Consider the following 53,415-nt stretch of genomic DNA (forward strand, 5'->3'; position numbering starts at 1 on the left):
ATGCTGAGCCATCTCCCCAGCCCCTTCCAAGTGCGTCTTTAACTCCCCAACCCACATCTGCAGAAAAGTCTACCCTTTTGCACCTCGCGACTTTTTGGGAGGGGGTGCAGGGACGGGATGTTCAAACCTGGAGACTCCTGATGGGGTTCGGGAAGGACTCAATGAAATTAGGAAAGTATAATTCTTAGTTTTTAAATCCTAAAATGTGGGAGACAGAGGCAGAGTGGCAGAAGGATTGCTGGGAGTTCGAGGCTAGTTCGGTCTCAAAAGCAGGCATGGTGGTGAGTGTTTTTATTCCAGCACTCCAAAAGCAGAAGCAGGTGAATTTGAGGCCAGTCTGGTTTACATAAGCGAGAAAACTACAAAAAGAGATCCAATCTAAAAACAGCAAAGCAGGCGTCGAGATTGAAGTTCAAGTATGTGATGGGATAGCTAGTAGTATAGAGAGAGACACTTGTTCTGAAAACTGTCACTCCTTCCTCTCAATGCCAAAGTTAGATTTAGCAAGCGCCTGCGCTGCCCATCCCCAAAGGTCCTCATACCCACCCGGTCTCTGAGCTCAGGGCTCGGCTCAGGATCGCCCCGCCCACACTCCTAGCCCACGCCCCCTATGCTTCAGTGCGGGGCCGGGGGTTCCGGCCTTCACGACAGTGCGGGCGCTTTCCGGCCGTCCGCGCGAGTGCTTACGTGTCGAGGAGGCGGGGCCTAAGACAGCAAGTCTAAGTCTGGAGGTTCCACTGGGTCCGACCTGGCTGCAGAGAGGCTCACCTGTCCCTGCAGTCATGGCTGTGCACCGCGGCTCCGCACTGGTTGCTCCCGCCTCAGGTAGGCTGAGGGTTGGCGAGAGGCACGGTGGTCTTAGTGGGGAAGTGGCTTATTGAGAGAGATGGCGGTCTGTGTTGGAAGATCGTAGGAGAATCTTGGATGACCTGAGACTCAGAAGGTTGCAGGAGCTGGATCAGTGGAAGAACCCAGTGGGTGGAGGTCCTAGACTGTAGGGACTGCGGTTTTCCCACGCACTTTTTGACCCCAGGTCTTGGTTTGTAGATAAAGTACAGAAAAACAAGTCTGCACAGACATCAGGACTGAAACAGGGCAGCCGAATGGAGAAAATTTTAGGGTTTGAATGGACAGATTTATCTAGCTGGCAGAGTGTCGTGACCCTGCTTAACAAACCAACGGACCCTGCAAACCTGGCTGTCTTTCGTTTTCTCTTTGGTAAGTCCATTTTCTGGATGGGGACATTTTGGTTGAGGTGGTGGTGGTAGTGGTGGGAAAATGTCATCTTATTTCTTTTTAAGATTTATCATTATTTTGTTTATGTGTATGTATGTATGTGTTAGTTTGCTTTCTATTACTCTGATAAAAACACCATGATGAAAAGCAACCTGGAAAAGCATGAGTTCATTTCAGCTTACAGTTGTAGTCCATCTCGGAGAGAAGTCAGGGCAGGAATCTGGAGACCAGAACTGAAGAAGAGGCCATGGAGGAACCTTGTAGATGCTGGCTGGCTCCTCGTGGTTTGTTCAACCTGCTTTCTTCTACCAGTAGGGATCACCTGCCCAGGGTGGCACCATCCACAGTAGGCTGTGCCCTCTCACATAAATGCTTACGGGCCAATTTCTTCGAGGTATTTCCTTAGTTGAGGTCCTCTAGCTTGTTTTTAGGTGACGAAGATTAACCAGGGCAGTGTCTGTGTGATTGTAGGCCAGGCGTGTGCTTGCTTGTAGAAGCCAGAAGAGGGAGTTGGACCCCTTGGAGCTGGAGTTAAAGGTAGTTGCTGCCTGATATGGGTGATGGGGACTGAACTCTGTTCCTTTGGAAGATCAGTTGCAGGCTGGAGAGATGGCTCAGAGGTTAAGAGAGCATTGACTGCTCTTCCAGAAGTCTTGAGTTCAATTCCCAGCAACCACATGGTGGCTCACAACCATCTGTAATGGGATCCGATGCCCTCTTGGTGTGTCTGAAGGTAACTACGGTGTACTCATATATATAAGATAAATAAATCTTTTTTAAAAAGAAAAATAAAAAGAAGATTATTTGCATTCTCATAACTGCTGAGCCATTCTCTCCAGCCTAGTTGCCCATCTCTTCTCCTTAGAGCTGAAGGTATTGGAATAATGGAAGAATTCTTTGGAAGTTTGGAATTATCTGGCCTTGTCATCTGCAGTTAGGGTTTAGTGTTTAGAAATGCTTTGGACACATGGAGTAGAGGAACAGCTGCATGCCTGTGTGCATGCAAGAGCATGCTTGCATGTGGTGAGTTTAGGCCAGAGGTCGGTGTCAGCTGTCTTCCTCAGCCACTGTCCATCGTAGTTTTTGAGGTGGGGTTTCTCTCTCCTGAACCTAGAGCTCACCAGTTGAGGTAGACTGGCTGGCCAGCAAGCCCCAGGGGTCAGCCTGTTTCTCAGCCACTGAGATCGGTAGCTACCATGCCAGGCAGGCTTTGGACATGAGTGCTAGTGACCTGAACTCAGCCTCTCACGCTTGCAACAAGGACTTTGATTTTTTTTACCAATGGAGTAATCTCCCCGGCTCTTTTTGGCTTTTGAAATAGTCTCATTACATAGACCAGGTTTGTCTGGCCTCTTAAGTGCTCCTCTTGTTTCTCAAGTGCTGGGATTACAAACACCATGACACCTGACAGGAGAGACATTTTGTTCATGTCGTGAAGCTACTCAGAAGTTACACTAAGCAATTCAGAGAAATAGCCAGGGTGACAACTCACAGGGTTACAGATGTGCCAAGATGTGCCTTTAAGTCCAGCAGTTTCTAGCTGGGGGCCATTTTGCAACCTGGAGACCTTTTTAGTTGTCAGAACTTTCAGAGAAGAGAGATAGGTGGTTGCTGGGATTTGTGCTGGTACCAGGATACACTTGATGTCTTGTAACAAACGGGTAAATATCCCTATAGATAATTAACCAGACTGGCTACTGCAGCTTCTCCCGGGATTGAGAAACCCTGCCTGAACCTAAGTGGCTTTCCAGACCTGAGTGTCCCTTATTTGTCTTGGTGTGTTGAGCAAATACCACTACCTTCCTGGGTATGTCAGGAGGTTAAAAAAAAAAATGTTAGAAAGGCCCCCTGGGGCACTTTTCACAGCTCGGTAGGGTGTATCTTTATAGATGTAACTACTCAAACCCTACCTTTCTATAGTGTTTTGTATTTAGGTCTTATTTAATCCTACCAGCAACCCTGTGAGATTTTGTTATTTTTGTCTTGTTTTGTTGTTTGTTTTGATTTTTTGAGACAGGGTATCACTGTCCTGGATATATAGTCCTGGGTGGCCCTGCAACTCACTATGTAGACCAGGTTGACCTAGAACTCACAGAGAGAGATCTGCTTGTTTCTGTCTCCCCAGTGCCAGATTGAAGGTGTATTAGGAACCCTGGCTTTTGAAGTTTTTTAAAAAAGATTTATTCATTAGTGTTATAGATATATAAATATACAGGTGTGTGTGTGATTATATGCACACATGTGTGATTATATGCACACATGGGGGATTATATGCACACATGTGTGATTATATGTGCACGTGTGTGTGATTATATGCATACACAGGTGAATGGGTGGAAGTCTAAGCATGAGCACAGATGCCAGCAGATGATCTCTGCCCCACCCCACTAGTTTCTTTGAGACAGAATCTCTCTCTGAGCCCCTGGGGCTTGCAGTTTCTCAGCAAGCAGGAAGCCAGTAAGCAGCAAGCCTCTTGTTTCTACCCATTCATTGCTGGCATCAAAGATGTGCATAGAATTCCCAGCATGCTACATGAATGCTGGGCCCTGAACTACAGTCCTTATGGTTGCTCAGTTGGGCCATCTCTCCAGCCGCCCCACCTCTGCACAGGTGTGGGGGCCAGCCCCAGCGTGGGGGATTTCTTCTTGTTGGTTCTTGAGGCAGCAGAGGGGGAAGAGCATAGGGCAGAGGGTAAGACTTTGTCTTGCGAGAAATTTAAGGTTGCTGTATAATAAAAAGTTTACTTATCTAAGTCTAAGTTACTATGCTATTGTAGCTGACCTGCCTTCTGTGAGCCTCTGGCACTTAGCACCTCATCCTAAAACAGCAGGAGATGAAGTAAAGGATTAATTGCTAGAGCCTTTCCCTATTTCCAGATGACTGTGTAGCCCAGGCTAGTCTTAAACTTCAAGCGTGGAGCTGGGCATGCTTAGAGCTGTGTCTTGCTTCCTCGGTGGCTGCCTGACAGGTGTCTTCTCCTGCCTGCCTTTACAGCTTTCTTGATGCTGCTGGACATTCCCCAGGAACGCGGCCTTAGCTCCCTGGACCGAAAATACTTGGATGGGCTGGATGTGTGCCGTTTCCCCTTGCTGGATGCCTTGCGCCCACTGCCACTGGACTGGATGTATCTTGTCTACACCATCATGTTTCTGGGTGAGGGGAACTGGGTGCTGGGGTCTGAACCAGGGCCTGTGAGACACTCACCAGCAGCATTCTGGTGAGCCAAGTCATTGGATGCTTGTGCCACGTCTGCTGCGATTCAGTTTCTTGCCCCGCTCATCTGTGTATCATATGAGTCGTCATGACCCCACAACTCTTCTCCCATGTAGCTCTCTGCCTGATTATAAAATGCCTGCTGACTTTTCTTAATTTCAGTCCCAGGGAAGCTGGGCCTGTGGTGGTGACACTTTGACCTGAACCCTCTCCTCACCAATCCCCAGGGGCACTGGGCATGATGCTGGGGCTATGCTACCGGCTAAGCTGTGTGTTATTCCTGCTACCGTACTGGTACGTGTTTCTCCTGGACAAGACTTCGTGGAACAATCACTCCTATCTGTATGGTTTGTTGGCCTTTCAGTTGACATTCATGGATGCAAACCACTACTGGTATGTGCCTTGGGAGATAAATAGAGGGGAGGTGTGTCTGGGTCAGGATGCTTACAGAGAGATAGGGGCCCAGTGAAGTCCTAGAAACTGTCCAATGGGAACAGTTTTTATTGGTGTTTTGGTTTTGAAGGGGGAGGGGAAGTGGGGTTTGTATTTCTGTATCTCAGGCTGGTCTAGAACTCACTGTATAGTCTAGGCTGGCCTTGAACTTGCTATTTTCCTATTTTAGCCTCCTGAGTGCTGAATTACAGGTGTGAGCCATCATGCTGGCTCAGTAGACATATTTTTAATCAAGTTTTGCAAAGTAGAGTTATGAGGTCCTACTTTGACTTGGATGGATTTGGGGGAGCCTGTTCTCTCCTTCTTCCATGTGGGTTTTGGGGGTCCAGCTCAGGTCAGTAGGCTTGATGGTGAGCGCCCTTGCCTGCTCAGCTCTATTGCTTGCCTGCTTTGGATGGATTTAGGAAGGGGAAGGGCCAGCAAGTTGGGTGATTGCAGGGCCATAGGAAAGTGTCCATCCCACCCCTTCACTGTTTTCCTATCTCTCCAGGTACCTTGGTATATCCTCTCCTGTAAGCATCTTAGAAGAAGAGAAGACTAAAGCCAGACATAGCTGTTTTCAGATACTGCAGGGGTGCAGACTTTGCTTTCTGTGTGTGAGCCCAGAGAGGCAGAATTATAGCCAAACATAGAAGTTGCTGTGAGGTGGAAGTGATAGCAGAAACCAAAGGACAGGGGCCACCAGGGTGGCTCAGCAGTGCTGTCCCAGGTGAAAGGAACCCACTGCGTCTCTGGCCTAGGTGACCATTTCTCAGGGGAGGTGGGGACAAGCCTTGGAGCCAGGGTGGTGGGCCCCGAGACCTTGAGATTTTCCCATCGTGAGTTGCAGCTGTGGAAGCACAGTGAGCCAGATGGAGGTGGTTCACACTGACACACAAGCGCTTACGTCTCTCCCGTAAAGCTGTGTGTGTGTGTGTGTGTGTGTGTGTGTGTGCACACCCGACTTCCTTCGAGCTGAGCATGGCCACTACCACCAGGCTGTGACCCCATTTCCCATGCCCTACCATCGTCAAACTTGAAACCAATTCAGGATGTCTAACTTTGACCATAGAGGATTAAAAGGTTGCTTTGACGGCTATCTCCCACCTCCAAGTTCCACTTTTGTGACTTTTAGACATTTTTTAAAATTACCTATCATACACTCAGGGCTTTGTGTGTAGCGGGCATATTTACATTTTTTTTTTCCCTCTTTAAATCCTGATGAAGAGTCAGGTTTAGGTGCTCATTCCCAGCGCTTTGGGATGCTGAGGCAAGATGGTTGCTTCGAATTAGAGCCCAGCTTGGGAGATGTGTGTGTGTGTGTGTGTGTGTGTGTGTGTGTGTGTGTGTGTGTGTGTGTATGAATGAATGAGAGACCTTGTCTCAAAACAAGCAAACACACATGAGCTCCCTTGAGCTGAGGAAGTAAGTCTTGGGGAAATGAAGAATCAGCCTAGGTTTACACAGCAGGGAGGAGACAAATGGGGCTTTGTTGTCCTTGACCTTATCACAGCCTGCTTGGTTTCTGCCTCAGAGGAAATCTGGGTTAGTAGCCTGTCTTCTCTGTTCTCTCTTAGGATAAAATTTAAAACCAGGAGTCCTCTAGCACTGGATCCTGGCGTGTATTTTATACATGTTAGTTTATGCTCTGCATTATTTTGCTGGGGGATATTTTAAGTTTATTTTTCCTTTTTTACCCCTATGGAGGTGGGGATCAAACTCAGGGTCTTATACATGCTAGGAAGTGCTCAGAGCCTCTGGGCTGCTTTCCCAGCCCCGCCCTCCCTTTCTTTTTTCTTTTTTCATTTTTTTTTACTGTCATACTGTATAGCTGAATCAGATGGTGCATAACTGTATTCCCAGCATTGAGGAGGCAGACATGAGGATTATAGCTTGGGCTATATGTGTATGAATTTTCATGTGTGTGTTTTAATTTTATTTCATGTGGATGTATATTTAGCTGACCTGGATGTATGTGCCCCATGTGTGTGTGCCTGGTGCCTGTGGGGCTCAGAATACAGTACTAGATTTCCTGGAACTGGAGTCACAGGCAGTTGTGAGCTGCTGTGTGAGTGCTGGGAGTTGAACCCAGGTCCTGTAGAAGAGCAGCCAGTGCTTTTAACCATCTCTCCAGTCGCCTGTTTGGTGGTTTTATTATCTATTTACTTTTTTTTTTCCTGAGACATAGTCTACTATGTAATGCTAGAACTTGCTCAGTAGAGCAGGCTGGCCTCAAACACATGGGGATCTGCTTGTCTCTGCCTACCTGAGTGCTAGGACTAAACCTATGTGCACCATGCCCAGCCTACTTTTAGTTTTTAGTTGAATTTTTTATTGTGTAGGATTGGGAGCACGCGGTTTAGGGGAACAAGGGCATGCATGCCGTGGTCCCTGTGTCGAGGTCAGAAGACAGCCCACCTTTTTGTGGGCTTCAGGAATTGAACGGATTGCCTGCTTGAGGCATTTCTCCTGCCCACCCCGTAGGGTTTCCAAACATTCCCTCAAGTGTTCCTTCTTGTCATTTCTAGTTGAACTTTGAACTTGATCTGATTCATTGGAACAAACTGTGGAGTGAGCCAATAGGAAACGCTGTGTGTGTACATTTGTTTTGAGTCGGGCTCTCATTGCGTGTAGATCATACTGGCTCCAAACTTTTGGCAGTTCTCCGGTCACTGTCTCCCGAGTCCTGGGATTGTAGGCATGTGCCACTATGCCCCGCTACACTGAAGTTTTATTTATTTAGGTTTTTTGAGACACGGTTTCTCTGTGTAGCCCTGGCTGTCCTGGAACTCACTTTGTAGACCAGGCTGGCCTAGAACTCAGAAGTCCTCCTGCCTCTGCCTCCGGAGTGCTGGGATTAAAGGCGTGCGCCACCACGCCCGGCTGAAGTTTTAATCTTATGACTCACAATAGATAGTCTCTGACTTAATGGTTCAACTTGAATGTTTTTCACACCGTGGTGAGAAAATGCCTGTTGTCTTAGTTAGGGTTTTACTGCTGTGAACAGACACCATGACCAAGTCAACTCTTCTAAGGACAGCATTTAATTGGGGCTGACTTTCAGGTTCAGAAGTTCAGTCCATTATCATCAAGGTGGGAACATGGCAGCATCCAGGCAGGCATGGCACAGGGGATGCTGAGAGTTCTACATCTTCATCTGAAGCAAACAGGATAAGACTGGCTTCTAGGCAGCTAGGATGAGGGTCTTAAAGTCCACACCCACAGTGACACACCTACTCCAACAGGGCTACACCTTTTAAATGTGCTACTTCCTGGGTGGAGCACATAGAAACCATCACACATGTACTCTTACTTAGTCGATATAGTATTCACTAAAATATTCAACCTTTATTATAAAATAAGTCTTGTCCTGGATGGTTTTGCCCAACTGTAGGCTATTGCAGTTTTCTCTGAGCACATTTAAGATAGTGTATAAGCCATGCTGTGACATTCAGTAGTTTATGTATCTCAAATACATTTTTTAAATTAAGGCTATTTTCAGTTTATAATGGGATAAGACTTTATAAGCCACAGAACATCTATGGTGGTAGTGTTCGTCTATGATCTTAGTAGTCATTGCTGTTATAGTGCACTCATATTCCAGGTATGGCAGCACACTCCTGTGGTTCCAGCACTTGGGATACTGAGGCAGGGATGTCAGGAGTTCAAGACTAGTTTCAGCTACCTGGTGAGTTTGAGGCCAGTCTGTGTGTGATATGAGAGACTCCCTTCGCAACATAACATCCCAGGAAAATGTACGCATGTGTTTCAAGAGGGCCTCAGAGTAGCCCAGAGAATCAGGGCAGGCATGAGAGCTGTTTCTGAGATAGACATGACTGGCCTAATAGTAGGACGGGAATGCGGCTGGACTTTGGAGGCCTTTCTTGATGTTTTTACCTCCTTCCTATAGGTCTGTGGATGGCTTGCTGAATGCCCGAAAGAAGAATGCTCACGTGCCCCTTTGGAACTACACAGTTCTGCGTGGCCAGGTATGGAATTGTGTGTGTGTGTGTACCTTCCACCTTGACTTTTTTTGTTTGTTTGTTTTGTTTTGTTTTGTTTTGTTTGAGGCTGCCCCATGAGCTTCCAGAAACTGCCCTGTCTCTGTCTCTCTCCCATCTCACTTCAGGAGCTGTAAGAACAGATGCAAACTCCTGTGCCTTACTTTACATGGGTCCTGGGGATTAACCTTGGGCCCTCATGCATTTGTGGAGAATGCTTTATGCACTGTGCACCACCCAGCAAGGTTCAGGATTTCAAGATGGGGAGGGGCTCCCGGTGAGCTGTTACGGTCAGCAGTGGTCAGAGGCCTTCTCCTCTGCCTCCCTATATTCTTTCTTGCTTTATGATTTTTATTTGTTTGTTTTGTTTTGATACAGGGTTTCTCTGTGTAGCCATGGCTGTCCTGAAACTCTGTAGACCAGGCTGGCCTGAAACTCAAAGATTCAGTGTTCTACCTCCTGAGTGCTGGGATCAAAGGCTTGTGCAACCAACACCCAGCTATTCTTTCTTGTTTTTAAGAATACACTATACATACTTTTAATCTCAGCACTCAAGAAATAGGCCAGCCAGGACTATACAGTGAGACCTAATCTTAAAAAACACCCAACACTTCATTATTATTATTATTATTATTATTATTATTATTATCATTATGTGGGGGATATCGGGGTGTGGGTGCATGTGCTATGGCATCCACATGGAAATACAAGGATAACTTAGGGAGTTGGTTCTCTTTCACTTGTTGAGGCGGTATCTCTCTTCATGTTTCTGCCCTACTGCATACTCCAGGCTAGCTGACCCATAAAGCTTGCAGGTGATTCTCCCATCTCCCTGGAGGAGTGAGCACAGATACATAATGAATGCTGCATCCTTTTTACCAGGGATTGACTCAAGCTGTCAGCCCTGTGCAGCAAGCATGCTTACCCACCGAGCCATCTTGTTAGCCCTGGTTATTTCTTTATTCTTTTTGTTAAAAAACTAGATTGGCCCTTCCGTTTTTTTCTAATTTCTCAATCTCTGAGTTCCCACTCCATCATGGAATGAATAAGACCTTGGGTGTATTGGATTCGAATTTTAGAGCTTGTTGGATGAATGACAGTGAGGGGAAGCTTAGAGGAGTTAATCTGTTCTCTCTGGGGCATTGGGCGAGATGAGAACTGTTATTCTTTAAAGTTGCATTTGTTCTTACTTGTGTCTGTGTGCCTGTTTGTGTGTATGTGGACTGCGGGCATACAGTGCCCACAGAGACCAGAAGAAGGTGCCCTGGAACTGGAGTGATAGGCAGTTCTGAGCTGCCTAACGTGGGTGCTGGGAATCAAGCCTAGGCCCTCTGCAAGAGCAACGAGTGCTTTGAATCACGGCGCTTCCTGCAGAACACAGGCGCTCTTTGTTTGCTTAGACGTTCACGCTTCCTTCTTGTTTGCAGATCTTCATCGTGTACTTCATCGCGGGTGTGAAGAAGCTCGATGCTGACTGGGTTGGGGGCTACTCCATGGAGCACCTGTCCCGGCACTGGCTCTTCAGTCCCTTCAAGTGAGTGGTCAGCACAGAGGCCTTTCGGGGGCCTCATTCGCCAGGTCTGTGTAACACATATCTGACTTTTGCCTTATCTCCCCGTTCAGCCGGATACAGAGTAATGATGCTGAAAGATGGAGGCCTAACTGCATCTTGGAGACTCTGTGCTATAGATGGTCAAAAAGAGAAAGGAATCAGAATTAGGTGACTTAATGTCCAACTTTGCTTTCAATTGTTGCGATAAGACCACAATCAAAACCAGCGTGTGGAGGAAAGGGTTTAATTGGGCACCCATCCAGCCCATCCCAGTCCTCTGCCATCATCGAGGGAAGCCAGGGCAGGAACTCGGCAGAGCAGGAACCGGAAGCAGGAGCTGACGATGCAGAGACCATGCAGTGCTAGTGCTGCATACTGCCTTCTTTCTCATGGCTTGCTCACTTTTTCTGTTTTATGCATATAAGACAAGCACCCCAGCCCTGATCCAACTCTTTTTATTGTATTTATTAATTTTTTGTAGACAGGGACTCACTATGTAACTCTGGCTGGTCTGATCCTTACTATGTGGACTATGCTGGCCTTGAACTCAGAGCTCCTCTGCCTCTTCTAGCATTAAATGCAGTATGACTGTAGTCTTCTTTATTATTATTTATTTATTGTATGTATATGAGTACACTGTAGCTGACTTCACACACACCAGAAGAGGGCATCGGATCCCATTTCAGATGGTTGTGAGCCACCATGTGCTTGCTGGGATTTGAACTTAGGATCCCTGGAAGAGCAGTGACCTGCTGAGCCATCTCTCCAGCGACTGTAGTCTCCACAGGAGCTCTCAGACAGTTTGGCAAAGGCAGATGATGCCGCTCCTGCTTGACAGGCAGCCTCATCTGCGGTTTCTCCTTCCTTCCAAGTCGCCCTCATTTGCTCTTTCCCACTTCCTGTTTTCCACATTCTGAACTTTGACCTGTTACTCAGCCAGTCACTCGTTTTTTACATTTTCATTTTTCCATGTATCTACTTGTATGTGTTTATAGGTACACTTGGCACACATGTGCCGTGGCCTATGTGTGGAGGTCAGAGGACATCATACAGGAGTTGCTTCTTTGCTTCCACCTTGTGGGTGCCAGGGATCAAACTCAGATCTCTAGGCTTAGTACCTAACCATGTTACCAGCCCAGTGCGGTCAACTTTTAAAAGTGAGCCTGTTCTTTTTCTTTTGAGAAAAGGTCTCATCTATCCCAGGCGAGCCCCCAGCTCCATGAGGATGACCTTGACCTTTCTGATCCCCCTGCTTCTGCCTCCCAGGCGTTAGGATTACAGGTGTGCACCGCCACATCCGGTTTTGTGAGATGCTGGGGAGCAGACCTGGGGCTTTTTTCTTGCATGCGCGGCAAGCGCCGTGGGCCCCGTGCCCCCCCTTCTGTGAGCTGCACGCCCAGCCCAGGCTCGCCTTTCCACACTTCTGCTCTAGGATGTCCATGGGGCGCCAGCTTCCTCCAGCATGCTTCCAGTCGAGTTTTATCCCAGGAGATTGGGCCTTACTCCTCGTACAGGGGGTCTTGGGGGAGAAAATGGACACCTGAAAATGTCAAGGGATTGGAAACTCCAGTGTAGAACATTCTGTCTGCGTCTGGGGCTTAGTTGTTGTACCCCACTGCTGGGCAGATCCTTCGTCAGGGACAGGTTACTGAAGCACCTGATGCTTGTGCTCTGGCTGCTGGGTGAGCCAGCTGACCAGCCCTGGCCTTCTGTCCCCATGTCTGCAGGCTGGTGTTGTCGGAGGAGCTGACAAGCCTGCTGGTAGTACACTGGTGTGGGCTTCTCCTTGACCTCTCGGCTGGCTTCCTGCTCTTCTTTGATGCCTCCAGACCCGTCGGCCTGTTCTTCGTGTCCTACTTTCACTGCATGAACTCGCAGCTCTTCAGCATCGGTCAGTGCCTGCAGCGGTAGGGAGAGTGACTGCAGGGCCGTGGGAAGCAACTGGGGATGGTGATCCACAGGCAGGAGATGGTACTGGGTGAACCCAGTATGGTCACTGCAAAGTGGGAAGAGGTAAAGATGAGCGGCTTGGGAGCTCCGGGGGCAGCCAGCGTGCTGCACAGTGAGGGTCTGTGGGAAGAACAGTGAAGCACTTCTAGGTTCGGGAAGCAGTTCAGCTGCTGCAGTGCTTCTCTAGAGTGCACAAAGCCCTGAGTTCCATCCCGAGCACCACAGGAAACCAGCTGGGATGGTATTCGCCTCTAGTCCCAGCACTTGAGAAGTAGACTGTAGAAGTACTTCATAAGGGGTGATGGTAGAAGGAGTGTGAGCACACGGACATGTCTTCTTCCTGCTTTCCTAGGGATGTTTCCCTATGTCATGCTGGCCAGCAGCCCTCTCTTCTGCTCAGCTGAATGGCCTCGGAAGTTGGTAGCCCGATGCCCGAAAAGGCTGCAAGAGCTGCTGCCCACCAAAGCCGCTCCTCGGCCTAGTGCTTCCTGTGTGTATAAGAGGTCCCGGGGCAAAGCTGGCCCGAAGCCCGGGCTGCGCCACCAGCTGGGAGCCATCTTCACCCTGCTCTACCTCCTAGAGCAGCTCTTCCTGCCCTATTCCCACTTCCTGACCCAGGTTCGTGGCATCTGGACACCCACACCAAGGCTGGGCTCGGGCTGTGCCTGGTGTGGCAGGATCAGGGAAGGAGGGAAGGAAGGAAGGAAGGAGGGAAGGAAGGGAGGAGGGAAGGAAGGAAGGAAGGAAGGGAGGAAGAAGGAAGGAAGGAAGAAGGAAGGAGGAAGGAAGGAAGAAGGAAGGAAGGAAGGAAGGAAGAAGGAAGGAGGAAGGAAGGAAGGAGGAAGGAAGGAAGGAGGAAGAAGGAAGGAAGAAGGAAGGAAGGAGGAAGGAAGGAAGAAGGAAGGAAGGAGGAAGGAAGGAAGGAAGGAAGGAAGGAAGGAAGGAAGGAAGGAAGGAAGGAAGGAAGGGCTTAGTTCTGTAGTCTTCTTGGTAGAGAAGCACTAAACCAATGCTGTGTGCTCTGTCTTCCCAGGGTTACAATAACTGGACAAATGGGCTGTATGGCTATTCCTGGGACATGATGGTGCACTCCCGCTCCCACCAGCACGTAAAGATCACCTACCGCGACGGCCTCACGGGCGAGCTGGGCTACCTTAACCCTGGGGTGAGACTTCTGATGCTGCCAGTTCTTCAGAGATCGTATTTGGTCCGACACCATAAAGTAAAACAAACTGGGTCTCTGCATTTCCTCAAAAAACCAGATGGAACCTTTTCTTTTTTCATTTTCTTTCTTTCTTTTTTTTTTTTTTGGTGCTGGACCCAGGGCCTAACACATATTAAGCACATACTTTTAACAGTGAGCTACATCCTCATCCCTGAGCTTTTTGAAGTTTTTTTAAAAAATTATTTTGTGTGTTTGTGTGTGTATGTGTGTGTGTACACATGAGAGACAGACAGGCACATGTGGAGACAACTTTGAGGAGTTAGTTCTTTCTACAGCATTGTGAGTTCTGGTAATTTAACTCAAGTTTTCAGGGTTTCATGGCAAGTGTTTTAACCTGTTAAACCATCTCAACAGACCATATTTTAAATCAATAAGTCAGGGTATTTCTATATATCCCAGGCTGGTCCTGTTTCAGCTGGTGCTGAATATTTTTAACATATATACTGTGGATAGAGATGAGATAGTTTGTCATTGTTTTGAATTAAGATTATGTTTTTGGAAAGGTAAGTAAATATTTAGCAATGAAAATTCACCACCCAAGACAACTTTCTTTTTTTCCCTCCTGGTAAAGTTAGGTAGCAGGCAGAGATGTTTATGTCATTGGCAGTGCATGTCTTGGAGGTTGACAGTGACAACGTGGGACTAATGTGGGGGTTTGGGGCAGGTATTCACACAGAGCCGGCGATGGAAGGATCATGCAGACATGCTGAAGCAATATGCCACTTGCCTGAGCCTCCTGCTTCCCAAGTACAATGTCACTGAGCCCCAGATCTACTTTGATATTTGGGTCTCCATCAATGACCGCTTCCAGCAGAGGTGGGCAAGGGGAGCAGCGACAGGGAAAGATGAAGCACTGTTCTTTTTGCCAAGATGAAAAGCTGAAGTCTCCCAGTTGTCTGCTTTTTACAAGGCTCTCTCTCAGTGTAGTGCATGTCGGGGTTGATCTGGTTGTGGTCCAGCAGGGGGCACCATCATCCAGGAGAAAAGTGAACTGACTGTTCTCTCAGACACTGTTAACACAATGCCGTCTCAGGTGGCCACTAACTCACATTCTTTCCCCTCCTCTCTGCCATGGACTGGCAATAACATGCTGACCGCGGGCATTTCTTTTTTTGGGAAATCTTACTCCTTCGAGAACGTGGGTTCAGTGGTGAAAGGAGCAGAACCAGAAATCTGGTGGGTGGGTGGCTGTTGCCTCCTGAGAACATGGTTTCCTTTTTGAAGGCTTTTTGACCCTCGTGTGGACATCGTGCAGGCTGTCTGGTCCCCCTTCCAGCGCACACCTTGGGTGCAGCCACTCTTGATGGATTTATCTCCCTGGAGGACCAAGTTACAGGATATTAAGAGCAGTCTGGACAACCACACCGAGGTGGTCTTCATTGCAGATTTCCCTGGTATGGAGGAAGGCCAGGGGAGATTTTGCTGTCTTTCTTTGGCTTCCTTGACCATAGAGACATTGCATATGATGGGGTAGGGAGGGGACTCTGGATGCGATGGCTGTGAAGGTGTGCTATCTGTGCTGGTGAGGTGGGGTGGGATGGTGAACTCTCTTGCTCCTGGCAGGGCTTCACTTGGAGAATTTTGTGAGTGAAGACCTGGGCAACACTAGCATCCAGCTGCTGCAGGGAGAAGTCACCGTGGAATTGGTGGCAGAACAGAAAAATCAGACTCTTCAAGAAGGAGAGAAAATGCAGGTATTTTCTGGGGTTAGCAGTGATAACTAACTGGGGATTTAGTATCGTAAAATAAGAACGTTAGAAATTTAGGAGAAGCTGTGATTCCAGAGGCCGTTGTCAGACTCCCAACGCACAGAAAGAAAGCACCAGTAGGATTAGAGTGGGGCGGCAATAGCCTAGCTAGGGACGTTAGAGTGAAACGTGTCCTTTGTTCCCGCACCAGTTGCCTGCTGGAGAGTACCATAAAGTCTATACTGTATCATCTAGTCCTTCCTGCTACATGTACGTCTATGTCAACACTACAGAGGTCGCACTGGAGCAAGACCTGGCATATCTGCAAGAATTAAAGGAGAAGGTGGAGAACGGAAGTGGTGAGTGCATGAAGGCTTGGGCAGGGAGAGTACCTGGTTTTAGAAGTCAGTGTTACAGAATCGAACATCAAAGAGAGTGCGTGAAGCTTCTAGTTGATGGAAATGGGCTTTCTAAATGAGAATGGGCCTTCTCATCGGATCCTTTTTGGTGTCTTCTGGACAGAAACAGGGCCCCTGCCTCCAGAACTTCAGCCTCTTTTGGAAGGGGAAGTAAAAGGGGGCCCTGAGCCAACACCTCTGGTCCAAACTTTTCTCAGACGACAGAGGAAGCTCCAAGAAATTGAACGCAGGCGAAATAGCCCTTTCCATGAGCGATTTCTCCGCTTCGTGCTGCGAAAGCTCTACGTCTTTCGACGCAGGTAAGTTTCAGTCACAGAAGCATGTCATTGCCATCAGGTGCTCAACAAGCCTGGTTACTCTCCCCTAGCATAACAAATCCTAGGGATCTCTCCCCTCTTCACCCCCTTCCGCCTGCTTATCTTTAGCCTTTCCATGGTTATTCCTGTTTTACCCTAGAATCTTGTCAAGCTTCAGAGTAGGGTCTGCTTGCATTTGAGATGTGGAAGGGTCATTTCAGGTAATTTGTGTCCACAGGTGAAGGGGTCTAGACCAAATGTTTCCTGAGGGCTTTGGTTGAAGTTACATAGAAACATACATTTGGACTGAGTGTTTACCTTTCTTTTCAGCTTCCTGATGACTCGAATTTCACTCCGAAACCTGCTATTAGGCCGCCCTTCCCTAGAGCAACTAGCCCAAGAGGTGACATATGCAAACTTGCGACCATTTGAACCAGTTGATGAGTCAAGTGCTTCAAACACAGATTCTTCAAATCACCCGTCAGAGCCAGATTCTGAGCATGTTCACTCTGAGTTCTGAGGGATGTACAGATGCTCTGTGCAGATGTGGGGGCAGCCTGTTATAGGCTTATTGTCTACGCAAAGAACATATTTTTGGAGAAAAATGATATGGGACAGGCTTTCACAGTACAGCCCAGGCTGGCCTCAAACTCATGGTTGGTCCCTCTGCTTCAGCCTGTTTTGTAATTACATAGATCACCAAACCTAGTTGCTTTTCCCTTTACATTTTTTCCCCTTATAAGTTCTTTAAAATTATAGCTTACATTTTTTCTTTTTTCTTTTTTTTTTTTTTGTATTTTTTCTTTTTCAAGACAGGGTCTCTCTCTGTGTAGCACTGGCTGTCCTGGAACTCACTCTGTAGTCCAGGCTGGCCTCCAACTCAGAAATTCTCCTGCCTCTGCCTCCCAAGTGCTGGGATTAAAGGTGTGTGCCACCACGCCCCACTGGGCTTTTAGTTTTTATAGACAAGATTTCTCCATGTAGACCAGACCAGCTCTCCTGAGTGCTGAAATTAAAGGCACGGGACATCACTACCTGGCTTTCTTATTAAACTTGTTTTAGTGGTCTCAAAATTCACTACCTGGCTTATTAATAGTCATTTTTTTTTTTTTTAAGTTGACTTGTTCTTTAGGAAAAGGAATTACACCACAGTGAATGTAGCTGAATTCATTGTGCTTGCTATGTGCTTGGTACCATTTGAAGCAGTGTACCTGAATTAACATACTTAGTACTTTAAGAAGCATTGGCCTTTACCTTTGAAGAAAGGAAGACAAAATTTACCCAAAGGCATCTGGGAGTTGACAATTTGAAATCTGTTAGATTTAAGGTCCTGTATCCTGCTGCTTGTAATTTTCAGACCCACCAACACTAAAGCTGAAGAATTATAGCTTACAACTTATGTTAATGCCAAGTGACTAGGGTGACCAGGTACTAACAAATGCACAAGGTAGATTTTAATTTACAATTTACTTATTCCTATTTGTAGCCAGCAAGTTGCTCAGCATCTTTGGCATCAGAATAGCACTACTAAATAGGGAAGCCAGATGGCTTACTTTTGCATAAATCAGCTTAGTGAATGGTAACTCTCTAAGCCATTGCTGAGTCATAAGCCTTGAGGTTTTCTGCTTTCTTGTATTTGTCCAACTCCATCACATCTTCCTTCTATTCATCCTATTTTTATCTCTACTATCACTCTATCCCTTCACCCTTTATTTTGAAATCTAGTTAGGGATAAGACCAGGGTAGGGTCAATTGCACAGGTTAGGTCTGAGAATGGAGAACCAAAAATCTAGCTTAATGCATACAATGGGCCAGAGGGGTTGGCTCGGGGAGCTCTGATGAAATACAACCTGGCATTATGTCCTTAAACGGTCAGCCCTGAGTAGTAAGGAGGGGGGGGGGTGTCCTTTTCAAACTTTTGCAGTGCTTATGAACCCAAGGTTCACGCGATGCTCCTTCCATGTTGATTTAAGAGTGAATTAAGTGGAGATGAGCTCAGTAGTAGTTAAGCTGCTTGGGACTAGAAATGGGGGTTCAGTTGGTAACATAGTCTCCCATGCAGTAAGTCTTACCAAATAAACTGGGCACTGGTATGCATCTATAGTTTCAGCAGAGGCTCAGTTTAGGGACAGTGCAGGGGAAGCAAGACCCTATTTAGTACTCCACCTATCTCGAGTACACTTCCTGCTTGCCCATATTTCCTTCTCTTCTCACTGGCCTAGTTAAGTGTTTATGTACCTAGTATTTCTCAGGACCTCCTTAAGATTGAGGGCTCAAGCTAGCTTTTAAGATCTCACAAGCACATCTATGTGGTAGAGCACTTTTGAGATGGTCTCACCCCAGGACACCCCCAAATATAAATTATGTAGCTGAGGATCTCAAGTTCCTAATTGTCCTGTTCTTGCCAGTGGGCAATTTGTCATTTTTGTCTTGAGCAAGCAAGCCTCTAAAAACTTGAGATAAGGACTTGCTATTCTTGAATAATTGGATGGATACATGAGCCATTCTGGAGACTACCAGCAATTTAACTATGTCTATCTTTGCCTCCCAAGTGGGAGGATTAAAGGAACAAGCTGCCATCACCACCAGGCAAAGAAAATCAATACATTTTGTGTAACATTAACACCATAGCAGGGTTTCTGATTGCTATGAATTAAAGCTACATGTCTATGAAATTAGTCTCATCTTAAAGTCTCTTAAATGGCCAGGCAGTGGTGGCGCATGCCTTTAATCCCAGCACTTGGGGAGGCAAAGGCAGGCGGATCTGAGGCCAGCCTGGTCTACAGGGTTCCAGGACTTGAAAAACCAACTCTTAAATGTTTTTAGTGCCAAGAAAGAGTAAAATACCTATCTAGCATATAGACTAAATTCCTGCCATCACAGAAGCCTCTTGACCCCTGTTCTGCTTGCTTCTGCCATCCAAAAGGCAGCACTTAATTGCCAAAGCCTTCAGACAGTGTTGATTTCCCAGGACGGATCTCCAAGTGTGAATAAAAATCCTGACCTCCATAAACCGTGGTGCATGCACAGTATAAGCCAGGCTTTCTAAATCACTAAGCTTTTATCGTAGTCCTGGTTGAAAACTTTATTGCTGGCAATGGGTAGCAGATGCTATAAATTTTAGCTCAGAAAGCAACAATGGACAAGTAATAGACACAGTTTGGGTAGAACCTAGCATTTTATTTAGATCTTCATTAAACTGTTGGAATTGAGAACCAGACATACGTAATAAACCTCCAAAAAATAGATCCTGAAAGGCACTTTCTTGCTTAGGGCAAGCAGTCATGGAATAAGCATGTAAACAAGCTGGCTTCTCTGTACCACACCAGCCAAGTCAGCTTTCTCCATGGCCAGCTGCACCAGCTCTGCCCTCCCTTCTGTTAACACCAGCCAGACCCCCTGTAGGTCTAACCCAAGGTTTTTCTGTAGGACACCTTGGCCTACCTGGGAATGCTGGAAACATGTTAAAGGAATTCATGGTGTTGAAGAAAAAAAAAAATCTTTTAAAAGCTGCCATCTGAGGTGATGGCTTCTCTGTACTTACGCCATACCCCAGAATACAATAAATAAGCAATTAGAAAATGTTCAAGTATGAAGGGATTTCCTCCTCCCCGCCAAAAGCACTGCTCTCTGAAGGAAGCTGGTTTCTCTGTAGCTACACCAGCTGTTCAGAAAGCTCATTGGACCTGGTTTTGAAAATAAAACAAAGTTAAAACCCTGGGAGGAGCTATTGTGCAGTGTGGAGTACTCTTTCTTATAAAGAAAAAAAAGTTACCTGGTACCAAAGTGTGCAACCTACAGACCCTCAGGTACTGCCCTGTGACTTCTCTGTATATCACAAGGGTGCCAAATGCCTGTTTTTCTAGACTAAAAGTTGGTGAGGTTTGGCTAGTGCTGAAACCATGCATAGGGTTGGTTTACTAAATAAAACCTTATTACGTACGTCCTCCAAAGACAGCTGAAAAGTGGAGAGATTTTGATTTGGTGCTGTTTGAGGTGGCAATTAATAGCATAAGCACCAGGGAGATGGTTTAATCGTAACTGCCTTTTTTTTTTTTTTTTTCAAAGTCAGGCTAGAGCTCCAACTGAAACTTTCGTTTCATGCAAGATTGATTGGATAGGAACACTCCCTGATAAAGAACTACATAATTAGAAATGAGTTACAGGGAGGATAAGGACAGGGGCTTCACATTCAATAAATAGAGCTCAAGACGTTACAGATTCATGCTGACAGGGCTGTGGCATTGCCAGAGTCTACAGTCAAACTACAAGTACTTTACGTGCACACTACAAGGATGTTTTCAGCATCTGGTGGGAAAGTAATTGCAATTAGGACTTTGGAGGATTAGGTGATAGGGCACAAAGGTTCGATTTCAAAGCATTATTCACTACAGTGTTTGTTTCTAGGCAGTTACATGGCTCACCTATGCTCACTATATCCATTATAATGGTGAACAAAACACCTAGGGACAGAATAGCAAGCCCAACTTACAGTCCCCCACAAAAGCTAAAATTCATGTCATTGATTAGAGTGACTGCAACTGATCAGGAGCTGAAAGAGGACAGAAAAATTTAGGAAGAAGGCCCTTTCCCTCAGAGCTTGAAGGCTTCTCTGTAACCTACGCCAACAAGTCTGGGGAAAAAAGGCTAACACTTTCAATATTTAAGCTTTTTGGGCACTTCCCATGGGAAGCTGTCCCTACCAAAGTGGCCATAGGCTGCAGTCCTCTGATAAATTGGCTTCTTCAGATCCAGATCCCTGGAATATACAAGTCCATAACTTAATATGTAGCATTAAATTAAAACAGAGCAAAACAATCAGCAAGACTCATTTCAAGAGTTCTGGCAAATGAGTTCAGTTCTCCCTGGGGTTTGCTAGGAAAAAAGTTCATGGCGAAAGTATTTGTTACTTCCCTTGTGTTACTTGCAGTTTTTATTAATAGTAACTACAGTTCTTGTTTTCCAGCTCTGGCTTGACAAATGAAAACTTATCATTCTCAGGAATTCCAATTGAATACTTACCAAGGTCCAATCACTGACCACTATGGTTATTTTCTTTGTAACTTTGAGCATCCCACTTTAGCTTATTCTTAATGTAGCACCCTTAGTTAAGATAAGCACAAAGCTCAGAATCAAAGATGGAGAACTTTCTAGAATGTTATTTTAAGTCACAGAACACTAACTTAATCAGCTAGATCCCTGTCTGAAGACAATTTAAAATATTGGCATGTTCTAGGAATTAAAATTTGTTTCCCCTCACGAGAAGTCTACCTCTATCTCCTCAGATTTTAGTATATATGTCCCAAACCCCTATCTCACTAGCAATAGGTTTTACCATCTTTACCTGACAATGACCCCAGGGCGAAGATCAAAATTCTTCTTTACAATTTCTAATAGCTCTCTCTCACTCTTCTGAGAAGTGCCATAATGGAAAATGGAGATCGACAATGGATGAGAAACTCCAATAGCATAAGAGACCTAAAAGTCAGAAATACATTGTTATAAAATAGGGAAGTATTTGAAATATTTTACTAAGTACCCTTCTCCCATATAAATGTTCACTACATACCTGAACAAGAACCCTCCTGCACAGACCTCCTTTAACAAGGGATTTTGCCACCCAACGAGCAGCATAAGCAGCTGAACGGTCCACTTTGGTATAATCCTTTCCTGAAAAGGCCCCTCCTCCATGAGCTCCCCAACCGCCATAAGTATCCACAATGATTTTTCGGCCAGTCAGGCCAGCATCACCCTGGAATTATAGGATTTAAGTCATGTAATTTTTTTCCCTTGAGACAGAGTCGGTCTGTGTAATATATAATAGCCCTGGCTGTCCAGGAACTCAGAGATCCACCTGTGTTTTTTCCTGCCTCCTAAGTACTGGGATTTAAGGTGTACTTCCACTCTTGGCCATGTAATTTTTCTAATAAGAGGTGGTTAGTACCCATTCTAGATTCATCTATAGCCAGAAGTAGATCATACCCATAATCCCACTTGGGAGGCACTTGTTGGCAGAACAAGCTGCACAATGCCATAACATTAGATACGTAGTGAATTCTATGGTAGCCTAGGCTACAAAAGATACAGGGTGTATGTGAAATGAAGGAAGCAGACTAGAAAAAAAAATGGTGGCATCCAGAAACCAACGATAAACCAAAACATTTCATATATTACCTGAGGCCCACCAATAACAAATCTGCCACTTGGCTGTAGGTGGTAAATTGTATCCTCATCAAGGTATTTTGCAGGTACAACAGCCTTGATCACTTTCTCCTTCAGAGCATCCCTCATCTCATCAAGACAAACTTCTTCATCGTGCTGAACAGATATAACAATCGTGTGGACTCTGATGGGAAGCACAGCACCCCGATCTTGCATATATTGCACAGTCACCTTGAATGCAAAACAGATGGGAACACTTGTCAAACAGCTTTATAGTGGGTTCTCTATCATAAGTTCAAATATAGCAGAAAAGACAAGGATTCTCCCTAGTCAGCTATAATTAACTTGGGAATTTTAATGTAATTTGAGAGAAATGTAGGTTTAAGATCACTACTTACTTGAGTTTTAGAATCTGGGCGTAACCAAGGCAATGTACCATTGCGGCGTAGTTCAGCCAATTTGGCATTTAGCTTGTGTGCTAAGACAATGGTTAAAGGCATACACTCTTCAGTTTCATCAGTGGCATAACCAAACATCAAACCCTAAAAATATGGAGAAGTGGTCAATAAAAGTGTCAGAATTTAACATTTAAAAGGATCCTAATAAACATCGTAATACCTGGTCTCCTGCACCAATATCTTCCTCATTCCGGTCAAGATGAACACCTTGGGCAATATCTGGTGACTGTTGTTCCAAGGCAACCAACACATTACAAGTCTTGTAGTCAAACCCTATAAAACAAGGTGTTCCAGTAACCTTCCTTTTATCTCCAAAATGTTAACAGTAGTGCTGTGCTGCTAGAAAGCTGGACATGCCAAAGCCAAGTGGTCAAGCACTTCTTTAAAAGACCATATTCACATAATTCACTTACTGCCCCCTCTATGGTTTGGAATAAGGTCTCTAACTTGGCTGACTTCAAACTACAACTAAGCAAGCAGCCAACTCCTGCTTTGACACCCAGAAGTTGAGTTTACATCATCATGTCTGGTCACACTATTGATGAGAATCTGTCACTTTATTTGTAGGATAGGAGACTGCTTTTACACTATGTGTCACATTTTAGAGGATATGGTGTAACTATGTAGAGTCAAGGATTACTAGGAACATTCCAGAAGTCTCTCCCACTAGCATCATTTTTGCAGATTCTGTATCTGCAAAAATGAGTTCACAGGGGGAAAAAAATCTTTAAAACATACCTTTGGAAGAGTCATCATATCCAATGTGCTTTATGGCTTCACGAACCACTTTCTGGTAATCAATGGCAGCTCTGGATGTAATTTCCCCAGCAAGAAGAATCATTCCAGTTTTAGCAACAGTTTCTAATAAAACAAAGTTTTATACTTAAAATATTAAGGGGGGGGTTTTTGCTGAGGAACTCAATCATGTTATATAAGCTGTATCACTGGGCTTGGCTTCATGTTCTGTTTTTCAGATAAGGTCTTAGTAAATTACTCACATAGGCATTTAACTTGCTACCAGCCTCAACCTCCCAAGTAGCTGGTATTACCTATACCACAAAACTTTGCTTCAAACGCCTTTTTTGCCATTCATAAACAAGTGCTCTGTACCTACCACAAGCCACTTTAGCATCAGGGTCTTGTTGAAGGTGTGCATCAAGGACAGCATCACTGATTTGGTCACAAATCTTATCTGGAAAATAAAAGTTCCTGGTTCAACTTAACTATTACTACTAACCCTATCTCATCATGTAACTAGCAGTTTATGTGCAACCCAAGAAGCAAATATAGCTATGAATTTGTAGGTGACAGAAGCTTGATGTAAAGTTATAGTAGTATTTGCAAGGTGAGAGGGAGAATCTCCAGTCTTTTGTTTTTGAAGACATGTTTCTCTGTGCAGCTCTGGCGGTCCTAGAACTTGCTCTGTAAACCAGGCTGGCCTTGAACTCAAGAGATCCACCTGCCTCTGCCCTTCAGATTAATCAAAGTCAAAATGATTTATTTTGATATCTCAAAGCCTACCATAGGAAATAACCTCACAGTGTATTTTAGAGACAACTGTTCTTTTTATCCCCCACATTTAAAATGTTACAAACCTACTAAAGAGCCAACTGTCAGGTCATTAACTTCTTAAAACAGTCCATTTCCCCTATTATTAGACAATAGGGAAATGAGATTTTTTTTTTAACCATGAAAATAAATTTAACAGAAGAAACACCAGCAAACAAAAAATGCAGTAATTTTTTTTTTTTTGAGACAGGGTTATAGCCCTGGCTGTCCTGGAACTCAGAAAAATCCACCTGCCTCTGCCTTCGGCTCCAGGAAACTTTCAAGTGTGCTCTAAGCCATATCCAATTTCTCCTTGATTCATCAATTTAGAAAATGGCAGTATCCTGGTCTGGAATGTTTGTGGTATTGAGACAGGGTCTTACACGTGGCCCAGGCTGACAAACTAAACTGCTTCCATACTTTAAACGCTGGGATTGTAGTAGTTAGTGTACCACTGTGCTTGGCTCTATGTTCCTTGATTTTTGTTACTACCCCAAAATGTGTATTGCAGCCACAGAACCTTAAGATGGAATCTAATGGCTGTACTAAGGAGTGATTCAATAGATATGGAGATACTCCTTTCCTTGAGGGGAGTGTGGGAGGAGCCACAGCAACACTTGTCTTTCAACCATCACTCATCAAGATGCTCCTCACAAGCCATGTAATAATATTGCTGTGGACCCCCTGCGAACGGAAACAGCTCAAACTGAATATTAGTATTTACTAAATGGTTATGTTCCATCTGAAACCCAAAGTCCATATAATAGATTCATTATAACCGATCTCATCATGGCGGTTCAGTGGACAAAGCCTTAAGGAAACATGAAATAAATCCTCCTTTAGTTGTAGGAAAAAGACCAAAGGGAAGACTTTAAAACGAAACCTAACGCGATGGGAGTATACACTTAATTCATGCACTTCATCCTTTTCAAGCACACTCTAAATAAGGGATGCCTTCTCTAATTCGCGCTATATTTAGTCAGTGGCAGTCTGTCACCTTGAAGGCTAAAGGGCATGTCTACCCATGCTCTTAAGCGTTTTCCAGGGGCCGGAAGTCAGGGATATTAGAGATGGGACCTTCGGAGACACCAGCCCCCACTTCCAAACTAGGGGTCGGGTGGGTAGAGGCCGCCAGCTCCGCTTCGCCCCAATTCCACATGCGGCGAACACGTGGTAGCCGCTGCAATGCGGGGCGCGCGCTCCCGGCGGCCGGACGCGAGCACGCGGGGCGGGGTCGCCCACTTGAGGTTTTTCCAGGCGACGGGACTAAAGAGGAGGAAGCAGTGCCCTCCCCGCGCCGATCTCAAAACTGCCTCGAGCCCCCGCCCTTCTCGATTTCTGGAACCTTCCGCATGCCGGGGCGCGCCGCCGGATGAGGAGCGGAGAAAGGGGGAGGGGAGCGGGGCCGCACATTGCAAACTCGCGGCGCCACGAGGGAAGCGCGCGGCCGCTGCCATGCCCACCGCCGCCGGAGACGGCCTCGACCACCCCCAGCGCCACTGCCCTCCGCCCTTCCCTCCTCCGAGTCCCCGTCGGCTCACCTGGGTGACCTTCCCCTACAGACTCGGAAGTGAAGAGGAACGTCCCCTCCTCAATGAACGCCTCGTGGAAGCCGTTGAGCTGCCCGTTCATGGCGGCGGCGGTGAGAGAGGGCGACTCTGAGGAGACTGAGAGGCGGCGAGGCGGAGGGCTGCGGAAGACACAGAGGGAGGATCGCTTCAGCTCTCGGCAGGCTGGAGACTCGGAGCGAACGGAGCGGCGGGCGAAGCGGCCCAGTATTTATAGAGCAGGGGGTCGCGCGCGCCCGGCTCGGGCTCCGCCCCTCGGCGTCGCGCGCCAATGCGCCGCGGGCGGGCGGATGGGGGTTGGCAGGGAGGTCCGCCGAGCCGAGCTCCGGCTGAACCATTCTACCGATGGGGGGGGCGAGCAGAGCTAACCGGGCCTCCTGCCAGTAGTTAGTCATCTTGATGGCGTGGGTTAAATGGAGATGTAAGTGAGTAGACTTGGGGTTTACGCCCATCCCCACGTTGATTGCTGGAGAAGAGAGGATTTGGATTTGAAGGACGGCCTCCCCTGTACGAGGGTATGGTACATCCCTCCGACCGTTGCCCACGGAGGTCTGCCGGCGCGCGCGCCTCCCAGCGGCGGCCGTGGCGGTGGCGGCCGTTTTGTGCTGTGGCTCTCGCCGAGGGTCTTTCCTGCCACCACCACCCTCCATTCGCCACCTCGTGCACCAGCGCCGGGTGGCCCTCTGCCATGTGAAGGTGGCCATGTTGACTGGCCAGCGGAGGCTAATAGGCACTGCCCTTATCCATCCTACACGGTTCCCTCCGGGGAACGAGAGATTGTGAGGGGTTCTAGCCCTACCGTTAGTCATGCCTCGAGTAACTGCTCTGGGGAAAATGGCTGTAAAGCCAACTAGCAGGAATGCTGTATTGTTTTTCCGAACAATTGCCACTTGCCGGCGGCCTCCCCTCCCCCCTCGCCGAGCCTCGTGGACCCCCGTAGTCTGAGACGGTACTAGATTCTTTTCTATCCTAAATCTGACTTTGCATGGCTTGGTTTTCCATGCTTCCTAGGAAGAAATGGACGTTCCAATCTGTTCGAGAGAATATGAATGCTTCTTTCGTGTGTGTAGGGGAGGGCGCTATTCAAGCCTTCAAATGTGCTTCAGATGAGCTTGTCAAGGTCAAATGGCCTCGATTTTATGACACTTTCTCTTTTAAACTTTTGCAGTTGTCTCAGTTTTGCTCATGAAATGAATTAACAGACGGGGAAAAAAAGGGAAATAAAACTCCATACAGACAAAGAGTGGAGTCTGGAGCTAATTGCATGCAGAGACCCTCTATGAGGCCAGTGTCACACAACTGTTGGGTCCAGTCTTAGGGCAGGCCAGGAGCCTGGTGGCTTTTGAGAACCAGTGTTTGTCAAGAACATCGGGTTTTATGATGCTAGGGAACAGCCTGCTCCTAGCATAAGATGCACTTGACTGTGAGGCTGAATGACAACCTCCGGCTGCCAGCTGCCTTGCCTCAGAAAATTAGGTACACTATGAAAAGCAAGGGGCATTTCCCTCTAGGGTGTGTGCCAGTGCAAAGGTGGGAGTTTGAGAAAGGCACTGTGGGAAACAAAGGAAGCTCTTAGACTGTGCTATGCTAGGAACAAAGAAGATAAGGGACACACACAGGCTCATCTCCATGTCGGAAACCACATCGTTGCAGGCAGCCTGACAGTATTTTGTTCTTGTTCGTTGGGTTTATTTTTAAAACTAGCCCTTCATGAGAAAATAGTAAAGACTTTCATAATTTTTACTTGTTTTAGGGGCTAGAGAGATGGCTCAGCCATTAAGAGTACCTCACAATGAGTAATAAAATTGCCAGACAGACCAAAATGCCTGTGTAGACCGGTCAGTGCATTACCTTCCAGCAGAAAAATCTATATAGAAGCCAGAATATAATTAAAAGGTTATTTTATTAATAGAGAGGGAGGAGGTTAAATTCAATGATTAGTTCATTAAATTCTGACACCCCTTTGCTCTCAGCTCCACAGCTGGTTTCATCCTGCCAAGAGAATTAAACTCAGTTATACATCATTACCTCTCTTGCTCATAGGGACTGCAATTCGTGGCTTTGGGTCACGCTTCTGCTGTTACCTAACAGAATAAGCAACCTCCATACCTCTGTCTTCAGCCTGTAAAGTTGGGATAATAGTAGGAAAAATTTCCAAGAAATCTTTTGCACGGTGTCTAACATATAACAGGAACCACTAAAGTAGTGAATTGTCATTTTACAGGTGTCCATTTGCTGGTGGGACAAAGGCTAAAATTCTCTACTTATCCTGCTGTGGTTGCTTCTTGAGACCAGGTCTCACTCTGTAGCCTGTGTTGATCTGGAACTCACTGTGTAGCCCAAACTGGCCTTGAATTCATGAAAAGCCTTCCCTGTTTCAGCCTCTAGAGAGCTAAAGATTTCAGGAGTATTCCACCAGACCTGGCTAGTCTCGCATGCTCTCATTAAAGGGTAGAGTATGCTGTTACTATTATTTCACACCGTATCTCAGAACAGTCCCCTCCACCTTCTACTCTGGATCTCTTTGACTAATGGTTCAAGTCATTCATTGATCCGCATCAAAACAAGTACATATTTTCACTGATTTATATTACTCACATTGTCCTTAGCCGGGCGTGGTGGCACACGCCTTTAATCCCAGCACTCAGGAGGCAGAGGCAGGCGGATTTCTGAGTTCGAGGCCAGCCTGGTCTACAGAGTGAGTTCCAGGACAGCCAGGGCTATACAGAGAAACCCTGTCTCAAAAAACCAAAACCAAAACAACAACAAAAAACAAACATTGCCCTTTCTTTCTGTAAATATTTAGGATACCAACTGTAAGGCTGGCAGGAATCGATATGGTGACAGGCCTGGTTCTCTTCCTACTCCAAGACTCTTAAGATTGATGGCACCTGGCACACACTATCCTTTCCTCTGCAGCTCAGCTACCACTTCCTAGATGAAACCTTTACCGCCAGAGGTTTTCTCAGGGTTCAGTTCTTTTCTCTCCTGCTCCTAAGTGCTGTTTGCAATGACAGGTTTGAAGATTAGTTGATGAATATCTCCAATTCCCGGGTTGGTCCATAAGGACCATGAATAAGGTGGTGTGCTTTCCTGCAGCTTTGCTCTCAATGCACGGAAGATGCTGAAGAGTGTTCAAGAGGGAGAAAAGAAGGAAAGAACCAGGCAGTGGTGGCGCATACCTTTAATCCCAGCATTTGGGAGGCAGAGGCAGGTGGATTTCTGAGTTCGAGCCCAGCCTGGTCTACAAAGTGAGTTCCAGGACAGCCAGAGCTATACAGAGAAACAAAACAAAACAAAACAAAAACAAAGAAAAAGAAGAAGAAGAAGGAAAGAAACAGGAGGGAAAGTAAGTGGACATTATGAAGGACTCAAGAAACAAGTAGGGAGCCGGGTGTGGTAGCACCCGCCTTTAATCCCAGCACTCGGGAGGCAGAGGCAGGTGGATTTCTGAGTTCGAGGCCAGCCTGGTCTACAGAGTGAGTTCCAGGACAGCCTGGGCTCCACAGAGAAACCCTGTCGGAAAAAAAGAAAGAAAGAAAGAAAGAAAGAAAGAAAGAAAGAAAGAAAGAAAGAAAGAAAGAAAGAAAGAAGTAGGGAAATGAGCCTTGGAGATCCAACAAGACCAATAAAAAGAGGTCCTGCATTGGCTTTGTGACAGACTTCTTAATAAAATTGAGAGCTCTTTACTAATGAGAGGCACATGGCCATCCTGTTCTGGAGGGAGGATGAGATTTCTGATTTCATGATTAGTGCCCTGAGGGTAAAATAAACCAGAAGTTATTGATTTAAGCCATATTTAGCATTAACGAGATGTGTTGGATTTGAACTGTTATAAGGCACATAAGGAACTCTTTTCACTGAAGTCTCCAGAATTCTGAACCCAGAGAATCTTCATGTAGCTGTGAGATCTATGAATGCTTTCAAAGACAGGACTAAAAAAGCTGGTCTGCATTACACAGTCAGCACATAAGACAGCTCTAGGTCTTATGAGCCTTTTTTTTTAAGGTCTTATGAGTCTTATTGGAAGTTCAAGGAGAGAGTTCTGGCAAGTGAGAGAAGAGATATGCATGGCAAATGTATGCCATTGAGCTGGCACTGTGGCACAGGCCTGTCCCAGCACTCTATGGCTGAAACTGGAAGATTGGCTCAGGTTCAAGCCTAACCACTGACAGAGAACAAGAGTGTCTGAATTAGGGCTCTATAGGGAAAAGAACTGAAAGAATGAATATATACATATATAATATGAATTATGTATAATATACTCTGTAATATATAATAAAAGTGGAATTTGTTAGAGTGGCTTATAGGCTGTGGTCTGACTGTTCCAACCATGGCTGAATGCTGACAGAAAGTCCAAGAATCCAATAGCTGTTTGGCCCACGAGGCTGAATGTCTCAGCAGGTCTTTAATATGTGTCAGAATCTCAGAGAAGTAGGCTCTACTCAGTGAAGGAATGAACTAGCCAGCAAGAATGAGGGCAAACTGGCAAAAGCAAGAGCTTCCTTTTTCCATATTTCTTATATAGGCTGTCACCAAAAGCTGTGGCCCAGATTTAAGCTTGGTCTTCCCATCTCAAGTGATCAAGAAAAATCCCTCATAGCTGTACCTAGCAGCTTGGGTTTTAATTCCAGATGTAGTCAAATTGACAACCAAGAATAGCAGCAGATTGTCTCAAGAAAAACAAATCTGATCATGGGGCACATACCTGTAATCCCAGCCCTAAGAAGGAGGCAGAGGCAGAATGATCAAGAGTTCAAGGCCAGCCTTCAGCCTTAAGATTAGTGTGGGCTGCAAAAGACCCTGTCTCTAACAAACAAGAACAACAAACCAACCCAGCAGTAGATGCTGACTCAGTACAAGAGAAGATGGCGCCTACTCACAGCAAAGGGCAGGGACAGTAGTGAATTTGTGGAGATCACCTGGTGATTGACAAGCCAACTGAAGCTAAGTGAAAGTCTGAGGCTGTGAGCCTTCTGTGTAAAGACATTTCAGAAAGAAAGAAATCTATGCCAGATATCTCCAGAAGTGTGCCAGCCTTTTAGTCAGTCAGCCTCAAAAGCAAGCTAGCACTAGTAGGATCAGAAACCGGGACTATATAAATTCCTTCCCACCTTTAAAACTTTTCGTATGGCCAGGCAGTGGTGGTGCACGCCTTTAATCCCAGCACTTGGGGAGGCAGAGGCAGGCAGATTTCTGAGTTTGAGACCAGCCTGGTCTACAGAGTGAGTTCCAGGACAGCCAGAGCTATACAGAGAAACCCTGTCTTGAAAAAAAAAATCCAAAACTTTTAGTGTGTGTGTGTACATTTGTGGGGGTGTGTATGCAGTCAGGGACAACCTTTGGGAATTCTGTCTCTCCCAGGGATCCAATTCCGATCATAACACTTGGCAACAAACTGAGCCATCTCACCAGCTCAGTCTCCATATTTTTAAAGTAATTTTGTATTTTTCTCCGGGTGCAGTGAGGGGACACTGAAGGAGATAGACTATGTCGACAATGTACTTGGACAACCACCGCTATGATGTCTGCACCTTATAGCAGCTCTAATGGGCAGTTGTATTTATTTCTCTTCCTGCCTCACAGATGAAGAAATTAGCATGTAATCCATCCAAGTCATACATAACTCAGTGGTAGATCAGGGACTTAAGCCTGGGTCAAAGATCTGCTATCTAAATTTATGAGTTTTTTAATAGTCAAATAATAGATGTGTCATATTCTTTGAAGCAGTAATATTTCTCATAACTTTTCTGTGGACACACATTGTTCAGAAAAATGTGGCATTGAACTTGCTCTGTAGCCCTGGAAGGCCTTGAGCTTTCTGTGCTCCTGACTGGACTCTGGAGTGGCCAAGATAACAGCAGGCTTGAGCCAGGGCTGGCCAATTTCTCTTAGCAGTTTCTGTGATCTTTTTCTCTAGACACAACCCAAAGATGATATTCTCTCTCTCTCTCTCTCTCTCTCTCTCTCTCTCTCTCTCTCTCTCTCTCTCACTCTCTCTGTGTGTGTGTGTGTATGTCTGTCTCTGTCTCTGTGTGTGTGTGTCTATGTCTGTGTGTATGTCTGCCTGTCTGTGTGTCTGTATCCAGCCCTCCATCCCAGTCTCTGTGTGTATGTGTGTCTGTGTGTGTCTGTATCCAGCCCCCCCCCAGTCTGTGTGTGTGTGTGTGCCTGTATCCAGCCCCCCATCCAAGTCTCTGTGTGTGTGTGTGGGGGGGGGCTTAGAGTTCTCCTGTGACCCAGGCTGGCCTCAAATTCCTCATCTTTCTCTTTCTATCTCCCAAGCACTGGGATCACAGGTGTGTGCCACCCTGCTGGTTCTCTCTTTCTTTCTTTCTTTCTTTCTTTCTTTCTTTCTTTCTTTCTTTCTTTCTTTCTTTCTTTCTTTCTTTCTTTCTTTCTTCCTTCCTTCCTTCCTTCCTTCCTTCCTTCCTTCCTTTCTTTCTTTCTTTTTCTTTCTTTTTTTTTTTTTTGGTTTTTCGAGACAGGGTTTCTCTGTGTTGCCCTGGCTGTCCTGGAACTCACTCTGTAGACCAAGTTGTCCTCGAACTCAGAAATCCGCCTGCCTCTGCCACCCTGGTGCTGGGATTAAAGGCGTGAGCCACCACTGCCCGGCTGGTTCTCGTTTTCTTTTGTAAAAACAAACCAGCTACTTTTTTTGGGGGGGGTGCGCGTGAGAGAGAGAGAGAGAGAGAGAGAGAGAGAGAGAGAGAAGTCTGTATTGGATTCTTTATTTGACAAGAACCTGGCAATATCAGGTATGATTTCCGTCAGGTTTTTATTTCTCAGATTCCTCCCTCTCTAACACTTGCAGCACATCAATGCAGTGAGGTAGGCACCAGGTAGTACAGAAGGAAACCTAAGCCAAGAAAAGGTAGTGGGAGCTGGGCAGCTATGGTGACACACACCTGCAATCCCGGTGTTTAGAAGAAGGCTTTTGAGACCAGTCTCAGCTCTAGAGAACTTGTTGGTTCTCTCTCTTTAAAAAAAAATCATATTTTAAAAAACTTGTCCCTTGCCCATGGATAGCTTCTATGAGGTAAATTGTGTGCCCTTGAAATCTGTATGTTCAAGCCCTAACCTAACCCCCTAAAGCCTCAGAATATACTTTTATCATTGTTACTGTTGAGACAGGGCCTTACCATGTAGCCCAGCCTGGCCTTGAATGCATAACCCTCCTGTCTCTGCTTCCCAAGTGCTAGAATTACAGGCTTGTGCCACCATACTTAACTTAGAATCAATCAATCAATCCCTCTCTTTTATGTTTATTTATTACTACTAGGAATGATTCCTGGGCTTAAAGCATGCTGGGTAAACATTCTCCTACTGGGGCACATTCCAAACCCCCTAGATAGGCAGGCAGTCAGGCAGCAGACAGACAGACTGACTGACTGACTACTTTTGAGACAGTCTTGATAAGTTCTCCAGGCTGGCCTGTGTCTTACAATCTTCCTGCCTCAGCCTTCTGTATAACTAGGATCACAGTTGTAAGCCACACAGTTATGAGTCAGAGTGTACACTTGTAATGCAGTTGTACTGCCTGTGTGACCTAGTCACAAATTCCTACCCAACCCGACTGTTACTTTGAGGACAGGATGTTTGTAGATTAGAAACTAGCAGCATCCAAGACAGCAGAGTGACCTCCCAGTTGTTTAGTTCTTTTTCAGTTGTTGTGAGGAGATACCAAAAGCAATTTAATGACATGTTTATTCTAGCTTATGGCTCCAGAGGACTAGATGTCCACAATGTCAAGGAAAAGTATGTCAGCAAGAGCAGAAAGCTGAGAGATTCCATTTTGATCTCGAACTAGAAGCAGAATGAGGAAACACAAAGTGGGGAGATGCTTTAGCCCTGAAGCCCACCCAGGGATGTGCTTTCTCCAGCAAGGCTGCACCTCCTAAAGGCTTTCTAACCACTCCAATCAAGTGTTCAGATACATGAACCTCTCAGAGACAGTTTTCATTTAAGGAACACAAGTTAGCTTCACAATAATTCTATCTACATAGGAAGTGAGACTCCACCCCCCCCCCAGTACCTTGATGACGGCAGAAGCAAACATCAAAGCAGCAAAGAGGTGGTGTCTAAATTCCAGGAAAATCTATCATTCCCAGAAAAAAAATACGGATAGTTTTCTTTTTACTATTCCTCTCGTCTCTACATTATATGTGACTTCTTCTGTCTCCAAGGACTGAAGAGGTGGTTTGTGGGGCTGTCTCCTAGCTTATCCTGTTCTTTGGCCAAAAATACAACAGATATGCCAGACAGATACAGAGGAGGTGATGGCTCTTCATACCCAGAAGCTCTGGTTTGAGTGGCATCTGCTGTGACCTCTTATCACCCAGTGACACTTATAGATACCATGGCACCATTTTGATTACTGTTAAGTCCAGTTGCTTGTCAGTTGTCTAGAGCTGTGGCTCTTAACTCAAACCATTGGTATGAGAGTAGGGACAGGATCAAATAATTTTTATTATCATCTGGACTTACCTTTCCCACCCTTAGCTCTCACAGTTATCTATCCCTGGCTGTAGGCAGCTTAATGCAGCTCCCAACAGGCTACAATTGGACATGCCTAGTTGAGATGTGAAGAAAAGGAATGACTCTGATACCTAATAGCTTTTACAGGTTGAAGCTTGTCTAGGTGTTGTCTGATAACTGTGGCAATGAAGCAAAAGAGCTGACCTACATGCTTACACTTTAATTCCTGCCTCTGGTTCCTCGGAACCAGGAGCATTAGACAATAGCTTGGCAATGTCCCTACCATGGGCAGGGGCACTGGGTTCATGCAATCTTGACCGCCAGGAAGAGGTGTGCCCCTCTATCAGTGAGCTCATGCAGACAGTGTTTCTCATGAACGAAGGATGCAGGCTCTACAGACCTCTGCACTGATGATTGCTGGCTGCCTCTCCAAAGAGACTGAAGAGGCAGACAGACCCTCAGTACTCCTCATGGACCTACTGCTCAGCTAATCGAGTCCCAAGACTGAAGCTAGGGATTTGTGGAGATGTGGGAAATCAAACTTGTTCAGGTTTCCCCAGAGTTTGGGATACTGTGATATTGGTGCCCTAACTCTATTGTCTGGGAAGGGATCTGCTAAAATGTGGTGGATGTTGCTGTAAAATATGGACCACTTGGCAGATGGTTACATATTGTTGGCCCTAAGTAAGACCAGCAGAAGCACTCTGTGCTCTTGTGAGTGGCCTCCATGTGTAAGCCCAAGTGCCCAGAACGCTAACAGTATTGCAGTTACTGGGATTCCAGTAACACAGTTAGGAATCCTCACAAAATGAAAGCTTCGAGTGGCTTCCTTACTCGTTTTTAATGACCGTTTTAATGATCAAGTCAAAGCTTGATTCAGGGTAATTATGTAACTGCCATTAGCCAGGACCTCTTGGGCAAGCAGGACCATCCCTGTTTGTAATAGAAGAGGTCATTTAAGTGTGCAAATGAACCCTTTCAGATCTAGTCTAGACTACAATAAGTCTGCAGGAGGTTGTGGGGCAAGCGGGCCATGCCAGGGGACAGAACTGGTAAGGCCAAGTGAGCTCAGACCCTGGGAATCTTAGAGATTTAAGATCGGCAGGGGTCAAGCAACTCCCTACCCATTTCTGTACCTGCTCTGGAACATGTAACCATGACACCCCACTGACACCTGGAGTCCTTTCCCATGGAAATAGAGCATCACTAACATCTCAAATTGAGCTAATAGGAAACGCCTACCCTCCTAAATCCCATCCCACTCCTCAATATTTATAAAGTCCCTGTCCGCATGCAATAAAGCGCAAAGGTTATTTCACTGAGGCTCTTCTGAGAGTGGCTCTCCTCACCGAGCTGTACTACTTGGGGAGGAGGTCTCTCTCCTAAAGTATTTATTGCTGGACCTTGGACCCACCTGGCTGGCCAGGCTTACCATGCCATTGCCTATCCTATGCTGCTGGTGCCAAGGTAGCTGCCAAGACCCTGGACCTCAGCTACCTGCCCCACGCAGGTCACCCAAACCTCCTCCATCCTCTTCTAAGAGCTGCAACAATCCCAGCATTCCTGCCCAGACTAGAGCCCCACAGAACCTATCATCTATCCTGGCTTCGTTTTGCCCTCCAGACAGACAGTGGACAACAGATTAGAGAACTTTGTTCTCTTGTCATCTTGATTCCTTTCTTGGGTCAAGGAATGGGCTGTAAGTTTGCCTGCTTTATCATACAGCTCCTTCCTATGAAAAGGGAACTTGGGCTCTATGAATGGACTACAAATTCCAAAACTGTCATAGCTGAAGAAAGAAGATACACGCACACACACACACACACACATATATGTGTGCATATATATATATATATATATATATATATATACACACATGTATATACATTGTATATACATACACACCCACACACACACACATCCAGGAAGATGGCTCATAGTGACTTGAGTTCAATGCCCAGGGCGTGTATGGTTGTCCTCTGACCTTCATACATGTGCTGTGGCATACACAGGCCTGATTCCCTCACAAGATAAATAGAAATTCTAAATTAAAAAAAAAACTGAGTGCATATCATGTGTGTTCTTTTGTGATTGGGTTACCTCACTCAGGATGGTATCCTCCAGATCCATCCATTTGTCTAAGAATTTCATGAATTCATTGTTTTTAATAGCTGTGTAGTGCTCCATTGTATAAATGTACCACATTTTCTGTATCCATTCCTCTGTTGAGGGACATCTGGGTTCTTTCCAGCTTCTGGCTATTAAAATAAGGCTGCTATGAACATAGTGGAGCATGTGTCCTTATTATATGTTGGAGCATCTTCTGGGTATATGCCCAGGAGTGGTATTGCTGGATCTTCTGGAAGTACTATGTCCAATTTTCTGAGGAACCACCAAAGTGATTTTTAGAGTGGTTGTACCAGCTTGCAATCCCACAAGCAATGGAGGAGTGTTCCTCTTTCTCCACATCCTCACCAGCATCTGCTGTCACCCGAGTTTTTGATCTTAGCCATTCTGACTGGTGTGAGGTGGAATCTCAGGGTTGTTTTGATTTGCATTTCCCTGATGAGTAAGGATGTTGAACATTTTTTTAGGTGCTTCTCAGCCATTTGGTATTCCTCAGTTGAGAATTCTTTGTTTAGCTCTGTACCCCATTTTTAATAGGGTTGTTTGGTTTTCTGGAGTCCAGCTTCTTGAGTTCTTTATATATATTGGATATTAGCCCTCTATCTGATTTAGAATTGGTAAAGATCTTTTCCCACTCTGTTGGTTGCCTTTTGGTCTTATTGACAGTGTCCTTTGCCTTTTTGCAATTTTATGAGGTCCCATTTGTCGATTCTTGATCTTACAGCACAAGTCATTGCTGTTCTGTTCAGGAATCTTTCCCCTGTGCCCATATCTTCGAGGCTTTTCTCCACTTTCTCTTCTATAAGTTTCAGTGTCTCTGGTTTTATGTGGAGTTCTATGATCCACTTAGACGTGAACTTTGTATAAGGAGATAAGAATGGATCAATTTGCATTCTTCTACATACTAACCGCCAGTTGAGCCAGCACCATTTGTTGAAGATGCTGACTTCTTTCCAGTGGATGGTTTTAGCTCCTTTGTCAAAGATCAAGTGACCATACATAGATAGGTGTGTGGGTTCATTTCTGGGTCTTCAATTCTGTTCCATTGATCTATCTGTTAGCCCAGAAGCTCAGAATCCTTCTTAGAAGGGGGAACAAAATACCCATGGAGGGAGTTACAGAGACAAAGTTCGGAGCAGAGGCTGAAGAGAGGACCATCCAGAGACTGCCCCACCTGGGGATCCATCCTCTAAACAACCACCAAACCCAGACACTGTTGCCTATGCCAACAAGAGCTTGCTGACAGGAGCCTGATATGGCTGTCTCCTTAGGGGCTCTGCCAGTGCCTGGCAAATACAAAAGTGGATGCTCACAATCATCCATTGGACGGAGCACAAGGTCCCCAATGAAGGAGCTAGAGAAAGTACCTAAGGAGCTGAAGGGGTTTGAAGCCCCATAGGAGGAACATCAATATGAGCTAACCAGTACCCCCAGAGCTCCTTCGAACTAAACCACCAATCAAATAAAACACATGGTGGAACTTGTGGCTCTAGCTGTATATGTAGCAGAGGACGGCCTAGTTAGTCATCAATGGGAGGAGAGGCCCTAGGTCCTGTGAAGGTTCTATGCCCCAGCATAGGGGAATGCTAGGACCAGGAATGGGAGTGGGTGGGTGGGGGAGCAGGGGGAGGGGGGAGGGGATAGGGGATTTTTGGAGGGGAAACTAGGAAAGGGTATAACATTTGAAATGTAAATAAAGAAAATATCTAATTAAAAAAAGCCAGGCATGGTGGCGCACGCCTTTAATCCCAGCATTTGGGAGGCAGAGGCAGGTAAATTTCTGAGTTCGAGGCCAACCTGGTCTACAGAGTGAGTTCCAGACAGCCAGGGCTACACAGAGAAACCATGTCTCAAAAAACCAAAAAAAAAAAAAAAAAAAAAAAAAAAAAAAAAAAAAAAAAAAAAAAAAAAAAAGAAAAAGAAAGAAAGAAAAGAGAAAAAAGAAAAAAAAAGAAATAGTTTAAGAGGAAAAAAAAACTGGACAGCTCATGCCTTTAATTGTAACACTAGGAAGGAAGAGGCAGACAGATCTCTGTGAGTTTAAGATCAGCCAGGGCTATGTAGGGAGACTCTATCTCGAAAAACAGTAAAACAGTAAGAGATGAAAGAGAAAAAAATTCTTCATCTGGGTGATTAAGTAAGTATACTATTATTTCAGCACTTGAGAGGTTGAGATCAGAGGATCAGCGACAATGGTCAGCCTGAGGGCCAGAGAGGCAGCTCATTGGTTAAAAACACTTGCTGACCTTGCAGAGACCAGGTTTGGTTTCTGGCATCTGATCTGAATAGTAGCTTACAATCCTCTTTAACTCCAGCTCTAGGGGATCCAAGGATCTCTTTTCAGATCCCTATAGGCACCAGGCATGTATATGGTCATTATATATATACTTACATAAAGGCAAAAATCTCATGCATGTTAAATGAAGGAGGAGGAGGAAGAGGAGGAGGGGAGAAGCATAGCTGGGAGCATAGCTTAGAGTAATTGCCTAGGAAGTGCAAGACTGCAAATTCCATCCTTAATTACATAACCACACCCATACACAAGGTGGTGCACACTTGTAATCCCAGTACCTGGGGGGAGGCAGAAGTTCAAGGTCACTGTCACTAGTTTGAGGCCTGTCTGGAATGGATAGTACTTGTTTTTTAAGGCCACCCAGTCTCGGTGAGCAGCACACATACACACACACACTGACAACACTGACACTTCTGCTACTGATCGCTTTTTTTTTTTTTTTTTTTTTGGTGGTGTTTATTTCCTAGTTAATCTTGAAAATCAGGACAACCTCAATTGTCATCTCACTCTCGTTCTCTCTGTGGCCAATCTCTTCTTCCAAAGAGGCCCTGGGGCAAACGCCTGAGAGGCCTCATCCCCACTCTCTCACATACTGGGAACTCAGGTAGTTCTAGCAACCCTCCAGGAAAATTCCCAGACCCAGATCACCCTAGTCTTGCTGTCACGGGTATCCTTCATTTTCTTAGTTTTATTATTTATCAGTCCGTGTACTAAGATCATGTTATCGTCTCCTTCAGTTTGGTGTTACCCCTGTTTTCTTTCCTTCTTTTCATTTTTAAATACTTTGTGGGGAGGAAGGGTAGGTATAGATGAACGTGCACAGCTAAGCCACTCTACACCTTTGGAGGTCAGAAGACAGCTTACAGGACTGGGTTCTTTCCTTCCACTGCGGGTCCCATGGATTGAACTCAGGTCATCGGGTTTGGCAGAAAGCACCTTTACCACCTGCACTATCTTGGTGGCCCTTTTTATTCTGAAACAAGGGGTCTCATTTGGAACTCACTACATGCACAGTTAATTTTCATTTCTCTTTCCCATTGTATGAATAGGCAACGATTTATTTGTCCACGTATCTATGATGATAAAATTTTGAATATTTCTCTCTGCGAACTATTGTAACATAAGACATCAGAAATCTCCAGCTATGTCTATGATAGAGACAAGAACAAAAGGAGGTGGCGAACAGATATGAAGCAGGCTGTTTCATTGATCTCTGTATCTCCAGCCTTTCATGCAGGCCCAGCATAATGAAAGTTAAAGATCAAAGAATAATTTTCAACTGTATCCTTGAATAGTAAGATAATTACCAGGATTTTTGTTTGTTCCTGGGTGCCATGTTTATAATGTTTTTTAGGGACCCTGATAGCTTGAATTGTCTGGAGAGAGCTCTACTGGCATGTCTAGAAGCTATCCAATGGTCTAGATAATGGGGGAGCTGAAGATGCTTGTCATTCAAATGAGAGCAAAACCCGGATCAGATGTGGATCAGGTTGCTTTTGATGCAGCCTTGAGCCAGTTGTTAAGTCCATGGGGAAAGCAGTTTCTGCTCAGTTGCCGTGCCAGCTTTTAGAGAGGCCCAGCATGTGCTTCTGTTCTATTTCTTTTCTTTTCTCTTCTTTTTTTTTTTAAGATTTATTTATTATTATATCAAAGTATACTGTCGCTATCTTGAGATGCATCAGAAGAGGGCATCAGATCTCATTATGGATGGTTGTGAGCCACCATGTGGTTGCTGGGATTTGAACTTAGGACCTTTGGAAGAGCAGACAGTGCTCTTAACCACTGAGCCATCTCACCACCCCTTCTGTTCTATTCCTGAGGAAGGACTTCACTATGGGCCCTGACTGTCCTTGAGCTTACTATGTAGCACATGGTACTGATGGCTTAGGCTTTTGACACAGGGCCTCATGTAGCCTAGAGCAGCTTTGAACTCTAGGTAGTGGAGGATGATCTTGGACTGACTCTCCTGCCTCCACTTCTCATGTGGCTGAAAACACAAGCCTATACCACCATGCCTGGTCTTGCTTTTAGGCGTGTGAGGCAGGAGCAGTGGGAAGTGCCCAGTCCCTTCTCTACATACATCTGTTCAATTTGTTACTTCAGGCCCTGTAAAGAAGATAAACACAGAGAAATAACCCTGGGTTGCTGCCTGAGAGAAAGGTGCTTGTTAGGAGAAGCAGAGGCTTGTCCTTGCGGGACACACTGTGCTTCTGGTCCTGGCGTAACTCAGATAGTTTATCTGTCCAGTGGCACCCGAGACCTAAGCTGGGTGGCAAAATGACAAAGAGAAGCAGTGGCAAGAGCCAGACCAGCTGGCTGTACAGGGCTGGGCTGCTGCCTCCCACCCAGTCTGCCCACTCCTTCCAGAACCATGGTTTCCCCGTCCCCACTTCCTTCTGCTGAGTCCTCTAATTGTATTTTTACTTTTTGAGCGGGGACATGAGGGAATCTAAGGTTTCCAGACACGGGTGAAGTATGGGCAGATCCCAGAAAGCCCCACTCTCTCCTCCCCAGTAGCTACAATGCATGGCTTTGATTTCTTTTTTTCTGCAAGACCGATCCAGACACACACTAACAGTGTTAACACGATAAATATCTAGGCCTGACCTTTCTCCCAGTCCCCCAGCCACCCTGACTCCCCAGCTCTGCCTCACTTGTGCTTAAAGTGGATTAGCACTCATTGCTGTAGGCAGCAGGGCCCTGGGCTTGGGCTTGCTGGGAATCAAAATAGAGATTACCTTATTTGACTTAAAGCATTTTCCACTTGAGGGGTAAGATCCCCCAGGGAAATCCATCGGGGCTTATACATATATGACTTTAAATTGGATTTTAAAAATAGCTTGCCAGCTGTTTGCTGGGTCATGCTTTGGGTTCTTGGCCTTGATTGATGTTGGGTCCATTTGGAGAATAGGGGCTGCCAAGACTGCAGGATTCTAGATGCCTGGGGACTTTCCCAGGAGCCCTGGCAGTTGTTGCCATGAAACCCTCAAATCCCTGGCACCAAGCTCCGAGTCTCATCCAGAGAAAATAACCACATCATTTAACCCCCTCCCCCGGCGTGCACCTCAGCCACGGGCTGCCCTTCTCAGACCGAGTCTGAAAGAAAAGAAATAGAACGGAGGACTGTTCTCAGCAAGAAGGACCTTCACACTCTTTGGGAGGTTTTTTTGATTGTTATTTTCCCAAAGTTCTAAAATTAGCATATATCAATTTATTTATTAATGGGTTTCATCATGACATCTTTATATGTGAATAAACGAATTTTGATCATAGGTACCTCTTATGTCCCTCTCTTGGTCCTTCCCCACTTATACTGGTCTCTTTCCCAACTAGTATCCTCCTTTTTTTGTTTTTGCTTTTGTTTTGTTTGTTTGTTTGTTTGTTTTTTTGAGACAGGGTTTCTCTGAATAGTATCCTACTTTTGTAGTTTTCGTGATGTGCATGTGTGTCCCAGTGAATTTCATTAGGGTTGCTTACAGGAACACTGGGTGAGTGGTTATTTTTGGGAACATGGGCAAGCTACCCGTTGTCCCATCACCCCCCCCCCCCACACACACCCCCCAAAAATTTGTCTCTCCCTCACTCAATAGCTATTAACTGTCTGTAAGTCCTCAGGATCTGTGAACCTTGGCGAGCTTCTCTGGGCCCCATGGGGGAGTGATGCTAGGTCCAAGTTAGTGCTTGTCCTCAGCAGATACTGCGAGTATCTGCTGCGAGTTCAAAAGTGCAGTGGCCATGTGACCCCCCCAAAGATAGTGTTTAAAACAATCGACTCCTCAATTCTTTTCCCCATGTCCTCTGCAATGTTTCCTGAGCCCAAAAGGGGATGGTGGAAATGCCCAATTTCTGACTGAGCATTCAGTGGTCACCGGTTCTCAGCACACTGACCAGTTATTAGTGTTCACTATTAACTGCGGCCAAAGAGAAGCTTAGCTGAGAGCAGTCCTAACCTATGCACATAAGCAGAGCTCCTTAGAAGACACTTTGACAGGGGCACCACACCTATTTAACAGACAATAGCAGCTTCCCCTCTACAGACTATGTGCCATGCGCTTGTGACCAGGGTTACCATAGCAGACATGAGTTTTCTATGGGGCAGGCCTCAAATCCAATCAGAAAGCAGCTGGTCGCCCCACTACTGCACCAGAGTTCTCCTGTTGCCTGCCGGGTCAGGAGTGTGGTTCCCCGGTCCACAGTTGAGTAACACTGCCATTTCTCCCTCAGCAGCCATCATAGTGCTTTCCAGAGTGATACGGGCTAGCCAGCAAGGAAGCAACTTCCGGTTCAATGCCAGCTTGATTTCAGTACGCCCTGCAGTCAGAGCATGCTGTGTCTTCAGCATAAGGTCTTACCACCTAGTTCTGGTGGGAACACTACACACCTCTTGTGGCTAAATATTTTTGCTCTTTGCATAAACTTCAGGTGACACATGTAGGCCTGTAGGCCTGGAATTCACCCCCTTCTATTCCTACTGTTTATCAGGGCACAGCTAGAATGTTGATATCTCGGTGTGGGGGCGTTGGGGTGGGGTAGAGGAGATTAGGGGGGAAAAAAAGAGTATGACTCTTCAGAATATGGTGTATAGTAAATTCCTGTGGTTCCAGCAGAAGGAAAAAAAGGCTTCAGGGTTAAGGGGCTTCCTATTGTGACGAGTTCCAGGGGACTCTGAGCTACAGGAGACCCTGTTTAAAAACAAAAACAAAACAAGAAGACAAAACAAATCCTCAACATCATCAACAATGTCATAAGAGGTATAATAAGTTATATAGATAATCCTGGTGGTGCAGAGGTCTATACCAGCCATCGGGAGGTGAGAAAAGGTCTCAAGTTCTCTTTAAGCGACAGAGATAAGCCTGAGCAACCCTGTGAAACCTCATCTCAATAAACAAACAAACAAACAGGAGGTCCAGGGTTAATGAACAGTGGCAGACCATATCTTGAGCACTTGCAGTCCCCAGTGGAGAAAAAGTAGGGGGATATGAGAAGAAATCTCGTCCAGTGTTTGATGTACAATATATATTTGTGTAAAAACGTCATTATATAATACAGTACCAAATACCAAGAATATGTACAGTAAAAAATTTCAAATAATAAATCATTTTGAAAACAAGAGCAAAGAGAGCACCGTGTGACAGGATTTGAGTCCTGTCTTAACACTCATTAAGAGTGTTGTTTCCAATTCTAAGAAGGGGCAAAGTGTCCACACTTTGGTCTTTGTTCTTCTTCAGTTTCATGTGTTTTACAAATTGTATCTTATATCTCGGGTATGCTAAGTTTCTGGGCTAATATCCACTTATCAGTGAGTACATATCATTTGAGTTCTTTTGTGATTGTGTTACCTCACTCAGGATGATGCCCTCCAGGTCCATCCATTTGCCTAGGAATTTCATAAATTCATTCTTTTTAATAGCTGAGTAGTACTCCATTGTGTAAATGTACCTTTGGAATTGGAAACAATCACCCATGGAAGGAGTTACAGAGATAAAGTTTGGAGCTGAGACAAAAGGATGGACCATCTAGAGACTGCCATATCCAGGGATCCATCCCATAATTAGCCTCCAAATGATGACACCATTGCATACACTAGCAAGCGTTGGCTGAAAGGACCCTGATATAGCTGTCTCTTGTGAGACTAGGCCGGGGCCTAGCAAACACAGAAGTGGATGCTCACAGTCAGCTATTGAATGGAGCACAGGGCCTCCAATGGAGGAGCTAGAGAAAGTATCCAAGGAGCTAAAGAGATCTGCAACCCTGTAGGTGCAACAACAATATGAACTAACCAGTACCCCGGAGCTCTTGACTCTAGCTGCCTATGTATCAAAAGATGGCCTAGTCGGCTATCACTGGAAAGAGAGGCCCATTGGACATGCAAACTTTATATGCCCCAGTCCAGGGGAATGCCAGGGCCAAAAAATGGGAATGGGTGGGTAGGGAATTGGGGGGGAGGGTATGGGGGCCTTTTGGGATAGCATTCTAAATGTAATTGAGGAAAATACGTAATAATAAAAAATATTAAAAAAAAAAAAAAAAAGAGTGTTGTGAGCTGGCCAGGCGGTGATGGCGCACGCCTTTAGTCCCAGCACTCAGGAGGCAGAGGCAAACAGATTTCTGAGTTCAAGGCCTGCCTGGTCTACAAATTAAGTTCCAGGACAGCCAGGGGCTACACAGAGAAACCCTGTCTCGAAAAACCAAAACCAAAACAAAAAAAAAAGAGTGTGAGCTGATGATCAAATGAGTTACTATGGGCTGTATGGGATGTTGCAAAGTGTTCAGTGCCTGTGCGTTTACCCGCTTTGAAATCTCAAGCCTCTCCAGGCGTGGCTGCCTATGGCTGCCCTGGGTTCCTCTCCATCCCGTCCTTGTTTATCTTATGGTGGGACTTTGTTCATCTTTATCGCTAATTGTTGCCTCCTTCACATGCCCAGGAATTCCTCAGTCTTTACAACCTAAACTGTTGCTGCCTCTCAAACACTCAAGGAAATGTTTGTGACTGCAGTAATAAATGAAATATCCAAGAAAAGAAACGCTCAAAAGCAGATGGGATCCAGAGCACAGACTTTCCGGCTCCCAGGGCATTTTTTTCTTCATCTGTGTTTGCTCGGTCTATAAACTTGCCCTTTTCATTTTGTTGGTCTGACTGTTAAACAAAGAGTGAGACGGATGAGTTTGGAGTTCCGGGATCATGAGGATAAGGCTTTATAATCTTGTCTTTTCCAGGGAAACTCTGTCCCTATCAAGTTTTTCCAATTTTAATTAAATGTATTCTAAAGAGGGCCGTGAGATGTCTCAGAGGGAAAAGGCACTTGCTGCCAAACCTCACAGCCTGAATTTGATCCCTTGGGACACACAGTGGGAGGAGACAACCGATTCCTGCAAGTTGGCAGGTGACCTTCACAATACAATGTGGCACCGTCCACAGTGTTTGTACTAGCAACAACAAAATTCCATATAACAAACCTTTTTTTTTTCATGTTCCCTCTCTCTTGCTCCACTACCAAACTCATCTGTTTCCATAGAATAACATATAAAACCCCCTGCAGGGCTTCCCCTAAGCCATTTGTCCCTTACTGTCACCCACAGAAGCCCATACAAATACTTGTCATAGGACGCTTTTCCCCAGTGCAAGACCCTCAGAGTCAGCCACAGTACAGGCTTAGGATGTCCGCTCTGAGACAAGGCTCTTTGTCAGTCTAGCAAGATGGCTTAGTGGGTAGAAGTACTTGCCACCAGGACTGATAATCTACGTTCCCAGGCTCCACATGATGAGAGGAGAGAACCAAGTCATACAAGTTGTCTCTGACTTTTGTATATGGTCCAAATGAGTGCATGCACAAACCTATATAGATACAGATACAGAAGATAAATTAATGCAATGAAAAACCCATGAGGCCTGGTTTTATTACTATCTATTGTCTACATCCACTGTCCTGTCTTCCCCAGTAAACGCCTATCAATGAGGTTCTCAGACATGTCTGGCCTATGTCAGACCCTGCTACTTTGATTTGGGTCTCTCTCTGCCTGGAAGCCCCTACTCTGCTTCCTATTTCCATGTCCCCAGCCATCTTTCAAGTCCCACCTCCTCTAAGCTTCCTGACCTCCTTGGCCTTTAACTGCTTTAACTGTCTCTTCTTCTTCTTCTTCTTCTTCTTCTTCTTCTTCTTCTTCTTCTTCTTCTTCTTCTTCTTCTTCTCCTTCTCCTTCTCCTTCTCCTTCTCCTTCTCCTTCTCCTTCTCCTTCTCCTTCTCCTTCTCCTTCTCCTTCTCCTTCTCCTTCTCCTCCTTCTCCTCCTCCTCCTCCTCCTCCCCCTCTTCCTCCCCCTCCCCCCTCCCCCTTCTCCTTCTTCTTCTTCTGACCCAGATCACACAGCTAATTCTTCACAGAACCACAGAGCAGACTCTAGACCCTATGTATAGGTTAGGAACAATGGCAGGGACTTGTGACAGACAGGGCCTTCTGCATGGTCTGTTCAATAAATACCATGTTTCAGGACGTAGTGACGGATGGGATCATGTGGTAGGGAAACGAAAGAATAATTTTCTCGCTCTCTGTTTCAGATTAGGCATTTCTTCCTGCTCTGTACCCTAAGAACAACAACAACAACAAAAGGTTTGCTTTAAAAAAATCAGCATGATTTCCTTATCTTGTCAGGCAAGGAAACAGAAGTCTAGAGAATAGAGAAGCTGCAAAACAAACTAAAACATTCTTTTAATGACTCAAATGGCCTAGGAAATATAAACAAGCAACGGGACTTGGGACAAAAGGTCACTGCCTCGTAAGGGAAGCAGGCCAGGTGCTTCTGAAGCCGAGCAGGCCACAGCCTGGCCTGGGGCAAATTGTGAAAGGAAAGTTGATCGATCAAAGCGTCCAGTCAGATTGCTAAGCCCATCTCTGAAACACCAGTAGATCAGTACTGTGTGTGAGCAAATGAAGGCATATTCAAAAGGAAATGTGGTGACACATACCCCAGTCCCAGTGGGCAGGAGGCCAAGGCAGGAGGATTGTCTCAGCCTGGGCTATATGGTCACTTCAAGGCAAGCCTGAGCTACCATGTGACCACACGTTTCAATATGGTACATCCAGAGTTGAGAATGATGGTACCTGCCTATAATTTCAGTCTTTCAGTGGAGGCAGGAGAAAGTATCAGAAGCTCAAGACTGACTCTGACTGTATGAGACAATGTGTCAAAACATAAAAAAAAAAAGGTGGACAGAGTGGCAGAGAAAGCTGTCTGTCTGCCCCCGCCTTGGGAGTGTCGGGATTAAAGGTATGATCCACGGAAGTGGTTTTTATTATTGTTTGCTTTGTAGTGATGGGGACTATATTCAGAACCCCACATATCCCAGGAAAGAGCTCTGCCACTTAGCTATAGTCCTCGTCCAGGCAGTCTGGTTATTTTGAATTGAGGCTTCATTCTTGGGCTGGCCACAGCAGGAAGCCCAAATTGGCTCTGAACTTGGTTTTGTACTTTAGGGAGGTTTTTTTTTTCCCCCCTCCACAGTGAATATATATTTACTAAGGAACTATGAAAAAGAACTCCTGAGATTAATAGAGGCTCCAAAACAGGAATACTGGGTTGTTGTTTTGAGTTTTAGAGAGGAGTTTATCATATATTCATAGGAAGCTTAAGAAGGAGAGAGAAAGCTGGGCGTGGTGGTGCACGCCTTTATTCCCAGCACTCGGGAGGCAGAGGCAGGCGGATTTCTGAGTTCAAGGCCAGCCTGGTCTACAGAGTGAGTTCCAGGACAAGCTATACAAAGAAACCCTGTCTTGAAAAACCAAAAGAAGAAGAAGAAGAAGAAGAAGAAGAAGAAGAAGGAGGAGGAGGAGGAGGAGGAGGAGGAGGAGGAGGAGGAGGAGGAGGAGGAGGAGGAGGAGGAGGAGGAGGAGGAGAGAGCCATGCTGTTTGAATTAGGCTCGGATATCAGTCACGTGGTAGGAAGGGGAGCTTTAGAAAAAGCGCAAAACCCCAAAATACTGAGAAAAAAAACATACTTAGGCTCAGGCTACCATCCAAAGGAAAGACAGGAAAGTCATTTCTCTGTGGTTTTTCATTTGTTTTTTGATTTTGCTATTTTGTTTTACTTTTTTTTTTTTTCTTTCTCGAGACAGGGTTTCTCTGTATAGCCCTGGCTGTCCTGGAGCTCACTTTGTAGGTCAGGCTGGCCTCGAACTCAGAAATCTGCCTGCCTCTGCCACCCTGGTGCTGGGATTAAAGGTGTGTGCCACCACTGCCCCGCTTTGTTTTACTTTTGAGTTAAAGACTCACTATATTGTTCTGGCTGGCCTGGAACCTACTATGTAGACCAGGCTGTCCTGGAATTCTCTGTGTATTATTAGATTAGGTGGAGAGCCTGGCCCACCTGCCATCCCATCTCTGAGGATGCAGACTAAGTCTGGGATTGTTTGAGACTGGGCTTTTCAGTATATCTCCCTGGCTGACCAAGAGCTTGCTCTGGCAATGAGTCTGGTCTTGGACTTGTGGTGACCCTCTTGCCTTTGCCACCTGGATATACAAACTGCCAAGCATGTGCTGCCATGCCCATCTCACAGAAGTGTTTCGAAGAATAAAAGAAAGAGAAGACAGAGCTAGAGAGGTGATTCCTGGGTTTGGTCCCCAGCACTGTATAAACCAGCAATGGTGGTATAGGCGCGCGTGTATACACACACACACACACACACAAGCTACATTCCTAGCCCTGTGAAGTAGAGGCATGAGCATCAGAAGTTCAACATCATCCTCCATTATAAAGCAAGTTTGAGGAAGCCTAGGCTACATGAGACCCTTTCTCAGAAGGTAAAAAGAACAAATATTGTTCTAGGCAGGATTTCTCTGTGACGGCTATACTTGCTCACCCATATGCAAACCCCATCTTTATTAAACTTAACTTTTCACCTTGAGTTATCGCCCAGAGGTGTTTCAGTGACTTTTATTTCCTCATACATTGAATCTAAGCTTTGTTAAGCCTGGCTTCAAAGTCTTTGGCAACCTGACCAGCTCCTGGTCAAAGGAGTTGATCATAGACAAAGACTTGATAGGAGTCTTTGTTCCCTCTGCATAGCCAGTCCCCCCTCAGCTGGAGGCACCAGGTGCCAAGTCCTTCCCTGTCCCTTGCTCAGCTTGGGGCTCAGCAATCCTTTGCGCCTGTGTAATATCCAAAATAAATTCAAGACTACCCTGTACCTTCCCCCTTCAAAAGGACTTTCCAAACTATACTAGCAGGCCAAGTACAGAGCCAGATAAAAAGCTGACTGACTAAACAAATAAACAGTTTTAACTTAACGGTCAAAAGCAAGATTAACAATCCCCATGCTCCGCCTCACTCTAAAAAAAAAAAAACCTCAAGGACAGACAAAATAAGAGTCACCCTATACAAACCAACCAATGTCTAAAAAGGTTATTAGCTACACCAATTAAAATAAGCCAAACTACCCTGGTGCCTATATCTGGCCCTTACAAAGGTATAAAAAGTGTGTTCTTTCTTTGTTCTGGGTCTCTCCTCCAGCCTGCGTGCTGAGAGGGGGTTCCCCAACATGTTGGATAAGTAAAATCCTCATGTGTTTTGCAACAACGGGGGTGTCTGTGCTCTTTGTGGGTGAAGTAGCAAGCTACACCACCTGTAGCAAATATTCTACATGAAAAGTTCCGTGTGAAGCACACTACAGGGCAAGTCGAGCAATCATTTTCTTTCTGTTAAGCCAAACACCCGAATAGAAGGGAAAGTGAGGGTAAGAACCCAGACACAATGATCCCTCAGCTCCCTTCAAATTTAGATCAGAGCCTGGTTGTTGCAGACTAATCCTCTTAAGTGGTAGGCATATGGGACATCTGACTCTCCTTCTACCACGTTCCCTCAACATGAGGGACTTTCCCCTAGACCTAGGGCATCTCCTTCTAAGTCTCAAATGGGAGCAACTCTCTGTGCCCACCCCACCTTTTAATCAGTAAGAACAATAAGGGGTTGAATTATTTTTTAAAAGCTTTGGTGAATAGCTACTACATCCCATTGTTTGACTACAGTTTAAAACAACCTGCTATGTATTTTTTAAAGAACTAGAAGAGAGTTTTTTTTCTTTTTTTACATTTACGAGTGGTGTGTGTGTGTGAATGTGTGCATTGTATTGTTACACTTTTGTAACGAAAGTTTTGTTTTCTTTAAAAACACAGACATATTTTTGCTTTGATCATAGGTATGAGATACGGGGCTGATTAAGATTGTCCACAGCAGCTGACTATGATTTGTCTTGTGCTCTAGCAGGGGTGTGATTTTGCCAGCTGAAGAGAGTTTCTGCGAAATTGTGATGTTTGGAAGTCTGGGGACTTTTTAGAGGTCATATAAATGCTAGGGCCCTGAGAAGCAGAGCGGGTTAGATTAAAGGTATACACCACCACACCTGTCCAAAAAAAATTACCATTGTAACCTTTCTTCTTCACCATTGGGGTGGTTGCTACCATTTTCCAGGAGCCGTGATGAAACCTCCATTACATGAATTACATGTACACACACAAACATAGCTGTTACCAATACCATCATTAGGGCCTCTTGTCTTCTCCACTGAAACTCCGTGTCTTTTAAACACACTTTTAAAACCTCCCCGATGGGCCCCTGAAATTCCATACTGCTTTCTGCTTCTCTGATTTCTTATTCTTATTATTTCTTATTTATTTTGTGTGTGTACATATGTGTTTATGTATGTGGGGGCACGTGCATATCATGGTCAGACAACTTTTGGGAGTTGATTCTCTCCCTCCGCTATAAGGGTCCAGGGATTGAACTTGGGTCTTCACGTTTGGTGACAGGTGCCTTTATGTGCTGAGCTTATCTTCAAAATAGAGATAAAAATGCCATTGAGTATTAAAGCTATATGTCATGACTGGAGTCACCTGACTCGTTAAGTGACAATATTAGTCAGGATTGTGGCAAGAAGCAAAAGGTACACTCTAGTTTGGTAATTTCAGCAGAATTCAATATTGTAAGAATACCATGTGAGGGCAGGATGTGGCAACTGCAGGGCTATTTCATTGTGAGGTGCTATGAGGTCTGCACGGGAGACAGGGAGGCTGTCTCCTGGAGAACTGCAGTGGCCAGTGTGGCCAAGCTTCAGACAGCATCCAGGCCTGAGAGTACAGAGTGACTGATGTCCAATTCTCTTACCTCTTTCTCACTGGCTCTGGAGAGATCGCCTTTGGCCCCTATGGATGTCAGATGTTAAAGGGATGTGTTGAGGTCAATATATGGGTCAGAAAGCAAGGAGCAGAGGTAAAGGGGTGGCTTTGAGGTGGGGTCAGCATACTTCAGTAATGTGCACAGAGGTGTATCCATGGTTAAACCTCCAAGTTCTTAAAAGCAATGTAATAATAAAAAGAAATGATGATTACTACATGAGGCAATGGTTATAGACAATAAACATAACAATTTTATTTGCTCAATCATTCCACAATAATGACATCCATTATTAAAAACAAAACCACCTTGACAACCTCAAATTTCCTGTCTCTGCTTGTTACAGGCTTGCTATCACACTGTGGCTTTAGATATAGTTCAAACATAGGATTCCAGAGAAAGTTCCTTGAGAGATCACTCGGAGATCCACAGTACCCCCTCCACATTATATTTTAAGCTAGTTTCAAAAAAAAAAAAAGTTAGTGTGGGTCTTAGTTTCTACAAATGAATAGGCAGACCATCCCATGGGAACTGCAAACCAGAATGAGGTCAGGCAGCTGGATTACAGACTGGGCCAAGATGGTGGGGGCAGAGGGTCAAAATTCTTTCTCTGCAGACGTTTCTGGCCCATGGCTACCACATTGGTCAAAGATGCCCTACAGCCTTTAAGGCAACTACAGTGGCCATGAGACACTGGTTCTCAGAGCTGGGCGAAGGTCAACAAATCCATTTTACTACCTATTGACCTACCAGTTAAAGATTCCCCAAGGAGAGAAGGCTGCCTCTCTGGCTCATAAACCAATGCAATTGGCCCTTGGCTGCTCTGCCTTCTCTGTAATGCCTCTGGCATAAGACTGTGGGGTTTATGGGAAGGAAAGATCGTGGGGGCAGAACCTTCTACCTTGGATGAGGTTTTTATTCACCTTTATCCCTGATTCTCTTGGGGCAAAAGTCATAAAAGAGTTTAACGACAGTGACCTCTTCCAGGCCGGGGAGCTCGGAGGGCAGTGCAGTGCGATGAGAACTGCAGAAAACAAGTGTTCTCAGAGAGCACACATCTAACGTCATGGAGAAAGAATTCTCAGTTCCTGTCCTGGCAGACTTGTTTCCAGAGAAATGAAGTGATGCTCACATGTAGGGGATGTGTGCTCCTGTTCCAGAAAGAAATGCCACTAAAGTCTATAAACAGTAGCAGGACTTTAAAAAAAATTGACTTATTTTATGAATATGCAGAAGAGGGCATTGGATCCCCTGGAACTGGAGCTACAGATGGTTGTACATGCTAGAAATCAAACCCAGGTCCTCTTCAAGAGCAGCAGCCAGTGCTCTAAACTGCTGACCTATCTCTCTAGTCACGTATCAGGGTAATAAAACTAAACGCTTTCTCCTACATCTTACCCAAGTCCCAAGTGATACCCCATGCATGCATCCCTCCCACTCCCCACCCCAGGTTACGGACATTCCCTCCACTGCTCCATGTATAAGCTGTGTCCCTGAATTGATTACAGAACTATAAAGCTAAACCAACGAATCCTCATAAAAATGGTTATGACAGAATGGCTCCATTACTGTTCCTGCCTCAGGACTTTTTCATTTGCTGATCTGTTTTTTATTTTAAACACATTTTTATTACATTTTGTGTTCCTCTGTGTGTGTGTGTACTACTTATAAAAGCAGGGACTCTCCACCACGTGGATCCTGGAAATTGAACTCAGGACACCAGGCTTGGTAGTAGACACCTTTACATGCTGAGCCATCTCACTGGTCTGCCTTTCTTCCTTCCTTCCTTCCTTCCTTCCTTCCTTCCTTCCTTCCTTCCTTCCTTCCTTCCTTCCTTCCTCCCTCCCTCCCTCCCTCCCTCCCTCCCTCCCTCCCTCCCTCTCTCTCTCTCTTTCTTTCTTTCTTTCTCTCTCTCTTTCTCTCTTTCTCTCTCTCTTTCTCTCTCTCTCTCTCTCTCTCTCTCTCTCTCTCTCTCTCTCTCTCTCTTTGTTGTATATATGTGCGTGCCTGAGTATAAGTATGTGCACCGTTTGTGTGCAGGAACCTACAGACGTCAGAAGAGGTGTAGGATCCCCTGGAACTGAGATTATAGACACTTGTGTGTTCA

At 45.5% G+C, this 53,415-nt stretch overlaps 2 protein-coding genes and 1 long non-coding RNA gene across 13 annotated transcripts; 2 read left to right on the forward strand and 1 right to left on the reverse strand.

Annotated features, from left to right (window-relative positions):
• Positions 1–654: 654 nt before the first annotated feature.
• Ggcx (gamma-glutamyl carboxylase) lies at positions 655–19,735 on the forward strand. 9 transcript variants are annotated; one of them, XM_030255512.1, is made up of 16 exons: positions 675–825; positions 1,048–1,218; positions 4,231–4,389; positions 4,677–4,842; positions 5,393–5,642; positions 8,792–8,870; positions 10,310–10,416; positions 12,162–12,325; positions 12,737–13,002; positions 13,418–13,549; positions 14,274–14,425; positions 14,834–15,003; positions 15,173–15,303; positions 15,509–15,656; positions 15,820–16,015; positions 16,343–19,735. In XM_030255512.1, the coding sequence occupies exons 7-16, from the start codon at positions 10,376–10,378 to the stop codon at positions 16,530–16,532; spliced, it is 1,590 nt and encodes a 529-aa protein (XP_030111372.1). In that variant the 5' UTR covers positions 675–825; positions 1,048–1,218; positions 4,231–4,389; positions 4,677–4,842; positions 5,393–5,642; positions 8,792–8,870; positions 10,310–10,375; the 3' UTR covers positions 16,533–19,735. The 9 variants fall into 9 exon arrangements, 4 of the variants coding, with proteins under 4 accessions (XP_030111372.1, XP_006506477.1, NP_062776.1 ...); XR_003956238.1 differs by lacking the exon at positions 14,274–14,425 and having other exon boundaries at positions 655–825; positions 4,612–4,842; positions 16,343–17,085; XR_003956237.1 differs by lacking the exon at positions 14,274–14,425 and having other exon boundaries at positions 655–825; positions 16,343–17,085.
• On the reverse strand, positions 19,172–25,932 carry Mat2a (methionine adenosyltransferase II, alpha). 3 transcript variants are annotated; one of them, NM_145569.5, is made up of 9 exons: positions 25,722–25,932; positions 23,747–23,824; positions 23,371–23,493; positions 22,793–22,905; positions 22,573–22,716; positions 22,187–22,405; positions 21,582–21,764; positions 21,357–21,490; positions 19,172–20,771 (listed from the first exon to the last, which is right to left on the reverse strand). In NM_145569.5, exons 1-9 carry the CDS (start codon positions 25,810–25,812, stop codon positions 20,669–20,671), a joined length of 1,188 nt encoding a protein of 395 aa, NP_663544.1. In that variant the 5' UTR covers positions 25,813–25,932; the 3' UTR covers positions 19,172–20,668. The 3 variants fall into 3 exon arrangements, with proteins under 3 accessions (NP_663544.1, NP_001350728.1, NP_001350727.1); NM_001363799.1 differs by having other exon boundaries at positions 19,172–21,115; NM_001363798.1 differs by having other exon boundaries at positions 19,172–21,490.
• Positions 25,059–26,991, forward strand: Particl (promoter of Mat2a antisense radiation induced circulating long non-coding RNA). The gene has a single exon (NR_046011.1). It is a non-coding gene; the product is annotated as a promoter of Mat2a antisense radiation induced circulating long non-coding RNA (long non-coding RNA).
• Positions 26,992–53,415: the final 26,424 nt, after the last annotated feature.

This window comes from Mus musculus, chromosome 6 (assembly GCF_000001635.26).
Source record: "Mus musculus strain C57BL/6J chromosome 6, GRCm38.p6 C57BL/6J".
NCBI classification, from domain to species: Eukaryota; Metazoa; Chordata; class Mammalia; order Rodentia; family Muridae; genus Mus; species Mus musculus.

Coding starts and splice junctions, on each gene's coding strand:
- Ggcx (NM_019802.5), top strand. CDS start 783: ATGGCTGTGCACCGCGGCTCCGCACTGGTTGCTCCCGCCTCAG. Junction 826..1,047: donor ACTGGTTGCTCCCGCCTCAG/GTAGGCTGAGGG, acceptor CTTGGTTTGTAG/ATAAAGTACAGAAAAACAAG. Junction 15,657..15,819: donor GAAGGTGGAGAACGGAAGTG/GTGAGTGCATGA, acceptor TCTTCTGGACAG/AAACAGGGCCCCTGCCTCCA.
- Mat2a (NM_145569.5), bottom strand. CDS start 25,812: ATGAACGGGCAGCTCAACGGCTTCCACGAGGCGTTCATTGAGGAGGGG. Junction 21,765..22,186: donor TTGTTATTGGTGGGCCTCAG/GTAATATATGAA, acceptor CTATAATTCCAG/GGTGATGCTGGCCTGACTGG. Junction 21,491..21,581: donor GCAGGAGGGTTCTTGTTCAG/GTATGTAGTGAA, acceptor TCTGACTTTTAG/GTCTCTTATGCTATTGGAGT.